The 72,089-nt window shown below is 35.2% G+C and overlaps 1 protein-coding gene across 7 annotated transcripts; it reads left to right on the top strand.

The window, feature by feature from the left end:
* The first annotated feature begins 23,426 nt into the window (after positions 1 to 23,426).
* ZNF131 (zinc finger protein 131) lies at positions 23,427 to 53,721 on the top strand. Of its 7 annotated transcripts, none has more exons than XM_074282581.1 (8): positions 24,687 to 24,720; positions 25,178 to 25,316; positions 26,291 to 26,392; positions 33,301 to 33,445; positions 40,335 to 40,695; positions 40,798 to 41,020; positions 49,018 to 49,148; positions 51,870 to 53,721. In XM_074282581.1, exons 2-8 carry the CDS (start codon positions 25,193 to 25,195, stop codon positions 52,533 to 52,535), a joined length of 1,752 nt encoding a protein of 583 aa, XP_074138682.1. In that variant the 5' UTR covers positions 24,687 to 24,720; positions 25,178 to 25,192; the 3' UTR covers positions 52,536 to 53,721. The 7 variants fall into 7 exon arrangements, with proteins under 7 accessions (XP_074138680.1, XP_074138678.1, XP_074138682.1 ...); XM_074282580.1 differs by lacking the exon at positions 24,687 to 24,720 and adding an exon at positions 24,740 to 24,970; XM_074282579.1 differs by lacking the exon at positions 24,687 to 24,720 and adding an exon at positions 23,427 to 23,814 and having other exon boundaries at positions 40,335 to 41,020.
* Positions 53,722 to 72,089: the final 18,368 nt, after the last annotated feature.

Below are 72,089 nucleotides of genomic sequence, written 5' to 3'. Positions count from 1 at the left end.
TTTGTTCTTAGCTGCAGTCCCAGTCTAAATAACCCTATCACTTTTTCTCTATCTAGAACTTCATTAGAACAGGACCCCTTTACCTTTTCCAAGCACATCTAGTTCCTACCTCCTTCCCCTCCCCCCCCAATAATCCTGTAACTCTCTCCAGGAACTTGAAAGAACAAAGGCAACTTTTACTTTTTCCACACATACTTTAATCCTATCATAAGGATTTAGAGATTGTCCAAAGGTATTCAAAATTCCCTGAAATCATTCAATTTTTCTGCTGTGTCCAATTCCTCCTGTTTTTTTCTTCTCTAATCCCTCACCTCACTCTGCTGGGTTGCCCCTCTCTGTTAAGGAGGAGGCCTGAAGGATTGTGGCACTCCTAACACCAACTAAATGCCCCCAATAAATGCACATACTTGATTTCTAGATGGTTTGAGCTCGAATTCTTTCAAAGATGAAATCGTGGCCCATGCCCTGGTTCCCCAATATCTTTGATTTATTTCTGTATTTTGATTATTCTCTTTAATTTCTATTTTTATTGTGATTTCATCTTGCTCTTTCTCCTTCCTCCTCAGCAACTTCTCTGCAGGCTCTTCCTCAGAAACTAAAGACATCAGTTCTCCTCACTGTTAGCCCTTGATTTAGCATCATACTCCAATATGGCCCTGCTCCCCTCCCCTCTTTCATGGACCCTCCCGTTTGATAATATCCTATAAAAAGCATTTACATCTAGGTAGAGTGGGTACGGTGTCACCATATTCAATACATAATGTCTCGCTTCTTCCATGTTATCTCCATCTTATTTCTGCTTTCACCCAAATCTTCTTGTATACAATTAGAAATAAATCTTTTATTGTGCTCTGTCAACACTCTAATGCTAGAACTGCCCTTGATTTCTGTATTCCGACACCTTCCCTACATTTTCGTTGTCTGGGGTGTTTGAGAAGCAATCTCCAAATTTTTTCTAAGAATGTTTTAAGTGCCAATTTATTTTTCAACAGACATCTATTTTGAGATTTGAGGAATAGGTCACCTTGGGCTTTTTATCTTGAGTTCCATTTTGAGTTTCGGATGGATGCAAAATACTCTTGTGTTATTCAAATTTCCTCTTTTTTGTATTTAAAGGACTTTCTCCAGCTCATTTTCAGAACTTGTTTCTGAATTGAATTGTTAAACTGGGAAAGTTTGAAGCCTTAGTTTGTTTTTTGTTTTTTTCTAGAGGTGATTCATGAATTGGAATTTCTTCCTGTTGGTATTTAATTTTCAGTATTGTAGTTCTATATTCTCCTTTAATTATGCAGGGGCCTTTGCTCACCAAATAATGTATCATTTCCCTTTATAATACAGAATTTATTCATAGATGCTTGAACTAAGGCCACATTTCATTCTTTTAATGTTTTTTTTGTTGGGTTCAAGATCTTTGAGTTTTCTTTCTGAGATCTTTGATAATTTAAGACTTTTCCCTGTCTTTTCACCTTTCTTTGCTTCTCTACTCTTCTGTGGAAATTTTTTTTTTTTTTTTGCACATCTAGAGCCTCTACTGCATGGAGGACATGGGAATGGGGAGTGGGGGGGTAAGAAGTGGGAAGAGAGAAAGGGACCCAGATGTGGAGCTTGATCATGAGCTATCTTAACCTGTCTCTGAGGAGAGGTGGTGGTGGCAGACACCTTGCTACTTCATCTCCCTCAGTTACAAGGAAATTGAGTTTCAATTTTGAAGGAGGTTATATGTAGGAATTCTGAAAGGTGGAAGAATGCAGTCTTGGCATAGAATATAGCCAACAACATGAAGACAAGAGGTATATTAGTGTATATGAGGAACAGAAAATAAGATCATTTGGCTGAACCTTAAGAGAGTATGAAAGGTTGTAAAAGTAGAAAGAAATAAGATTAGTGCCAGATCACGAAAGGGAAAGCTAGCTTTGACAAAGAAAGAACTAAGAACTATCTCTTTCTCATAAATTTGAGAAAAAGGAAAATAGGAAGGATAAAAATATGGAATGATTTGAAGTACAATGCAATGAGTACTGACTCTGGAGTCTAAGATCTTTGATAAATTACTTAACCCCCAAAACGCTTCAGTTTTCTCACTTATAAAATGCCCCCGAGGGGGGGGGGTGGACTTCATAGTCTATGAGGTACCTTCCACTTCTAAATCTATGATCTTATGAAATGTGGTCTTGAGAAGATGAAGAGATTCAAGATGAATGGCTTCCAAATAATAAAATTTAATCTTAATGATAAATACTATGAAATTGTTAAGTACTGTTAGTTGGTATTTGGGGCACTAGGGGGCAATCTAAATCAAAGTGTAAAGTCTACAACAAAATTTTATTTTTCTGTTGTTGAAGTGGAATAATGTATAAGATTGGCAGGGCTAGATAGCTGCTTCTGTAATTCTTGCTCTCTAGGAAATCTTAAAAATACACATTGGTATTATAGAAAATAAAAAGTGAGCTGATGAAAGCAATGAAAAAGTAGATATTGGTGACTGCTGAGGTGCTATCCCTGAACTTTGAAAAATTATGGAAAAAATTAAATGTTTCAGGATAAAGATCAAATATTGCCTTGATTTTTTTAAATTTTGAACTTCTTTTTGTTTTTTAGGTCATATTCATGTCATAATATATATGTTCATATGTACATACATATGAATTTCCTACTCCCCCCCATCTCTTATAACAAAATGCTGAACAAGAGGGAAAAAAGTTCCAAAAATGAATTTATCAACTATTTATGACATCATACAAAGAATTATTATTTATCTTTGACTCCAATTAAGGTTTTCTTGGCAGAGTCACCAGAGTGGTTTGCCATTTCCTTCTCCAGCTCATTTTACAAATAACTGAGACAGTTAATTGATTCAGGGTCAAATAGCAAGTGTCAGAGACTAGATTTGAGCTCAAGGAGATGTCTTTCTAATGCTAGGGCCAGGTGTCTGTCCACTATGCCACCTAACTGACCAGCCTCTGGAGTCAAATGCAACGGCATTTCTGATGTTTACTATGTAAGATCTTAGATAAGTCATTCAAATTTTCTGACCCTAAACAAATTCACAAATCCCAGGTTAAGAACCCTTGACTTAAAGAGATCCTGGCTTCCATATTCTTTCTCTGCCCTTGGAAGTGGTAAGAAGAATCAACAGTTTTGCCCTACCACATTGACCTCAAGCCAGAAATGGAAATAATGCAAAAGACAACCTCCTGAGGGATTCTTTGTCCCAAGTTTTTCTTCCCTACATTTGAACAGTTGGCATCATTATAAATCTTTAGCATTCAGATTCTCTTCTGGTTTTATTCCTTCTATTTACATTGTGGTAGTCATGATATAATTGCTGATATCCAACTTCTTACTTCATTTACTTTCTATAATTTATAGGTTCTTACAAATGGTCCTAAGTTCCTCTTCATTTATCATGGCTCAGCACTCACAGCTATTTTTTCATTGCTATTCAATGTGAGTTTATCACTAACTCATATTTTATTTTCTATAATGACAGTTTGTCTTTCTAAGCCTCTTTAGAGAGCAAACTGTTCATATTCATCCTATCTTATGGTATGATAAAATGTATCACACTTGATTTAGCCATTCCCCAAATGATAGGTACCTATTTTATTTTCAGTTTTTCATTGCCACAAAAGTGCTATTAATAATCTAGAACTTCCTGATTTTCTATATGTTCTTGATTAAGTAAGAATATATGAAGTGAAATCCTTGGGTCAGGAGAATACATACACTTTTTTTTCTTTATTATAGCTTTTTATTTATAAGATATATGCATGGGTAATTTTTCAACATTGGCCCTTGCAAAAACTTTTGTTCCACCTTTTCCCCTCCTTCCCCCCACCCTCTCCCCTAGATGGCAGGTAGATCAATACATGTTAAATTATATATACATTAAAAAAAATTAATTCCAAATTGGTTTTTTTTTTTTTTTTTTTCAGAATTGTTAGACCAATTCATAGCTCCACTAAGTAAATTAGTATTGATTCTTACCCTTTGACCACTGGCAAATATCAAGTACTTAATAAGTATTTTTCCTTTATTATACCTATATTTGTCTAAATATAGAGACAGGCTCATAGATAACATGCATAGATCTCTGGAAGTGCAAGGAAGTGTATTAGGCTGAATAATATCTTCCCTTCCACTTCTACTCCTAAATCTTTCTGAGATAAGGACACAAGAAGTTTAGAACCAAAATTACTTTCCTAGTTCTTTCAGGGGAAGATAGCCCCAAGCTTATACTTGCCCACTTTACTTCTCAACAAATAGTAATTACACAAAAGATCATCATAAATGATAACTACAGAGATTTTATCTAGGGTCTACAAATCAGAACATAAAGGAAATATACAAGAGTGAACAACTTCAAGTTGGGAGCAAGATAAGATCTCAAACCAAAAGAGAGCTCTCACAAAGAGAAAAATTGTCTCAAGTCTATAAAGAGGCAAACTAGAAAGGAGGGAGATGAGAAGCTGGCTTTCCCTGCAGCTTCTAAAGTCTTTCTGTCTACATTTTTCTCTGGAAGAGTCTTTTGTGAAATCATGTCTGATATCAAGTCCCTCACCCAGTTATACAGTGTCATTTTAGAATTCTTTCCACCATGTATAAGTAAAGTTGCCCTTTATATTCAGCATACAGTCTTGTGACATTCCTTTTCATCCCTGCTTATGTGGAAGATAGGATTACATAGATTTGAACTAATTTAAATTCATCAAATTTAAGATTAAGATTTCATCATCTTCCTGTCCTTGAGAATGAGACATTACTTGCCATATGTTATGAACTAAATTAAAATTTCAACCATTAATTAACTAAAATAATTAACTAATAGAGACAATTCTTAGTGTGCAAAAAAATTGTTGAGGCACTGCAATGACACTGTACTTCTGTTTTGTATTTGTGCTCATTTGGAAAAAATTCTCACATGAACAGTTTGATATAGATAAGATGAAATAGATTTGTAAGGGTATAGAACAAAGAAGAAAATAAAATTCTTTTAGTGAATCAAAAACTCTATGATGGTGATAACAGGGCTATTATTTCACTTAATAGTATTTTATTTTTTCTAATAATATCTAAAGATAGTTTTAAATATTCATTTCTGTAAGAGTTTGAGTTTCAAATTTTTCTCTCTCCTCTTCCCTTTCTTTTTCCCAGACAGTAAACAACCTGATATGGTTTATGCAATCATTTTATTTCCATATTAGTCCATGCGTGGAAAAAAAATCATAACAAAAATGAAAAATACACAAGAAAGAAAAAAAGCAAACAAACAAACAAAAAAAGTGAAAATAGTATATTTTGACCCACATTGAGTCTGGATATGGACACCATTCTCCAACCAAAGTCTATTGGAATTGTTTTAGATGGGAAAGCTAGACAGTGCAATGCATAGAACACCAGTCCTGGAGTCAGGAGGACCTGAGTTCAAATTTGATATCACTTCACCCTGTGTAACACTAGGCAAGTCACTCAACACCAATTGCCTCAGGGGGAAAAAAAGGAATTCTTTTGGATCATTGTATTGCTGAGAAGAGCTAAATTTATAATAACTGATCAATCATCACACAATCTAATGCTACTACTTTTAAGAAATCTTAAAACAGCAAATGTTAAAACAGATTCCAATTCATTCACAGATATTTTTAATTTGTTGTTAATGATTTTCTTATAGGTATGCACACAAGGTGTGCTATATATGTCATGTATCCTTTAATATCTCAAAAACTGGAATTTTATTTCTCATTGTTTAGGATTTATATATTTTAATTGCACTTTAATTGATAATTAAAACTAACCTTTAATTTCTTTAGTTTGACTAATTAAAAAGGGATTTGTGATTACTTGGTAAAACTTAGCTTAAAAAATAAACTTTCGGCAGCTAGGTGGCGCAATGGATAGAGCACCAGCCCTGAATTCAGGAGCACCCGAGTTCAAATCTGGTTTCAGATACTTAATACTTCCTAGCTGTGTGACCCTGGGCAAGTCACTTAACCGCAGCCTCAAAAAAAACCCCCACAAAACTTTCTTGGGTACCCATCCTAATGAAATGTGATATATATAAGCCTGTGTTCTGTATCTTATTGTCAAATAAATAAATTCATAAAATACTGTTACATGGAAGCAGGTTTAGTAGGGGGTTTCTCTGTACTCCAAGTCTAGTACTTTCCCCTGACCTTTCTGTAATTACTCTTTACTCTTTTTTTTTTTTTTTCCTTGAGGCTGGGGTTAAGTGACTTGCCCAGGGTCACACAGCTAGAAAGTATTAAGTGTATGAGACCAGATTTGAACTCAGGTGCTCCTGAATTCAGGGCTGGTGCTCTATCCACTGTGCCACCTAGCTGCCCCCACTCTTTACTCTTAAAGAGGTCACTTCTTAGGGATATATGGAGTATTAAATGGCTAGAGAATGCTGTGTAGTTCCTCTAAAAAAATTTAGTTTCTGAAAAATATTTCACAATTCAGGATATTTCTCAATTTTGGATAACTTAAGAGAACAGAAGGAAGCGTAGACAAGCAGAACAGTTTTGAATGTAATCCACAGAATTATATGCTTTTAAAATAAGACAAGTAGGTATGAAATGGAGATTCTTGGTTTCAAAGGGAATCATGTTTATGGATTTTTTTTGGTGTTTAAATTTAGATAAAAAGATAATTAATTTTTAAAATTTGGAATAATTAGCTTATTTTGAATTATTAATTAGTATAGTAGATTACCCTGGAAAGGTTTAGAAGGAATATGGGAGAGGAGAGTTAAGTAAAAGAAAGTTCCTTCTGTTTTGAACATGACACAAGCAAATCATAGAGAGGCTCAGGATTTTAATTCAGGAAGGTGTTTTATAAATGGCTCTTTCTTTCCAAACCCCTAAATTTCAAAGACCAATCTGGTTCTAAGTCTTATTTACAAATGTAGGTCTAGATTAAGGGGAAATTGAAGATGAACTGAAAATCTTACTTCAGATCATGCCATTAATATGAAATATTCCAAGGATGCAATAAATCACTGATTTAGAGATGGAAAGGATCTCAGAAAGTATCTATTCTAGCCATCTTATTTTAGAATAAGGAAACTGAGGCATAGAGAAGTAAAATGGCAAAGCCAATATTCCAATTCAGGTGTGACTTAAAAGCTCACTTCTCTTTACCACATGCTAGCTTTAGATCTATTTTAAGATGGACTCTAACAATCCCAAATTGAATCAGAAACCCATAGAAATAAGAAGGTAGATTTCACAAACATAAATCCAAAGGGAATTCAGGACATAATTATTATTTAAGTCTTGGTACTTGATACTTGGTACTACCAAAAGTCTTGGTAAAGACCCAACCATTCTGAACTAAGCCCAAAGAGCTATAAAACTGAACATATCCTTTGCCCCAGAAGTGCTACTACTGGTCTGTATCCCAAGGAAATTATAAAGGAGGGGAAAGGACCCACATATACAAAAATATTTATAGCAGCTCTTTTTGTGGTAGCAAAAGATTGAAAAATGAATAAATGACCAGTTGGGGAATGGCTGAAAAAAATTGTGACATATGAAGGTAATGGATTATTATTCTATAAAAAATAAAAAACAAGCTGATTTTAGAAAAGCCTGGAAAGATTTACATGAACTGATGCTGAGGAAAACAAGCAGAACCAGGAATACATTGTATATAGCAATAGCAAAATTGTGAGACAATCAATTATGAAAGACTCAAAATAGTTCAAGTGATCCAAGGCAATTCTAATAAACTTTGGGTAGAAAACGCCATCTGCTGGATGTGACTCTTTTCAACAATGAGGTGATTCAGGCTAATTCCAGTAAATTTGTGATGGAAAGAGCTATCTATATTCAGAAAGAGAACTATGGGGACTGAGTGTGGATCACCTTTTTTTGTTGTTTTCTTGCTTTTTCTTTTTTTTCTCTTTGCTTTGATTTTTCTTGTGCAGTGTAATGTTCGGGCTAGCTTTCTGTCAAAGTCTGACCCAGTCTCAGTGTGAACCAGTCTCTTTGAGCAGTCTGGCAATCTGGTAGTCTCAACTAGTCTCTCCCTCAGCCTGACTTTGTCCCCAGTTTAAATACCCTATTACAATTACATCATTACAGTACACTTAGTATGTGTGAACTAGAGAACCATTACATCACCATGCTAAGTACTAAGTATATATGTGAACTAGAGAACCATCATCTCATCAATTCCACTGAGTTAACACCTTGTTTCTTTCTTTTTTTCTTTTTTTCTTGCTGAGGAAGTTGGGGTTAAGTGACTTGCCCAGGGTCACACAGCTAGGAAGTCTTAAGTGTCTGAGGCTAGATTTGAACTCAGGTCCTCCTGACTTCAAGGCTGGTGCTCTATCCACTGCATCACCTAGCCACCCCAACACCTTGTTTCAAGTACACTTCTCCAAATTCTGCCCTCTACATCTAAGCATGATAAATGTAGAAATATTTATAGAAGAATTGCACATGTTTAACATATATTGGATTACTTACTATTTAGGAGAGGGAGTAGGGAAGAGGGAGAAAATTTTGGCACAAAAGGTTTTGCAAGAGTAAATATCTTTGCATATATTTTTAAGATAAAAAGTTATTATTAAAAAGAAAAAAAAACAAAAACAAAAACAAAAACACCATCTGCATCCAGAAAGAGTTAGGAGATTAAATGTAGATCAACACATGCTATGTTCACTTCTTCTTTTTTTTTTTTTTTCTCTTTCATATTTTTCCCTTTTGTTCTGATTTCTCTCCCAACATGATTCATAAAGAAATGTATATTTAAAACTGGGAAAACATCTTTAAAGTCAAAGGTTCTGATAAAGGCCTCGTTTCCAAAATATATAGAGAATTGACTCTAATTTATAAGAAATCAAGCCATTCTCCAATTGATAAATGGTCAAAGCATATGAACAATTCTCAGACGAAGAAATTGAAACTATTTCTAGCCATATGAAAAGATGCTCCAAGTCATTATTAATCACAGAAATGCAAATTAAGACAACTCTGAGATACTGCTATACACATGTCAGATTGGCTAGAATGACAGGGAAAAATAATGCAGAATGCTGGAGGGGATATGGGAAAACTGAGACACTGATACATTATTGGTGGAGTTGTGAACACATCTAGCCATTTTGGAGAACAATTTGGAACTGTGCTTTAAAAGTTATCAAATACTGTGCATACCCTTTGATCCAGTAGCGTTACTACTAGGCTTATATCCCAAAGAGATCTTAAAGAAGGGAAAGGGACCCATATGTGCAAGAATGTTTGTGGCAGCCCTCTTTGTAGTGGCCAGAAACTGGAAACTGAGTGGATGCCCATCAATTGTAGAATGGCTGAATAAATTGTGTGGTATATGAATATTATTTTTCTGTAAGAAATGACCAACAGGATGATTTCAGAAAGGCCTGGAGAGACTTACATGAACTGATGCTGAGTGAAATGAGCAGGACCAGGAGATCATTATATACTTCAACAACAATACTATATGATGATCAATTCTGAAGGACATGGCCATCTTCAACAATGAGATGAACCAAATCAGTTCCAATAGAGCAATAATGAATTGAACCAACTACACCCAGCGAAAGAACTTTGGGAGAAGACTATGAACCACTACGTGGAATTCCCAGTCCCTCCGTTTTTGTCTGCCTACATTTTTTATTTCCTTCACAGGCTAATTGTACACTGTTTCAAAGTCCGATTCTTTTTATACAGCAAAATAACTGTTTGGATATGTATACATATATTGTATTTAACTTATGCTTTAATATATTTAACATGTATTGGTCAACCTGACATTTGGGGGAAGGGATGGGGGAAGGAGGGAAAAGTTGGAAGAAAAGGTTTTGCAACTGTCAATGCTGAAAAATTAACTATGCATAAAATTTTTGTAAAAATATAAATAAATAAATACCAAAAAATGTATATTTAAAAAGTTAATATACATGTATAACAAGAAAAAAAAATAAAGCAATTAAAATTTTTTTCTTATTTATTTATTTTTTTTAAAGAATAAAACAGAAAAGGAATGCAAAATAAAATGAAACAAAAGAGCACATTGTCATGTGTCCAGCAGAACTTCAGGGAGGATTCATAATATATAACAACAAAAAAGATCACAATAAGATATATATTAGAAATTATATTCATGACTGTCCATTTTTCTTTATTCCTTAGTAAATTGTTCTTTTGTTCTCTGTTACAAACTTTTTTACTTTATTCTTTTTCCCTTTTCATTCTCCCTTTTACCCCCAAGCAGGCTATAGTTTAAAAAGGATATATTTATGTATACATAAGCAGGTATATGCACATACACACATATCCCCATATATATCTTTCCGATCTCTGCAGGCTCTTAGCTTTAATTCTCCTTCTAATTTGCCTTGCTATTACTTGGTCTCCTCCACCCATGGATTCTTTCCTTGTCTTCATCTTCAATCCACACCCCTCCCCCCTTATTTGTTATAGATTTTGGAGGGTGCTATACTGTATATATGTAATATAACCTATTTAATCCATTCCTGATGTGAATAGTTTTTCAGAACTATGAGCCCTACTCTGGCCTCTAATTCCTCTGTGTCTATTCCTCCTATGCACCTCATTTGCATAACATAATTATTATTTTTTATCTTAACTTAGTCCCAATCTTTCTTTCGAGCTGCCCTATTGTTGATGTCAACATATGGTATTCATTTTTCCAGGTAAAAAAAAATTTAAACAATTTGTCCATGTTGATTCCTTGAAATTGATCTTTGATATATATTGATCTTATATGTTAAATTTTCTAATAAAGTTCAGCTTTGGTTGATAGAAAGTCCCAAAAGTCTACAAGTTCATTGAATAACCATTTTATCTCGTTCAATATTATAATTTTGCTGGATATGATATTTTTGGCCACAGGCCTAGTTATTTTGATTGTCGGTAGATATGATTCCTGGATCTATGGTCTTTTATTGTAGCTTTACACAATTCTAATTGTCACTCCAGCACATTTGAATTGTTTTTTTCTTATTTCTTGCAAATTTTCCTCTTTGATCTGGGAGTTTTGAAATTTGGCAATAACATTTCTATGTGTTTTCCACAAAAGATTTTGTTGAGATGGTAATGAGTGGATTTTTTTCTATTTCTATTTTCCCCTTATGTTCTATCATTCCAACATATTTTTCTGGGATTATTTTCTTCCCAGACTCAAACCCCAACTCCATACACAGGCCTGGAGGTAAAAGTTTCTGTGGTTTCTGCTGAGGCTTCAGCCACACCTACCTAGACATTTTGGTGTTTCTATAGAGATAGCCTGAAGGTGTCTTCACTTCCCTTAGTTTTAAGCTCTGGTCTGGGTCTTTCTTCAGATCCTTTTGATTGCATAGGGAAGATCCCTATTCTGCCCCAAGTCTTCTGCATTTTTCACTTATCTATATTTACTCTAAGGCGAAAATTTGTTCTATTTGTGGGAGAAATCTGGAGAGCTTAAAATTTACCAACCTATTCTGCTATCCTCCCAGAATCCTCCATCATAATCAATATTCTTAAGACAGCACTTGGACATTTTAAGTTGCTCAAATTTCAAATCCTAAAAAAAATAAAAATAAATAAAAATAAAAATTAAGTCTTATTAAAATAACTTATTAAAATAAAAAAAAAATCTGCGGGGCATAACTAAATGTACCACTGTGATGTACAGCAAGAGCTGGCCCATGGCTCCAAGTCCCATGGGTTAGGTTTTACATCAGAGGGGCCTTGACTTCAAATCCCTGTAAAGCAATGTGTAGGACTAGGGATATTATCATGGAAAAAAAAAGAAGAAATGGTGGAAAAGTTGGTGGATCCTGAGTCATAGACTTAAGAGTCAAGTTATAAGGAAAATATTTAAGAGCAAAGTAATGGCTTTAATATTATAAGCTGTAAGTGGAAACAAATGATAGGATCATATATTTAGAGCTAAAAAGGATCTCAAATCCAATACTCTCATTTTAGCAATAAAAAAAAAATGAGACCAAAATTATTTTTTAAATTAAAGCTTTTTATTTTCAAAACATATGCATGGGTAATTTTTCAACATTGACCCTTTCAAAACCTTGTGTTCCAAATTTTTCCCTTCTTCCCCCCATCCCCTCTCCTAGACAGCAAATAATCCAATATATGTTAAACATAGTTAAAAATATATGCTAAATCCAATATAGGCATACATATTTATATAATTATCTTGCTGCTCAAGAAAAATCAGATCAAAAAGGAAAAAAAATTAAAAAGAAAATAAAATGCAAGCAAACCACAATAAAGAGTGAAAATGCTATGTTGTGATCCATCCTCCATTCCCACAGTCCTCTCTCTGAGTATAGATGGCTCTCATCATCACAACATCATTATAACTAGCTTGATTCATCTCATTGTTGAAAAGAGTCCCGCCTATCAGAATTGATCTTCTTATAATCTTGTTGCCATGTATAATGATCTCCTGGTTCTACTCATTTCACTTAGCATAAGTTCATCTAAGTCTCTCCAGGCTTCTCTGAAATCACCCTGTTGATCATTTCTTATAGAACAGTAATATTCCATAACATTCATATACTATAACTTATTCAGCTCTAACTGATGGGCATCCACTCAGTTTTGGATATAAATTCTTTCCTTATCTAAATGATGTTCTAGTTTCTAGTCAGAGGCAGTGAGGTGGTACAGTAAAGCATTGCACCTGGGGACAACAAGACCTGAGTTTGAATTTGATCTCAGATAATTTTCTAACTGTGGAAACCTGGGCAAGTGTCTTTTAACATCTTTCAGCTACAGTTTCCTCATCTGTAAATGGCAATAATTATACCTCTTTTCCAGGGTGTTGTGAAGATCAAATGAGGTAATATAGTTGAGTGCTTTGAAAATTATATAAATGATTTATAATTTTTTTAAAATTTTAACTCCTATTTAATCAGACTCTGTTATGGGCCAGAATTCTGTATTTAAAACAAGGATTCTTACAAGTTGTTAAGTCAGTGGGATTGATAAGACAATGATTACCTAGTTTAGCATGGTGACTAATAGTTCTCTAAATTCAGTATGACTGATTTAATCTTACAACAAATAATGGTTTCCTAGTGATATAATGGTTGGTTTATACTCAGTATAGAGCATGGGTTCTCAAACTACGGGCCTGCCGGCCAGATGTGGCAGCTGAGGATGTTTATATGGCCCACTGGGTTATGGCAAATGGGCTGAGGGGCAGAGACAGAATGTTTTTGTTTTTGTTTTTACTATAGCCTGGCCCTCTAACAGTCTGAGGGATAGTGAACTGGCCTCAGATTTAAAACGTTTGAGAACCATTGGGGTAGAGCATATAAGCTGGGACAAACTCAGCCAAGGTCAGAGCTAGATTCATTCACTTCATCTCACTAACCTCCTGCACTTGCTCCACTGAGACCAAGGCCAATCTGAAAGGCTATCCAGAAAGCTGTCCAGCCCCAGGCAAGGAAACTAGATTGTAAAGGAGATAAAGAAAGGATTTGGACTTTTAACATTTGTCTATTCTCAGGGCAGCTAAGTGGCGCAGTGGATAGAGCACCAGCCCTAAACTCAGGAGGACCCCAGTTCAAATCTAGTCTCACTCACTTAACACTTCCTAGCTTTGTGACCTTGGGCAAGTCACTTAACCCCAGCCTCAGAAAAAAACAAAACAAAACAAAAAAATGCACTTGGCTATTCTCATGGAGATTACTCTATTGAAAGGAAGGCTGGTCCAAGACCTCCAGAAAACCCAACAGGAACACTACAAGACTATAAGGGAATACCTTCAAATGCAGCTTTTGCCTTGTTTTATCCAGTTTTCATTTGGAAACTTGAAGGGGGCGGGGGGGGGGGGGGAAGTTCCTTCCTAGACTATGCTAAGAATGAGCAAAGTGGAAAGATTTTTGTTCAAGGAATAAGTACTGAAATTTGTTTCCATTTTTGTTCCAAATAATTTTTTGTTTATAGTTTTTTTTTAGTATTTCTTTTAGTGATACTACCTAAGACTCAAATTGAATTTAAAAGTTCCCAATCTCCGAGTACAAATCTGATCTCAGACACTTAACACTTCCTAGCTGTGTGACCCTGGGCAAGTCACTTAACCCCAGCCTCAAAAAAAAAAAAAAAAAAAAAGTTCCCAATCCCTGATTGGGTGGAGGCATGATGAATTACTTGTAAATAAGGCTTAGAACCTGTCTGCTCTCTGGGAGTTGGGGCTTTAGGAAGAAAGAATCATTTCATTTTTTTCCTGGATAATTTAATGATTTTGTTAATAATGCCAGCATATTAATAAAGGTGTTGTCATTTTGGCTATGTCTCTCTTAGATCAAAGACCAAAAGAACCATTTATAAACTAACCCCTAACCCTCCCAACTCTTGGCATAGTGTTTAATTAATGTTTATTAATTTCCCAAAAGAATTCTCCCACATACTTGATTTCAAGTATTCATGGACTATTGTTGCCCAGCATTTAGTGACATATCCTTTTATAGAAAAGTGATATTATATTGGCTCACAAACCTTTCTTTGAAAAAGGTAGGTAGTTTTTCCAATTTTTTAAAAAATCTATACATTAATTTCTAAATTCATGATTTTGATGTGTGTTGCGCTCCCTTTAAGAAACTAATCCTTTCAGATTGATTTATTCCTTTCTGATTCCCAGCCCCTCCTAGCTGATGCATTATCAATTCAAGAAGCTAGGACCTTTGATTCACAAATCCTGTCAAAAGCACCCTTTTGAATTCCAAGAGGAGACCAAGTCTCTCACAACCCCCCCAGATCTGAGCCAACTTGGGACATCACCCACAATCCCCTTTAGCTAAATCTCATTATAAAAGAGCCAAGCTGGAGTCCTCTCTTTGAGGAGGTTCCTAACATGACAGCCTTATGCTTGGCACACCAAGCGTCCCTTCCCACTGGAATCCTGTTTCCAGTGCCCTCTTCTCTTTATTTAACACTTTTTACTAACTAGACTTTAACCGTACTTCCAAACCCCAAAATTAACCTCTTTTATCAATCTAGGTTTTCGGGTCTGTAAATTCCTTTACAGGGGACTCTGCGCCACCACTAGATCTCATTTAACTCTGTATCCTTGCACTGAATCCAAAGGGGTTGTAGGGGAGCTCCATTTGACTCCCTGTCCCCCGAACCTGCCACTAGACCTCAATTAAACCTCAATTTCAGTTAGGTACCCCAATTCTCAACCTCATCAATTTCATCTAGATATTCCTCCAATGCTCTTCCATGTCTTCTCATCCTGGGAGATTTTTTTTTTTTTCTTCTTCCCCCAAATCCTTCATAAGAGAATGATAGGATCTAAAGGCATGAAGGACTCAATCTTGAAATATTCCACAGGTACCAGTGCAACATTTGGGCTATCTGTCCCTAAACATACTAAATGCTTTGGCTAACTCCTTTTTTGCTTATACACAAAAAATTAGTACCATTCTCAAGAAGCTTACATTCTAACGGGGAGACAATGTACAAATATATACATGGCTACCTATGTGCAAAACAAATAGGAAATATTTAACACAATGAAGGCACTAGAATTAAGAGGGTTTGGGAAAGGTTTCCTGTAAAAGATGGACTTTTAGCTAGCACTTAAAGGAAGCCATGGAAGTCAGGAGGTAGAGTTGAGGTAGGGAAGCATTCCAGGATGGAGGCAGCCAGAGAAAAGCCTGGAGCTAAGAGTTGGAGTGTGGATCCAAGTACAGGGTGGGAGAAATAAAGCTTAAAAGAAGAGTGACAAAGTAGAGGGGGCTAGGTTATACAGATTTTTGAATGCCAAATATAACACTTTGTAATTCATCTTAAAGGTGGTAGAAAACCACTGTAGTTCACTGAGTAGACTAACTTAGTTGGATTTGAATTTTAGGAAAATCACTTTGATAGCTGAGTGAAGGATAGATTGGAGTGGAAAGACTTGAAGCAGGCAGACTCATAAGCAGGCTACTTTGATAGGCCACGTGAGATGATTCTAAAGATTATGCTTATTAAAGGTTTCCAGTGGACTTTGAGAGTGACCTGACTACAACTCACTTAAACCCAGGTCCCACTGTACCTCCTTATAGTCTTATTACAGTACTATTTTATTGAATGACTTGTCAAATTCATCATCTCTGTTTAGCAGTATTGAGAGTAGCAAAGGATCATAGCAGTGAAAGGGATTTTAGAAGTCATCTAGTCTAACCCCTAATTTGGGCAGATGTGGAACTAAAGTCCAGAAAGTTTAAATGATTTACTGAAATCATGTAGTACATGGCTGAGTTGAGAATCAAACCAAGATCTTTTGATTTGAAATTCTTTCCACATTCATAGAACATTTAAAAGTTTATTCTGATCAGAGGCTTTTTCCTCATTGGCCATTTTGGTCACAGTGTTATGGAAGAGGCACTGGACCAGACATAAAAGGACCACATGAAGACCCTGACTCTCAATGCTGCCAAATGGAGCCTGGGGGTGATAATATCTTTGTTCAGTCATTTTAAGTCGTGTCCAACTCTTTTTAAAAAATAGTATTTTCTTTTTCCAATTACATGTAAAAATAATTTTCAACATTTATTTCTGTAAGATTTTGAGTTCCAATTTTTTTTCTCCCTCCTTCCCTTACCACCCCCTTTCCCAAGACAGCAAGCAAAGTAATGTAGGTTATGCATGAACAATAATTTTAAACATATTTTTGTATTAGTCATATTGTGAATGAAAAATCAGAACCAAAGGGGAAAACCACAAGAAACAAAAAAGCAAAAAAAAAATGAAAATAGTATGCTTTGATCCACATTAAGTCTCATAATTTTCTCTCTGCTTGAGGATGGCATTTTCTTTTCTTTTCTTTTTTTTAAAGTAAAATGAACTTGTTTTTTTTTTATAATTATAATTTTTTTGACAATATATATTCATGAGTAATTTTTTTTATAACATTATCCCTTGTATTCATTTTTTCAAATTATCCCCTCCCTCCCTCTACTGCCTCCCCTAGATGACAGGCAATCCCATACATTTTACATGTGTTACAGTATAACCTAGATACAATATATGTGTGTAAATACTATTTTCTTGTTGCACCTTAAGTATTAGATTCCGAAGGTATAAGTAACCTGGGTAGATAGACAGTAGTGCTAACAATTTACATTCAATTCCCAGTGTTCCTTCTCTGGGTGTAGTTGTTTCTGTCCATCATTGATCAATTGGAAGTGAGTTAGATCTTCTTTATGTTGAAGATATCCACTTCCATCAGAATACATCTTCTTATAACATTGAAGTGTACAGCGATCTTCTGGTTCTATTCATTTCACTCAGCATCAGTTGATGTAAGTCTTTCCAAACCTCTCTGTATTCGTCCTGCTGGCCATTTCTTACAGAGCAGTAATATTCCATAACTTCATATACCATAATTTACCCAACCATTCTCCAATTTGATGGACATCTATTCATTTTCCAGTTTCTAGCCACTACGAAAGGAGCTGCCACAAACATTTTGGCACATACAGGTCCCTTTCCCCTCTTTAGTATTTCTTTGGGATATAAGCCCAATAGCAGCAATGCTGGATCAAAGGGTATGCACAGTTTGATAACTTTTTGGGCATAGTTCCAAATTGCTCTCCAGAATTGTTGGATTCTTTCACAACTCCACCAACAATGTATCAGTGTCCCAGTTTTCCCACATCCCCTCCAACATTCATCATTATTTGTTCCTGTCATCTTAGCCAATCTGACAGGTGTGTAGTGGTATCACAGAGTTGTCTTAATTTGCATTTCTCTGATCAGTAGTGATTTGGAACACTCTTTCATATGAGTGGCTATAATTTCAATTTCATCATCTGAGAATTGTCTGTTCATATCCTTTGACCATTTATCAATTGGAGAATGGTTTGATTTCTTATAAATTAGGGTCAGTTCTCTATATATTTTGGAAATGAGACCTTTAGAGGATGGCATTTTCTATCCCAAGTCTTGGAATTATCTTGGATCACTGCATTATTGAGAGGAAGTAAGTCTATCGTAATTGATAATCTTGCTGTTAATGCAAATAATATTCTCTGCTCACTTCACTCAACATCAATTCATTTAAATCTTTCCAGGTTTTTCTGACGTCAGCCTGCTCATCATTTCTTATAGAACAATAATATTCCATTACTTTCATATACCATAACTTCTTCAGCCATTCTCCAATTGATGGGAATAATATGAAATATGCCTGGAAAGATAGATGAATATCAGATTATACAAGGCTTTAAATGCCTAACTTAAAATTTTGTTATTTTATTTTAGAAGCAATAGGAAGCCACTAAGGGAAAGTAAAATAGTCAGATTTGTATTTTAATAATATCATTTGCCAATACAAAATGGTACATGCTTAAAATTCTTGCTATTAGGCAGGTCTGGTGGATTGATTGAGTTTTGGAGAGTACAAAACTTTAGTGAGGCTAAAGCAAATTTGGATGTCTGCATTAAGCCTAGTACTAGCTAAGGATGCGTGAACCAGCCCAGGTCAGAAGAAATGGATTAAGTTAAAGCCTCTTCACTGATCAGCACTGAGTAGGTACTCAGTTTCAGTCTAGGCATTATGGGGAGATATAGTCTCAAAAAAAAGAAAATCAGTTTAGCAGCTTGTAGAGAACAGATTGAAAAGGGGATGGACTGGAAGCAGGGAAACCAATTAGAAGTTATTAGAATAATCCTTATGAGATAAAAAGCAGGGCCAGTTCACTCATCTGAGAAATGAAGTTAGAAATAGTAACTCCTAACTTTCCTTCAGATGTAGGTCTATAAGACATTTATATAAAAGGACCACATGAAGACCCTGACTCTCAATGCTGCCAAATGGAGCCTAGGGGTGATAATATCTTTGTTCAGTCATTTTAAGTCTTGCCCAACTCTTTAGAAAAATAGTATTTTCTTTTTCCAATTACATGTAAAAATAATTTTCAACCTTTCTGTAAGATTTTGAGTTCCAATTTTTTTTCTCCCTCCTTCCCTTACCACCCCCTTTCCCAAGACAGCAAGCAATGTAATGCATTTGGAAACATTTATATAAAAAGACCACATGAAGATCCTGGTCTTTGGAGACATTAAAGTTAGATGTACCTATTTGGACTCATCTGCATAGAATTGTCAATTGGATTCCATAGAAACTGATGAGATTGTCAAAGAATGGAGTGCACAAAAAGCAGAGAGCCTCAGGCAAAGCTTTGAAGGACTCACCTTTAAAAGGCAGGACAGGTATTTAGGAAAGATTAAGAAAGATCAGGTAGGAGAAAAACCAAAAGAACATAGCCACATAAGTCAAAGGAAAAATGTCTAGAAGAAGGGTACTTGACAGTGACAAAACTGAAGAGAAGAAAAAAGAGAACTCAGAAAAAGAAGGCCCACTCCTTTTCAGCAGTTATATTTACAAATTCAGAGAAAGTAGTTGCAGTCAAGTAGTAGGATAAGAAAGACATCAAATTGCAAGAGATTAAAAAGTGAGTGGGCCATGAGAAAAAGGAGGCAACCATAATAAAAGGCTTTTTCTTAGACTTTTGCTGTGAAAAGGGAAAAAAGATAAAGCCTGGAGAAAAGATTTAAAGATAGAAGAGAATCAAGTTTTGTTTTTTTGTTTTTTTTCCCCAAGGCTAGGATTAAGTGACTTGCCTAGGGTCACACAGCTAGGAAGTGTTAAGTATCTGAGATCAGATTTGAACTCGGGTCCTCCTGAATTCAAGGCTGGTGCTCTATCCACTGCGCCACCTAGCTACTCCCATCAAATATGTTTTTAGCTGGCCAGTGAAAGAGCCAACAGATAAGCACAGATTGAAAATAAGAAAAAAGAAGAAATTAGTTGGTGTGTGGGGGGAGACTAGAAAGGCTAGGACCAAAAATTAAAGTGAAAGTATTGACTTTAGCAAGAAGGTCCACCAATTCATCAGAGACTTGAGCAAAACAGGAAAGAGAGGCATGACAAAGGGTTTAGGAGTGTGGAGAGAAAAGGGGTATCTTTTGAATGGCCTCTATTTTCCTTACAAAGTAGGAGTTAAAGGTCTTTCGATAAAGAGGCAGGGTGTGAAGGATTGGGTAGAGGATGTAGGCATATGAGGTTGGGAGAAAGAAAAGTTGAAATTGCTGCATAAATGTGACAGAATCAACCAGAGAGAAGAAAAAGAGTAATATGTAGCAATCAGTATCCAGTTGAAATTAGGTAACATAAATTTGCAGAGGATCCAGCTTCATAACTTTATGAATTGTTCAGCATCACTAGAATAAGAATAACAGAAGGTAGATCAATCAGCTTTTATAAAGGGGAGGGAATCTCAGTGGAACAGGAACTGGGGAAGGGAGTAAGAACGAAGGTGAGAGGAAACCAATAAATGGATCTTGAAGATGATAGGATATGAGTTGAATTTTTTTAAGTTTTGAGATTGGTTTTTCCTATTTCATCCAGGGTGGAAGTTCTGTAACCAATCACAAAGCAGATGCATGAGGAAGCTTTAACCCACTCTCTTTTTCTTCCTTTCCTCCTTTTTTTCCTTTTTCTTCATTCCTTTCATCCTCCCTCCCTTTCTTCTTTTCTTTCTTTCTCTCATTAGTTTTTGACAATTATTTTTATAAGATTTTGATTTCCAATTTTTTTTTCTTTCTCCTCCTAATCCCTCTGTAAGATGGCAATCTGATATAGGATATACATATACAATCATATTAAACATATTTCCACATTAGACATGTTGTGAAAGAAGAATAAGTTCAAAAGGGAAAAAACAAAGAGTAAAAATAATTTGCTTCAATCTGCATTTAGACTCCATAGTTCTTTTTCTGGACATAGATAGTATTTTCCACTGAGTCTTTTAGAATTATCTTATATCATTGTATTGCTGAGAAGATTGTCTATCAAAGTTGACCATCCACACAATGTTGCTGTTGTAGTATATAATGTTTTCCTGGTTCTACTCACTTCATTCTATATTAGTTCACATGAGTCCAGGTTTTCCTGAAATCTGCCTGCTCATCATTTCTTATAGAACAAAAGTATTACATTACACTCAAATACAACAATTTGTTCATTCCAATTGATGGGCATTACCTCAATTTCTAATTCTTTGCTACCACAGAGATCTGCTATAAACATTTTTGTACATGTGGATTCTTTTCCAGCTTTTAAATGATCTTTTTGGGATACAGACCTAGCAGAGGTATTGCTGATTCAAAAGATATATAGTTTTATGTTACTTTGGGCATAGTTCTATACTGCTCTCCAGAATGGCTGGATCAGTTCATATCACTATATCAGTGTTCCAATTTTCCTGCATTCTAGCCAACATTTGTCATTGTCCTTTTCTAACCTACTCCATTTCCAAATTCAGCCAGTTCTCCCTCCTTGGGTAGCCTGGTGACTCTCCTGTCTCTGGGGCTCACTGTGGTTCAGTCCTGTACAACTCTATATGATCTCATTTGGAGTTTTCTTGGCAAAGATACTGAAATGGCTTGCCATTTCCTTCCCCAGGTCATTTGATGGATGAGAAAATGAGGCAAACAGAGTTAAGTAACTTACTCACATAGTGTCTGAAGCCAGATTTGAATTCGGAAAGATAAGTTTTCCTGACTTTGGGCCCAACACTCTATTCACCTTACCACCTAGCTGCCCCACCACATTGGTGCTCCACTAATTTGTGTGGGTGCTTGATCAGCTTTAGCCCTACTTGAAGTACAGAAGCCTGGAACTCAATGATCCACCGGCCTCAACACCTAACTTCTAGAAGCAAAGGTTACAGGCTTGAACCACTAGTCACAGATGAGCTAAGTCCTGAAAAAAGCCAGTGAAGTCAGTAGGCTGAGGTGAGGGGGAGATCATTCCAAGTGAGATGGACAACCAATGAAAAGGCTTAGTGTGGGGACAGAATATTTTATTCAAAGAACAGGAGTGCCACTGAATTGTAGAATATGTAGAGGGAAGAAAGGTGTAAGAATACTGGAAAGGATTAGGTTGTAAGAATAACTTTAAAAATCGATATGGGATTTCATATTTGATTTTAGAGGTAACAAGCACTGGAGATTACTAATTAAAGAGAGAGATAGTGTAGATAATGCAAGGTTGAAGTTTGGCAAGGTATGACTGTTGATAGAACATGGGACTCGGGAGTAGCTGCTAGTGTATAGCTGAACTGCTCAAGCCTATGAAAGGAGAAAAAGGAAACCTGAGCAAGGGTTGGTGAAGTGGGAACTGGAGGTCATGGTAAAAATAAATAGCTTGTGAGGCAGGAGAGATTGAATCAGAGGAGGCTGTATTCTGAGTGCTGAAATTAGTTCCAAATCATGAAGGTGGAACAATTATGAGTGATGTAATTAGGTTAAGAGGTATGGTCATTCCTGAGTTTGAAGGGAGGCATGGGAGTTTAAGACCCTGACAAGCTGGAAAGCCAGAATGCTCAAGTGGACACTGATATGCATATTGATGTTTACAAGTAGAAGGTCAGAGGCTGGGTACAGAAGAACAGCATGAATTTTCAGGTACTGAAAGGAAAATAACCTGAAGATTGGCAGATGACGATGACAAGGATTTGGACAAGATAACAGAGATGAAGTGACCCTCAAAAGGAAGATGTTAAGTAATGGGTGAAAAGGGAGAATGAGGAGTATCCCTCTTCCTCTTGCTGGTTCTGTGCTTCTAAAGGTATAAAAGACCACTCAGTAATAGAACAGCTATGGATGCAGTATTTCTTCCAGGAAAGAATCAGTTTTCTTTAGTACAAGACATGACCAGAACTACAGTAAAGGGGAAGCAAGAAGTTCAACTAGTGCAATGGCATAGGAAGACAGAGGATAATCTAGATGGTGGAGAAGTAGATTGTTAAGAGTGAAAGTACAGGGAAATATGGATGGGGAAAGGATTTGCACTTTAGCAGATATTGATTCCGAAACTTTTTTTTTTCCCCCTGAGGCTGGGGTTAAGTGACTTGCCCAGGGTCACACAGCTAGGAGCGTTAAGTGTCTGAGAACAGATTTGAACTCTGGTCCTCCTGAATTCAGGGCTGGTGCTCTATCCACTGCGCCACCTAGCTGCCCCTATTGATTCCGAACCTCACGGATAAAGGAGCAATGAAGCCCAGAATTTATAAGATCAGTTGATGGGGAAGGTGACATTCTTTATTGCTGGATTTCTTCCTTATTTTTAAATAAACACTTTTTCATGCAATTTATAATCTGATCTTCCCATTCCACCAGAAAACTCTCATAAGCATGCAAAGTCTGTAAGCACTAATTTACTCTTTGGTATTAATTTTTTTTTATAATCAGAGATTCACATACAGTAACACAGAACTTTAAATTAACATTAAATACTACAAGCTGGGGACACTTGAAACGTGTTTCAATGTTAGAGGAGCCATGAAGGCCCCCCAGCGAGTTCTCTTCGGGCGGGAGGGTGAGAATGGGCAGTCTTATGTGTGCTTTCCTCTTCTTACATCACTCACTGTAGTACGACCCTGCAGTCTCTGGTTCCTTCTAACTAGGTACTAACTTCTTGAGATAAAGGTCTATTCTTTTCCCCATCTCGGCACAGAGAAAATACTCCCACAACTATTGGTAGAGTTGAGTGGTAAACAATGAGAGGACGGGCCGCGTGTTAGCTCGTCCTTACGGTCTCGGGGGGAGGCCGGAGACAGGTTACTTAAATGGATTAGGTGGAAGCAGCGCGCGGCCGCCGAGGGGAGGGGAGCTCGCAGAAGCGTCTGCTCCGCCGAGCTAGCGCCCGCTCTCAGAGCCTGGGCAGGGAGAGCCCCAGGCGGCAAGAACGTGCTCGCCTCCCGCCACCACCAGGGGACTAGCGGCGCGCGCTCCGCGCTTCTGCTGCTCGCAGCTGAGGGTGAGTGGGGAACACGTGTAAGTCATTGTATTGGGGAGAACAGGTGCGCGTAAGGGGGGGGGGGAGGACACGAGCTGAAGGCGTGGGAGGGGGACAGTGCCAGGGGTGGCTGCAAAGGGAGTTTGTGTCAGGTATTGGACCCCTGGAGGAAAGAAAGAATCTTGGGAAGAATGGGGTGGACTATCTGTGGGAAGCGTGAGGTGAGTCTTAGAAGTGGGTAAATAAGTCTTCGGAATTAGGGGGAGGGGAAAAAAGGAAGGAGATAACTCTTGAGAATGAGAGGGAAGATGGTCCGTCTCGGGAGGGGAGGTCGCGGGGGGCGACCCCGGAGGAGCGCGACGGCTCTGAGGAGGCGGGAGTGTCTCAGATGGCGGAGCCCGAAGGCGCCGCAGCTTACAGGACGCAGGATGAGTAGATGAGGGGGCGCAGAAGCTTCTCCGAGAGAGTCCGTCGCTCCCACGCGTCCGTAGAAGCTGGGGGGGGGGGGCTGGAAAAACAGGAGCGCTCCCGGGGGGCGCGGAACGGAGGAGGCTCCCTCTCGCTTGAGGACTCAGACGGCGGACTCTTGGGAAAGGGGTTTACTCCGGCCTCCATAGGCACCCTGCACCGAACACGTGGTTCCCGGATCTCGCCCGCGCTGGAATCCCCCAGGCCGCTTTTCCCTCCTCCCTCCCCCTTTCCCCGGCCCGGCCGGGTCGGAGGGCCGGCACCAGCTCCTTCCGGGAGGCGGGAGAGAGGGCGTGACTTATTTTTCGTTTCTTTCAACCCCCTCTTCCCCCCGCCCCCCGCCCCTGCCTTTCCACTTCCCGTCCCTGCCAGCGCTCCGAGGACGTCGCCGTCCGGCGTGCCTACGTAGACACGTTGACGTAAGTGACGTCCAGGCCCGGCCCGCTCCTCCTTCCCAGTGTAAGCGCCGGCCCGGTCGGGGCGGGGGAGGAGGGGGAGGAGACCCAGGAGTCGTTGTGGGCCGCGGGCCGGACCGGGTCTCCGGCGGGCGCGACGGGAGCCCCGGGGTCTGGCGGATAGGGCTTGGCGGGCCGTTAGCGGCTCGCCTGGGGCCCTCCGCTCCCATCCTGGAATTGCTCTGTGGGGAACCCACGAGCCTCCCGGTCCCTGGCCGCCCCGCCGCCCGCCCGCCCAGGAGGGCTCCAATTAGGTCAGGCTGGGAGTTCTGAGCGGGGTCCCTTCGCTCCCGCTGCTCCTCCCCGGGCCCGCGGCCTCCCACCCCACCTCCCCCGCAACCGCGCCTTCCCGCCCCGTGGGTGGTTTTCTTGCTGGGGGTGGGGGGGGTTGGGGTCTATGGGTAGGGGACCGTCGTCGCGGGCTGGGGGTGGGTGAAGGTTATCTTGCCACTGTCTTGCAGAACAGCTCACTGGCCATGGAGGCTGAAGAGACGATGGAATGCATTCAAGAGTTTCCTGAACATCATAAAATGATTCTGGACCGATTGAATGAGCAGCGGGAGCAGGACCAGTTTACTGACATCACTCTGATAGTGGATGGTAGGTACCGGCCGCGGCTGGGTGTAGTTCTGGGCAGTCTCTTTCTTGCCATCTGTTCCCCCCCCCTAACCCCCTATAACGTCCTTTTTGATCACTCTTCTTAATATTTCTCTTAGCCCCCCAACCTACCTCCTCCCCACTTTAATTGATGTGAATTGGAACTCTAGGTCACCAGCTCTGTCAGCCTGATGCTGTGAACTGTTTGCTTGTCACAATTTCTCAATTACCCGGTACTCATAATTCTTTACTTTCTGCAGCCCTCTGGGAAGTTTGTCAGAGGATGCATTTGAAGATTGCAAATGCTTTTCTTTTTAAACATACCTCAGTTTTTAAGCTGCTTTAAGAGAAGCAGTCCCTTTTTGGAAAATGGTATTACTTTTAGCATAGCTAATCTTCTCAACATTCAAATACTGCTCATTTTGGGGCTCCACAGGGTCCATTAGAATATAAGGAAGCTTAGCCAGTTTTGCATTATGTGTAAAGCAAACATAAAAAACGTAGACTCCTTATGGCAAGTAAAGCTTGATTGTCTGTTACATTCAGGACCATTCTTTGTCAAAACATCTCCTGGTTTTAAGTGCCTGTTTAAGTGTGAATGTTAAATTTCCTGGTGCAAAGTAATGCTTCTTTCCAAAACTTGGAACTATACACTTGTAAGGTTGTTTTTTCTTTCTGTTCCTAAATTTCAGTTGCATTTGATACGATCTTTGCTGCCTAAATGGCTATCATGCTTCCTTTCAGGGGTGTTTTAATTTTAAATGATCAGCAGTTATAGCTCAAGAGAGAATGACTATAAATTTCTTAGTCTTGAAATAGACTTAGTTTATTCTCCCTTTCAGGTATAAATGTTTGCCAAGTGAAAAAAGATAGTGATCTGACTTGAATTAAAAAATAATAACTAAATGGTCCTTTTTTTATTTCACAGAATTATTTTTCAAAATAGATGGTATTTTACATATTTTTGTCATTTTTAGGTCACCATTTTAAAGCCCACAAGGCTGTACTGGCTGCTTGTAGTCAGTTCTTCTACAAATTCTTTCAAGATTTTACTCAGGAACCTTTGGTGGAAATAGAAGGTAAATTCTTATTTTCAATACAGTTTTGTATTAAATATATACTCCAAAGTGATGAAGGGAGTATCTGGTAGAAATGATCAGTGAGAAGAAACAGTTGCATTATGTATAATAACAGATACTTAAGGAGTAATTACTGTTAGGTTGTGTTCTAAACTTTGTTGAAACCAATGAGCATCATTTTTGTAGTAATGAGATCTGAAAATGTGTAACTAAGATTTCTTACTAGTCAGCGATAGGAAATATGATCATGTAATGAGTTTTGTTAAGTATCATTGGGAATAATTTTCTTTTCACATTTGTGGTGATGCTGCTGGTTGTTACCTTATGTGTTGAGTAGCATGCTTCTTTTTACTAGTAGAGGTAGCAGAGAAAACTTGTAATCTTATTGGAAAAGTGAATTCTAAGAATATGAAAACTAGCCATGTGCTAATCGTGAGAAGGGGTGAATTGATTAAGGGGTGAAAGATCAAGGTGAAAGGGAATTAGATAATATCCAGGTTCTGCCTTGAAAGAAAAGTGGTGTCTTTGCTACTTCCCCTAATCAGTCAGCAAGCATTTATCAAGCATTTGAAGTTTGCCATGCATTGTGCTTAGTGCTGGAGGGAAAGGGGGAAAGGAGGAGTACAAAGACAAAATAGTCACTATTAGTGTCCTTAGAGAGCTAACATTTTATGAAAGGGGATTGTATACATGTACATACATGTATGCATGTGTCAAAGCACAAATAGTTATAAATATATAAATATTTATAAAGAATTATCTTCCCTTTTAATTTGAGGGGAATTCATAAAAGTTTTATAGAGGAATTGACCCTTGAGCTCCCTGAGGAATGAAATGGGGATTCCAAGAGGCCTAGGTCTAGGAAATGCATTCTAGGCATGTGTAGTAAGGCACAGAAAAACAGGAGATAAACAGTCACAGGTAAAGAACAGCAAGACCAAGTTTGTCTGGACAATGAAAGAGACAATGTATGATAACACAGGAGAGAGAGATCGAAGGCAGGTTTTTGAGGATTTTAAATGTCAGAAGAGTTTGTATTTAATCCTAGAGACAATAAGGAGTCAAAGTTTATTGAACAGGAAGTGACATTTTCAGGAATGTTTTAGGAAATATTTGGGTAATGGATTGGAGAAGGAAAAGATTTGAAGCAAGAAGATCTGAATAAGAGGTTATTGAGAATCATTGGGTTAGAAGTGACCAGAACCTGAACTACATTAGTGACTGTGTGAATGGAGAGATGGGTCAGGGTCAGGGTATAAGAAATGGAGAGAAAAAGTCAGCAAGACTGGCTTACCTATATGTGGAATGAGGAGTAAGGAGTTGAGGGTGATTTTTTTTTTTTTTTTCTTCAAGTTTATTGCTAAGGGTGATTCTTAACAAGTGAGATAGTTCTGAAAAAGAATGGCTTTGAGGTAAAAGTTGAGTTTTGTTTTGAACATAGTAACCTTGTGAGATCCATTTTGAATTGTCCAATGAGCAGTCAGTGATGGTAGGACTGGCACTTAGAAGAGAAAGTAGAGTTTTGCCCATGCTGTGGAAGTCATCTGGGTGGAGAGGATAATCTTACCCATGGGAACTATTGAGGTCATTGAAACAACATAAAGAAAGACAAGTGCTTTTGTGCATATCCATAGTTAAGTGGTTGAATTAGGTACAGGAAAACAACTGAGTGGTCAGACCAGGTAGGAGGTAAACAGAAATTTAGGGGGAAGAGAATATTTAAAAGGGGAGTCTAGACAGCACTGTAAAATACATAGAATTTGAGAAAGAAGAAAATAGTGAATAACTCTTCTAGGAATTGCTTTGGGGAAAGGTTAAAAATATTTTCAAACAAGGTTAAAAACAGAAAATTATAACATGTATAGCGCAACCTGCCATCTGGATGGGGGGAAGGAGGGGAAAAATTGGAACAAAAGATTTGGCAATTGTCAATGCTGAAAAATTACCTATGCATATATCTGGTAAATAAAAACTATAATTAAAAAAAAATAGAAAATTGTTTTGATTTGGAATCTCTCATTCTAAATGTTCCTCCTTTAAGGGTGGGTTATTTATGAATATTAATTCAAGTCTTAAGTTTTGGAGGCAAAGGGAAAGAAAGGTTAAAGATTAAAAAGGTATCTTTTACATTGCTAAATTACAGATTATGTAAATTTTGACTATCCATGATTACACAAACATAAACTTATTGATCTAAATCAACACTTCTTAAACTTTTTGGTCTTTCAACTCCTTTATACTCTTAGAAATTATTGAGTACCACAAAGAGCTTTGCTTATGTTGGAGACCCTCTGAAAGTATTTCAGGGACATAAAAGAGTTTGGAGGATCACACTTTGAAAGCAGAAATAGGTGAAATCTACTTCGACTTTCATGGTCTCTAGGAGATTCCAGTGGAGAATATTTTTTGTGGATATCTGGTAGCCTTAAAGAATATTAGATGTTTACATGAAGGGGCAGCTAGGTGGCACAGTGGATAGAGCACCAGCCCTGAATTCAGGAGGACCTGAGTTTAAATCTGGTCTCAGACACTTAACACTTCCTAGCTGTGTGACCCTGGGCAAGTCATTTAACCCCAGCCTCAGGAAAAAAAAAAAATTTTACATGAAGAGAAAGAAGGGTGGTTATAATCTCATAGTTACCATATTTTAGTAATGGGAAGGGGGAAGGTAAAGTTGAGCCAGTCTGCTAGCAAAGGCTGGTCCGCTCTGATTTTTAAGTTTTGGACCTCAAGTTCTTTGTTTATTCTTTTATTACTTCTGAAACTGACTCTTCCTAACTCAGGCAGGCTGTGAAAGGGTAGCAGTCACTCATGGGCTCATTTCTACTATTGATTGGCATGATTTTCTTCCTTTCTGACCTGGGCCATTTTACCCCACCAGCTTATTACCCTTTCTCCTCTAACCTAATTCCTGAGGACTGTATTAGTTCCAGATACCTAGTCAGTTTAGCCACTTAATTGCAGGGTAGAATAAAATACTTGTATTCAAGTATTATCAAGTAAGAGTTTGGTAGCAACTCAAGTCTTCCTAGTACTGGGGATTATAGGCATGGTATAGCATATAGCATACCTTGTTTTCTAGTTTTTAAAAAAAGGTGATGGTGTATTTTAAATGACTATGGTTACAGAAGTTAATGCTAAAAGAGATTTTAGTGGTCCTCTAATCCAAACCTGTCATCTTAAAGCTGATGAAATAAAGGTAGTAATTCAGTCATGTCTGCCTATATGACTTGCATTTTCTTGGCAAAAGATGGTGTAGTAGCTTGCTATTTCCTTCTCCAGCATGTCCCCATTTTACAGATGAGGAATTAAGGCAGATAAGAGTTAAGTCACTTGCCCAAGGTCATATAGCTAGTGAGTATTTGAGATAGAATTTCGAATTCAAATATCCTTGACTCCTGGCCTCAGTGCTTTGATTCATTCTGCTGCCCTCCAGAATTCAAATCAGGTCTACCACTCCAGATAAGTTGTTTTGGGATCAGATCTTGGATTATGCATTGGAATTGACAGTGGTAGTTGCCAACTTAACTAATATATATTATAGATTCTCCTGCTTATCTACAATAGTAGGACTAAAATGTGCCCAGTGGAATCCCACTGAGCTTAGTTACCAGTTTCTGATATCTCAGGGCAGCTTTTAACAGAAGATTCTCCCAGCTGAGTTGCTTCTCTGAGTAACTTCCACAGTCACCTCCCCTAGGGACTATTGCATTATCTTTCAAATAACTCATTCTTCCTGGAATTCCCAGCCTTTCTCAAATTGCTTTTCTAGTGATAATTTCTCCCTTCCAAATTAAAAAAAAAAAAAAAAAAATTAAAGAAATAGGATGTCACTGGATTTAATGTATTTGAAAAGTCTTCAAGTATGTAAATTATTGATTATAGTTTGAGGAGTGCTTTAAAGTACAAGTTAGGTGAGTAAAAATTTCAGTTTGTACCAAGTTTAAAACATAAATATTGTGTACTTTCTTAAGTGACTGTTTTATTCCTTTTCCATTCCTAATCTTTGGGGCACTGTCTATTCTCAGAAGATCTAGGCTGAGACTCAAATTACTGCTGTCTTTGTGGGACAAATAGGTAGTCCAGTAGAGTGTCCAGTCTGAAATTAGGATTACTTGAGTTCAGATCCAACCTTAGGAATTTGCCTCAGTGTCCTCATCTGTAAAATGAGGATGATAGTATGTACTTCCCACGGCTATTGTGAGGATTAAATGAGATAATAATTATAAAGTGCTTAGCACAATGCTTAATATTTGGCACTGTATAAATGTTACCATCATGATCCATAGAGAAACAGTTCCTTTTAGTTTGGATGGTGTATCTAACTGTCACAACTGTTATACTATTAGGGCTACTTTTATCTGTGGCTTCTCCTCTAGCTGATGCTGAGCTTTATACAGACAGTGAGCATGTCTTAAACGTTTACTCCTCAATATGAGCACAATGCTCTCCTATTACAGGTATTTAATAGCTTATTGTATATTGTATTTGTAGAATGCTTCAAGTCTATATATATATTCCTTGCATTCTACCCAGCTAGCCATTTCTGATTCTGGCCTCTGGCTTAAGTGTAAATAGTGACTACCCAGACTTCTAGCCTCCAGGAGTACACATTTGAACATATTACCTTTCAGTGGGGTTGCATATCTTGCTAGTAAGAGGGTATGGGAATTTTTTAGTAGATAAATATACAAATACTCTTATTGGCCCTACTCCTTGATTTTTTTTTTTTTTTTTTTTCCCCCTTTTCTGAGAATTAGGGCCAGGAAGAAGAAGGAGGGGAAGAATGCATGACTTACTTTTGGAGACTCCCATAGAATTTCATGTCTTTCTTCCAAGCTATAGATGAGGAAAATTGGGCTGAATTGTGGAATATGGATGTTTATTCTTCCAAATATCCCTATTTAAACTGCTTAACTCTTCCCCTAGGAAGAAAATATCATACTGCTTCCAATATTCTAGTGTCCTTTTTTTTTTTTTTTTTTTTTTTTTTTACATTTAGCTCTACCCTAATTGAGTTAATATTATATTAAGAGTATTCAGACCTCCAAAGTAGGGAAACATTCCATAATTGAAATGAAACTCATGTTAGCACACAACCCACAATTTGTTTTATTTGTCTTGCCATGGAATTCCCTGTCAATTTATAGGGAGAGGAGTAATTTTGTTACATTCCATACCAGTCTTTTACAAACATGGCTAAATAGTAGCAAAATAGAGTTGTCCTTCTAGCTCAGTGTCTCTGTAATAAAATAACAAGAGGAAGAAAAGTTCAGACTAGGATCCTTTAATAGACTCTGAATAACCAATGGCATGCTCATATGGGAGCATCTCATAGTATTTATATAACTTCAGTCCATTAAATCAGTGATCCCAAATGCAGGTTTCACATCCTGGGCCAGGTGATGGCTGAGGAGTAGAGAGAGTAGAAAAGTTATTGCAATGGTTTTCACATTCATATGTGTACCACAGCATCACTATTTTTATCTTTATTTAGCTCCAAAAAAATATGCAACATGACTTGGTATAATAAACAATTATGCTTTTGTAGGCTGAACAAAATGTCTTGCACTTACTATTGTATCAAGTGTTTGTAGATGCTATTATGGTAATACAAATCTAAAACATTACTGAATTCATAGTAGAATTTTGTTTTATTTTCTTCAAGGTAGATACTGATAGAAAAATTTATCATGTAAAAAGTCCCAGAAATTTTTTGATATCTCATATCAAAGGTTGGGAACTATTGTTTTCCTGGGAATTGACTCTCAGTAGTTCCTGTGAGGATTTTCTTGAAGGCCATATCCAGAATATAAAAAGAGTTAAGATAACATGGAAGTTCTTTTTCAGAGAATGTTCTGTCTGTTCTGAAAAAGTCTTGTTGAAATTCTGTCATTAACCTTAAAAATTGTCACTACTTTAATTATTTCTTCACTATCCATTATCCTACCCTTTCTTCCCTTCCTTTGATTTATATCTTCTAGAGTATTTATTGTGCTACAGAAATGCTTGTGTTTTATTTGTAAAGAAAGGTTTTGTGATGAGTTGAAACAAATTGGAATAAAAATGTGAAAGCTAAAAGAGACTTGAGGAGGTCATCTAGTTCAGCTTGCATGTGCTAACCAATGCCAAATATATAGACAGATATGTACATACATACACACATACATGAAATAGTTTTTTGCCTAATTCTTCCTATAAGAGAGAAACTTCTTTAAAAAGCAATTTTGGCATTGTGGCTCTGTGAAAGCACCTTCAAAAGTCAGCTAAAGGTAACAAATTATAATTTTCTAGCACTGGGTTTTGTTTTTCTTAACTATAATAGCTTCTCCAACTCTCAGACAGGATATGATTGAATTGGAATATTGCTATGGTATAGGAAATGATAACTTTGTTGATTTAGAAAAGTATGGAAAGACTTGAATTTATGAAGGAAGATATTATGGTGCACCTTCAGAGAAGGAGAAGACAAGTGAAATATCCATGGTAAAGTTTTACAAGTATGTGTATGAGTATATATGTGTGTATATGCATGTTTATAGATCTATTATGTATACATTCATATATGTTAACCACATTTAATGTAGCCACATTTAATTGTAGCCTTTTTTTAGGGCTATGGTGGAGAAAAAGGGGAAACAAAGTAAAAAGTGCATAGCATAGAACAAAAGAAAATCTACAAGAAAGCAAAGAAAAACTTGAGTAGCTTTGTAAATAATGTGTAGTATTTTATCATATAGGTTTTCTTAAAATGGAAAATTATTGTTTTATATTGAATCTTTCTATGTTCTACTATATACATGGCAATTTATATTTAAATTTAAAATGAATAAAAATTTATCAAAAAAAAAAAAACTAATAGCTTCTCAGATGGTACAAAGCACTTGTTAATTCAAGTTTCCTTACAGGTGTAAGTAACATGGCTTTCCGTCATTTAATTGAATTCACATATACAGCAAAATTAATGATACAAGGTGAAGAAGAAGCAAATGATGTATGGAAAGCAGCAGAATTTCTTCAAATGTTAGAAGCCATCAAAGCACTCGAAGTTAGGTAATTATATTTCTTTAGCAAGGTACATTCGTATATTAAAGGATGTCTTTAAATGTATACGGTGTTAAATATTCAAATATGATATGTTTTATGCTGGAATTACAGTTTTAAGAGGAATAATATTGAGTGTGCAAGATAGTTTTGTATTTATTCACTTGGAATTATGGATTTTAGAACTGGAGTACTCTTTATTCCATTTCCCTCACTTTACATATGTGGGAATTGACACCCAGAGGTCTCAGTAGGGGAGGTGATTAACTCATGCTCACTAGGGTATTATGTGTCAGAGCCAGAATTTGAACCTAGGCCCTCTGGCTCCAAATCTAATTTTCTTTTCTATAATATCACCCATTTTTCCATTCTCTTTTCCAATTTCTAGTTCCTGCCTAAAACTGTCAGGAAAATGAGTTTAGATTTATCTTGCATGTGTATATAAAGTCATTTAGAAGACATGAATGGAATTTTTTTGTTCAAGAATTCTTTAGTGTTACTAAATGTATAGTACCCATTTAAAAGGTTCTTTTTCTAATTTTGTGTGTGTGTGTATGTACATACAGTACACACATAAGAATGTCGGTCTGTCTTCCAGAATTCAGAGAAAATTGTTTGCCCTATTTTTCTCTAAATGCACAGAAAACAAAATTTGAAAATATAAATCTGGATCTCAAGAGTAGTAACATTTTTAAACCACCCATGGAATTCTGTTTGAGTCAGTGCACTTGCTCCTCTCTCCCCAATTTATTATAATTTAGTTAAATGAAAAAGATCTATAAACCATACCATTATTAGATTAGAAACCTGGAAGTGAGGTAATTACTCTTTTAAGACTCCTTACCAGTCATAAAATTAAATGATGCCTTGCCCACCATAGTTGCCTAAAATAGTATTTGGGATGGTATTAAAGGTGACCTTTGAGGATAGTTGCTGAAATTAATTTTAGGAGTTCTGTTAAGATCTCTTTAGGCAAAGGTGGGTATTGGTACAGTGGTTGTAGGTAAATCTAAAGTGGGGGATGTGTAAGGAGTTTATACACATATAAATATATGTGTGTATTTGCCCGTATACACACAAACACTTGCACTATACATATATATTTCCAAGCCTGTTTAGAACACTAATCACTAATGTGTCAGACTCAAATAGAAATAGATCCCTGTGGTAGCATATTGATTTAAAAAGCTACAAATTAACATGCTGCATTTTATTTTGTTAAACATTTTTATTTATATTAATATGATTGGGGCTGCTTAAGGCTGCAAGTTTGACATCTTTGCTGTAAATAATATTAAATTCATTTGGGGGCTCATTAGAAGAGAGATTACATAGAAAAATTTATCTCAAATAATATCACAGCAGATGAGTAAACTTAAAATCAAAGAATACTAATTTGTCCTTTGAAATACATGCACTGGATGCTCCAGTGCATTCTTTTTCTTTTTATCATTTTAAAAATTCTGAACACCCCCACCCCCTAAAAGGGGCATTTCCATATACTGATAAATTATAACAGATATTCTGAATCTCTGAGTACCATTCCATAGCATTATTATTTTTTTTTAATCTTTTTATTGATGTTGCAAAAGTTTTCCACAGTTTACCTTCCCCTCACAGAGAGCTATCCCATATAACGTACTTTTAAAGAAAAAGAATAGTAACTCCCCCTACCCCCACCCCCTGCCCCCAGCAAAATTTATCAATTCATTGAAAAAGTCTGAACATGAACTCAGAGGTGGGATGGTGCGTTTTCTGATAATTCTTTTAAGATATTCTTATATTTGTTCTTTGTATTTTTGTAACATGCACTTTTGATTATTTTGTGGTTGTTCAATCTATTTACATTGTTTTAGATTGTATAATTTTTTTTGCCTCTGCTTATTTTAGTTTATATAAATCTTTCTGTTCTTCTGTCATATTTGCCATTTCTTAAAGTAATAATACATTTGTGTACCACAATTTATTTTTTTTTTTATCATAAAAAATACTAAAATATTTCACAGAACTAATGGAATCTTTGTGTCAAAGTATATGGGCATAAAATTTTAGTTACATTATTTGAATGGTGAGATTGCTTTCTAGAATATTATGTTACTTTCAATACAGATGCATCAACAATATACTGCTGGTCCTTATATTCCCAAAAAACTTTTTTACATTTAATTATTCCCATTTTTGTCATTTTTGCTATTTTGCAGAGTATTAAATGGAAGTTCAGAATGTTTTTAATTTTCATGTCTCTTAGCAATTTGGAGAATTTTTTTTTTTCATATTTTTTTGTTTGCAGTTATCCTTTTAAGATCTACTTGTTCATATTTGATCAGTTATAAATTAGAAAATGTGTTTTTAAATTATTTACACATCTTGGAATACCACTTTTTACAAGTTTGATACAAAGAGTTTTTTCCAATTTTTTCACTTTTCAACTTAACCTTGCTTTTTAATATGTAATAAATTCAACACATTACCTTCCTTGCATTTAATCATATTCAAGTAGGTGAGTCTCTGTAATTTTTATTCGCATTATTATTGTTACTCTTAATCTTCCTTTAATTAACCCCAAAAAAGCAAACATGTCTACTGTCACAAAAAACACACTCAAGTAAAATGTATCCACAAAGCTACCATGTCCTGAAATGTCTACCTTTTTGTCTTTTGTTATCTCTTTTAGAAAGGAGTCAGCATATACTTCATATATCTTGACCAGAGTTCTTAAGTCTTTCAAAAGTCTTTCTTTATATTGTTGCTTTCCTTGTGCAATTATTCACTTGGCTTTCCTCACTTCATTTTATGTCATCTCATGCTGTCCATTTAGAAGTATTTTTTTTTTTTTTTCATTTTTAATGGTGCAGAAAACTTTTATTGCATTCATATATCATAATTTGTTCAACCATTTATTTCTCAGTCATTTAAGAAGCAAGTAAAGCACTCCCTTTAAAATTCCATTTCTTCTCTTCCCTTCCTTCAGAATCAGGAAGTTTGTTTTGCCTGTGATTATTACCTCCTCAAATTATCTTTTCTTTTAATTTCCGCATATCCTTTATTTAGCTATTAAACTTAATGTTTCTTCACTATGTATTTATTCTCATTTGTTGTCCATTTTAGAGAAGTGAGGTTCATCTGTCCACTCCCCCCACTTCCTTATTTGCGTATTGTTAATTACATCACCCACTGAAGGCCATCTCTCATCTTGATCTATCTCTGGCCACTGGACCCAGATAGCTCTGGAGGGAAAAGTGAGGCAGGTGATTTTACATAGTCCTCCCTCAGTTAAATCCAATTCACTTACATGTCAAGATATCACCTCCCTGATGTCATAATCTTTCAGAACAAAGGACAAATAAGAACAATATACTCCCCAATTTTTTCCTCCTTTCAACACTAGTATATTCCTCATTTTATCTGCCTTTCTCTTTCCCTTCTTCAAACCCACAACAGAATCCCCATCCCAGGTTCTGTGTTTTTCTTATTTAACTCCAATACACTTTAAAGACATAAAGGGAGGAATATAATGAGACATTTATTTATTGCCATTAGAATTTTAGTTATTATCAACTGTTTTAAATTGCTTAAATACATTTAACTTTCTAGATTTTTTTGAGTTTTATGTTTTAATTCAAAGTTGATACTTGGTCTGGTCTTATTAGAAATACTTGAAAGCCCTCTGTTACATTAAAACGTCCATTTTTTTCTTCCTATTCTGTCTACCTTGGTAGGGTTATATTCCCCTTTATATTATGTATTCCAGAAGCTAGATTATCTTATATGATTCTGCCTTTAATTCCTTAATAACTTAAAAAATTTATTTTTGGATGCTTGTATTTTTTCTTTGATGGGAACGCTGGATATTAGCAATAACAATCTTGAAACTTGTCAGGAAGTTTTGAGTGGATTCTTCATTTTGTTCTCATTCTAACAGATTTGGATAGTTGTCATTTAGAATTTCTTAAAAGATTGAATATATAAGCCTTTTGTTATAGAATATCTAAGCCTTTTATTATAGTTTTCATAAGACACAATGATCAGTAAGCTATTTTTCACGTCAGTTGTTTTTATATTAATTATCTTTTTTCCCCCCATCTTTTGATTTTGTTCCAGTAATCTTTGCTGTCTTATGAAGTCATTGTTTTCTGTTGGATCATTCAAGGAGTCTAATTCTTGAGTGCCATTACTTTCTCTTCAAAGCTATTTAATTTTCTAATTCTTCTAGAGCTTTCATTTCATTTTAAAAAATTCTTCATTTCTTCTAGGTAGTCATTTATAGAATTGTATATGTAGTACTAATTCTAGGGAGTACTTTTTTCCTTTAGATTCTGTTTACAATCATCATAGAGTTATATTTACAAAAAATTTTAATATTGATGTTTTTCTTTGATTTGCTCTTCTCTACACCCTTAGTTCCTAAATAGGAATTTTATGCTAGGGTTAGGTTTTCTTCTCCCTGTGCACTTTTGGGTAGAGTGATTAGCCTATTTGTTCTTTCACTTAAGTAACTGGCTTCTTGTGCTGACCTTCATCTCCTTGGGTTGTGCTGCCTCTATATCTCAGAGGTTCAAAATGCTGTATCTTTAGGGACCTCGGACTCCCTGGACCTGGGCTGTTCCAATGTTGGACAGATCTTTCCGTTCTACATGTATCTTGCCTCTCGATACTCTGGCTTTATGCTTTGCTTGTAAAGTCCTCTTTCCTATTATCCATAGACTTCTGAGTGGGGTGGGTGTGTGTGTGTGTGTGTGTGTGTGTGTGTGTGTGTGTGTGTGTGTATACACATGTATGCTCGCGCACAGTGCCGGTATGGAAGATGTCATTTATTATATTAAGTTCCTGATTGTGTTTTTTGATCATTATTTGATTCAGTAAGAATTTCAGTGTTTATTGGAGTAGTTCTGGAAGAATTAAGGCAGGCTGCTTCCATACAGGGAACATCTGTCATATATTTTACTACTTAATACAAATGGAAAATATACTTGTTAATAGAATCTTCTCTGGCTTTCAAATGTGAGTCCACATAAGAGTATGTAAGTATAGGTAGTATCTCTTCAGTTGTTTATAAGATCAGCTAATTTTTAACCTAGTTATAGTTGGTTATTCTCCCAAGATTTACATGTTAAAATGATATCTAAGCCAATTTCATTTAGAAGTATATTCAATGGTAACATAGCTTTGTTTTCAAAAGTAATGTCTTGAAAAAGATTCACTTCAACAGTGAGAGTTGAATTCCAGTTTTCTGATCATTTTTGCTTTTGAATGCCTTCTTAAACTTCCCACCTGGAGCTTTATTAATAGAGCATGTTAATTTTGAAAGTGATTGCAGTGTGATCTTAATATTGTAGCTGTTGTTTTTGAAAGTAAATCAGGGAGCATGACACCTTTTTTGTTTACTTCTGGAATGCTGTTCAGGAAACTAACCTCACAGATATTCATTCTCAAGAATTTAACTCATTCTTTTGTCCCCAGAAGATAGTCCTGATGTTAATTGGGTTTGTAAATGATGAATTTTCAGTATAAAATGACAATAATTTTCATTGAAGTTATTGATGTGTATCATCCCAACTATTTTATCATTAAACATTTTTCATTTCCAAAACTTTTAATTCATTATCATTATAGCTACATGTACTTTCAGTAAAAATGCTTTGAAGTAGCCACATTATAAGCACAGTTAAACCTTAGTGATATACTTTAATGGAACAAGTTGACAAAAAAGATAGCTATGTAATATAAGAGTAATATGAAGTGCATGTTTTTTGTAGGATGTCAAATGATTTTAAATTTGTCTTTTTCGTTTCTAGTATGTCAGCCTTTTAGTGGAACATTTTACTTGGTAAAAAGGTAGTGTATACACCTGTGGATTCATGAACTTTTAAAATAGTAACCACTTTAGACACTTTTGTGTAACACTTATTTTATAGATGATGAAATTCAGGCCCAAAGTAAAGTGACCATGAAAATTAAATAGCCTTTGATATATAAAGATAATAGTAATTGTCATATCTTTGAGTAGAGGAATTTGAATTTTGCTATCTACTAGCTATTTTGATAACTGTTTTTGTTTGTTTTTTGTTTTGGATTTTTTTTTAAGATACTGATATTATAGTTGGCGTCTTCATATATCTTTGAAGCAGATGTGAAAGTTGTATAGTTACTTTGAGAATTTGAGATGATCCTAAAAAAACCATTTGAATAATTTAGACAAAAAATGGCTTAAAGATAGATATTTTTGCCTGTAATATCCAATATGAATGTTAAACTAGTTTCAGATTTAGAGGAAAGTTCTAGAATTCTTTGCTTTGGCAATAGATATTACAGGGAAGCAGAAAACTATACCATAGGTTTTCAGTCCATACATTATATCAGACTGGAAGGATAGGAAAAGGGCATAAATGTTTATATATAGTATCTGTTTTGTACTAGGTACTGTGGTAAGTTATGTTTATAAATATCATTTCATTTGATCTTTTTGAGGTACGTGCTATTAATCTCCAGTTTACAATTGAGTAAACTGAGTCAGAAAGCTGTTAAGTGATCTATCCAGGGTCAGCAACTGAGGCAGGATTTCAACTTGGGTCTTGACTTTAGGCTATTATCCCACCAGCTATTTGCTTTTGTATATAGCATAAGATACATGTTTACTACATAATGTATATAATATAGCTTTTTGGATCAAGATCTCTATAAATACTATTCACAGAATAGTTGATGATGCATATCTCTGTACTTTCTTAGTGTAGATTAAGGGAATGACTCTAAAAATCAATGTTTGTGATCTTTTTTTTACTACTGGGAATTCCATCATTGCTTGTTTCAGTATATCCCCATAGGAAAGCTTATTTTGCAAGAAGCAGAGGTCATATAAGATAATGATCCATACACTTTCATTGTTCATGCATCTTAGGAACAAAGAAAATTCCTTACCACTAGAGGAAAATGCAACAACAGGAAAAAATGAAGCAAAAAAGAGGAAAATTGCTGAAACCTCCAATGTTATCACTGAATCGTTACCCTCTGCAGAATCAGAGCCTGTGGAAATTGAGGTGGAGATTGCTGAAGGGACAATTGAAGTAGAAGAAGGCCTAGAAACTCTAGAAGAAGTTGCTTCTGCAGAACAGTCTATAAAATACATACAGAGTGCTGGTTCCTCTGATGATTCTGCTTTGGCTTTGTTGGCTGATATTACCAGCAAGTATCGTCAGGGTGATAGAAAGGGGCAGATTCAAGAAGAAGATGGCTGTGCATCTGATCCCACAAGCAAACAGGTAGAAGGTATTGAAATTGTGGAACTTCAGCTGTCACATGTGAACAACTTGTTCCATTGTGAAAAATGTAACCGTTCATTTAAATTGTTTTACCATTTTAAGGAACACATGAAATCACACTCCACTGAGAGTTTCAAGTGTGACATATGCAATAAAAGGTATCTTCGGGAAAGCGCGTGGAAACAGCACCTCACCTGTTACCACCTTGAGGAAGGTGGAGCCAGCAAGAAACAACGACCAGGGAAAAAAATTCATGTGTGTCAGTACTGTGACAAACAGTTTGACCATTTTGGGCATTTTAAAGAACATCTTCGCAAACATACAGGTAATTCTTCTTTTCTCCTTAAATTAGGTTATTCATGTCAGTTATGTAACATACCCCCCACCCCCCACCCCCCAAACATACCTTAAAACTTTTAGCAAAATGGTTGCTATTTAAAGAGGCTGGGGTGGGATTTATGTTGAAAAAACCCATTGTCTACATTATGTTCTCCTTAGTATTGCAAAGATTTTTTTATTGGTATCCAAGCTGCTTGCAGAAAATTACTGGTAAATATTTGGAGGCTTTTAGAAATTATTATCAACTTGCTAAAGTTATTACTAATTTTATCATTTTATCATTTTATATCTTGCTTATTTTAGATTTTTCTTTTTTTTTGAGGGGGAAGAATAAAGGACAATGAGACTAAACAGTAAAGACTAATAGTTAGAACTTATGACAGAATAAAAGAAAAGCTTTCATATGTAATGCCATATTCAAAGTACTTTAGAAAATCTTAATTGCAGTGAAATGTCCTACTTATTCCCTTGCATGTTTTATATAATGTCTATTTCAGCCATCTGTTAACATCAAATATGTGTTCGGGGAAGTCCTCAAAATATATTCAAATATTTCCCTTTTCTGTCTTAATTAGGAGGTAGAAATATAATACTTTTCCTGGGAATTTTGACTTGGTGTGATAGAATAGTCTTTGCCTGATGAAGAATATAAAGTTTTACAATAAATGTCCTTGGAAAGGTTAGAAACTTCCAAAGACTATTCAAGCATTCTTCTTCCTTTCATCTTTGAAGGATAGTGTCAATGATCTGCTGTCCCTGACATTGCTTATTGACTTGGTATTATGGAGATTTGCTTGGCTGTCTTGTGGAACTAATAAATACATATAGTATGTATGTCATGAAATGATTTCAATTTTATTTTTTCCTTCATGCCTTTATATATAGTTTTTTTAATTTTCAAAGATACTGGCCATTTTTGACTGAAATGAGCAGAACTAGAACATTGTACACAGTACGAACAATATTGTGTGAACAACTACAATAGACTTGGCTCTTTCAGCAGCACAGTGGATCCAAAACAATTCCAATAGAGTTGGGATGGAAAATGTCATTCACTTGCAGAAAAGGAACTGTGGAGACTGCATGCAGATTGAAGCATACTCTTTCCAGTTTTGTTTTTGTTTTTTCTCCTTTCTGATTTTTCTTTCACAACGTGACTAAGGTGGAAGTATGTATCAGATTTTTTGCTTTCTTGAGAGGAAGGAGGGAAGAAGAAAAATTTGGAATTCAATCTTAGAAAAATTAATGTTGAAAACTATCTTTACATGTAATTGGAAAAAAAGTAAAATCCCATTAAGTGAAAGATATTAGCTGTTTTAAGGAGGGTTGCTATTGACAATACAAAGTGAAAATGTTAATTGGTATTAAGTCCCTAACTAAATTTGTAGGCCAGTTCTTTATATAAAGCAAACTCACCTTTTTAATAAATTAATATTCCTAACTAGTTGAAAACTTAATATTTAGTCAACAATCAGCAGTTATAAAGTAAATGCCTGCTTTATAAGTTCTCAGAATTAATTTGTATATAAATTAATAAAATTATGCTTAAATCTTAGTTATAAAGATGGCACTGTTTTTCTATTGACAAGTTAAAAAGAAAGAGGTAAGTAGGTGGTTCTAGCATCATTTTTCCTCCCCATCAGATGTTTGGCATGTTGCAATCATTTCTTGACAAAATACATTCCCCAAATTTTCTAGAAATGTTGTGGAAATTGCATAGTAAAAACTTAAAAGCTTATGGGGGCAAAGAAGTTGAAATATAATATTTAAAAATTTCATCAGAGACATTAAAAATGTATAAAAGGTTAACACAGTTTTATATTATCTTAAATGGTTAAAAATACATAGATGCCATAGTAAATAGTGACAGTGTCGCTATTGTTATCTGTCGCCATGGGCTTGCCCTTCTTAGTTTGGGTCAGCCAAGATTTGTGCAAGTAATTCTGGGCAGGAGACCACATAGAAGTGAGCAGCAGGGAAGAGGAGTCCTCAGCTACTATTGAAGCATCAGAAGACAGTAAATGTGGCACTTTATCTTGACAAAAGTACTTGGAATTTGTTTGTAGAAGTAGGTATTGGAAGGTTGCAGCTTTTGCATTAGTGTGAGATGATAGTTTTCTTCATTTTATCTTGTGAAAGAAGTTGGGTATATACAAATTCAAAGTTCAAGTTATGTTTAAAAAGGTTCTCTGATTGTCAATTTCATTGGAGTACATTCTTGAAATAAGCTTTATAGTAGAACTGACTGTACTTTTCATTAGCCTCTATTGGTTGTAATTTCATACTTCAGAAATATTTTGAAAACCATTGAAGAATCATCCAAATCGCTAATGTTCACTCTTTTTGCAAATTTTAAATGCTATATAAATGTGAGTTTTTATTTTGGTTAGAGGTAACATGAATGGAAGTACAATAGTGTTTCTTGACTTATCTACTGACCAGTATAAAAAAAAAAAAAAAAAAGACAACCTGTTCTTATAAGGGGCAAAGTGAAATTTTTATTTTCTTATTTAAGTCCAATTAAATGTCAGTAATTCAAGTCTGGGTTGATTATTCAGTTATGAATTGTTCAGACCCAGTGCCCCCATGCTCTGAATATTTTTTCACCTTTTTCTGTTTCACCAGAAGGTGGCAGAAGAAATAGTGTTTTAGAAGCTCTGATTTTTAAAGTCCACCAATAGGAAGGTGCAGAAACTATTGCCTATAACAGTTTTGATATATTTTTTTTGTGAGTTTATTATTTGTAATATGTTACCAATATTGAGACAAGTAGATTGTTAACAAAAGTGTCAAATATGGTTACTGAAAAAATTTAATTAACACATGACAAATTAGAAAACTTAAAGGATCCTAAAAATTTAGTCTTGAGACAGCTAGATGATGTAGAGGATAGAGCACCAGCTCTGGAGTGAGGAGGATCTGAATTTAAATCAAGCCTCAGACACTTAACTCTTAGTGTGTGATCCTGGGCAAGTCAATTAACTCCAATTGCCTTGTCAAAAATAATAAAGGTTCTGTGTGTGTGTGCCTGTATACAGGCATTTACTTATTGCCATATTTCTTTCCTTTGGAAAACTAGACTAGCAAATAATTTCATGTTTTCTTTTTCTTTCTTTCTTTCTTTTTTTTTCTTTTAAACTTACATGTCTTTAGTTTTCTTCAGTAAAATAAGGAAGGATAAAGAAAATGTCTTTCTAAAATACATCTCCTTTTGAAATATCTATTGTGCCTCAGAGAATTTTTTATTTAGATACTTTCTTGGGTTAGACAGAGTTAAATTAAAGAAGCAATTAGCATTTAGTTGCTTGTCTCCAAATACTATAAATAAGATGGCAGAGAGAACAAGTAGGCATTCTACCTTTTCGGCCTCTCACCTTTCTTTCCTTTGCCTCTGTATTCTTACCTATCTTGGTTTTTCTTCTTCATTTCAATTGTTATGATCTTCTAGGATTATAAGTACATTTCAGCTCCAAACCTACGTTTTAGATTGGGTGGAAAGAAAGCACTATATTAGCAAATGTAATAGACCAAGTAATTAGGAATTGGTTGTATTAATAGAGAACAAGATTAATATAAAAACTGAATGATTTCTGAAGTCACCCATCCCTAAAGAAATTAAGTATGTATTAATCTCTAATTAATGCAGAACTCATCTGAGATGAAGAAGGAAAAGAACTCACAATTCAATTAGGAATGAATCCATAAAACAAGTAAACTGAGTTGATTTTTCTCTAAAACTTGTAGCATTTTAAATTTATTCAAGAAAGTCAAGTATTATCCCCTATTATGATTGCTGTAGAATAGAATGCAATTCTCCCTGGAGGTTTTAAAGCAAAAGTGAGATATCCATATTTTGGTTATATTGTAAAGGGAATTCTTGTTTTGAGTATTGTTTTGATTAGATGGGTTCTGAGGTCTCTTCTAGGGCTTGGAGGTCTCTCTATGACAAGTCAGAATATTTTGTTTTATTGTGAGAATTTCCTAAACATTCTGACATCTTTTGAAATAATTGGAAACATCCAGGGATTGGCATAGAATTGTCCCAAAATTAAGTAGGTTGTCAAAGATATATTAATGTTGTTCTCATTAAAGGTTTTTCATTTATTTCTTTATTTTTGCAAATACTTGTAAAGATAGTTTTCAACATTCATTTTTAGTAAGACTTTTTGTCCCAAATTTTTTTCCCTCCCTCTTTTATCCCCTAGATAGCAAGTAATCTAATAAAGGTTAAATATGTGCAGTCCTTTTAAACATAATTTCATATTTATCATGTTGTGCAAGAAAAATCGGATTCTCAGGGAGAGAACCACAAGGAAGAAAAAGAAACAAAATGTAAAAATACTATGCCTTAATCCACATTCAGTCTCCATAGTTCTCCCTCTGGATGTGGATGGCATTTTCCATCCCAAGTCTATTGGAATTGTCTGATCCAGAAGATTTAATGAAAAAATATTTCTGTAGTATTTATGGAAAGAAATAACACAAAAGAAAAAATAAAGAAGGAATATTCTTTGCTACTGATCTACTGAATAATGTTGGTGGGTCTTTATATTTAAGGTGAGAAATATTCCAAGACTTAGATGATTTTGTGCAGGGTTCTATTCTTAGTTCTCTATTGGCTTGATTTTAGATAGGGAAATCATTTGTTCTCTATGTATTTTAATTTCTATGTATGTGCAACAGGATGATAATACTTATATAGATTATATAGAGATTATATAGATCCACCTATTAACAAGCTTGATGACTAATTTTTGATTTAGTAGATCAAGGATACAATAGAGTAAAAGTAAAGTTGGTAGAGGGTTTCTGACTTCATTTTGAAGAATATGTTCCATATATTTATAATCTTTTCAATAAAGGTAGGTGCTGGGGAATATAAAGAAAAAAAACAAGTTTCCAATCTTACAGATCTTGTGTTCTGCTTGACAGATAATAACTTGTATACATATAAGTACAATGTAATTTGAGGAAGGAGAGAACACTTAACTGGGAAAGTAGTTCACAAAGAGACAGTACTTGCCTTGAGTGTTGAGAAGATAGACTCTGTGAGGGAGAAATGAGCTAGTGCATCTCAGTAATGGAGAAATAACTTGTGTGCAAAACTGGGATATAAAATATCAAGTTCAGATAATAAATAATTGTTCAGTTTGACATTGTAGAATGTGGGGAAGGGAATAATATGAAATGCACCTAGAATTGTGAAGGATCTTAAATAATCAAGTTGGTATTTTCAATAGGAAATTTTCAATTTCAACCAGTGAAAACTTTTCAGGTGAAGCCATGTTCAAAACTATGCCTTCTTAGGAAGATTTTTATTATTATTTTTATAATAATGAATATTTTTTTATTTTCAAAATATGCAAAGATAGTTTTCAACATTCATTCTTGCAAAACCGTGTGTTCCAAGTTTTTGTCCCTCCCTTCCCTCTACCCCTCCCCTGGACAAGTAATCCAATATAGGTTAAATTTGTGCAGTTCTTCTAAACATATTTCCCCATTTATCATGCTGCAAAAGAAAAATCAGATCCAATGGGGGAAAATGAGAAAGGAAAAAAAAAAAGCAAGCTAACAACAAAAAAGGTGAAAATACTATGTATGTTATAATCCACATTCAGTCCCCACATGCAGATGGCTCTTTCCATCACAAGCCTATCACAGTTGATCATCACATAATCTTGCTGTTGCTATGTATAATGTTGTCTTGGTTCTACTCACTTCACTTAGTATTAATTCAGTAAGCCTCTCCAGGTCTTTCTGAAATCACCCTGCTGATTATTTCTTGTAGAATCATACTTCCATTATAATACCATAACTTATTCAGCCATTCTCCAGTTGATGGGCATCCACTCATTTTCCAGTTCCTTCCTACTACAAAAAAGATGTCTACCAAGTATTTGATGTGAGTGGAGTTGTGGTGAGACAGTAGGCTAGATATAAAGATTTAGAATTCATCTGAGTTCTGATGAGGGAAGAGGGAAAAGAAAGGGGACAAAAGAAAGCAGGATAGAATACAGAGATGGTTGAACATCCTTTAAAAGAGACTAAGAATAAGCCATTGAAACGCTGGGGACTGAATAGTTTCATGGAAGCCAAGAAAAGAAGAAAAAGAAATGCAAGAAGGAGAGAGAAAAGTGCCTTAGAACAATTTAAATAATCTTGTCTTTCTGAATTTCATAGATATATTTGTTTTATAAGCAGAAATTTCAATTGCCATTTCATTTTTTTAGACTTTACAAATCCAAACAGTATTTTTATGATATAATTCTTAACAACAAAGCTAATCTCATAAAAGAAAATTAAGTCATTTTAAAGAATATTTTAAATTTGATAATGTAACAATTCCTGATTGTGTCTCCTTTTCAATTTTTTTCTTTGGTGTATTTAAAAAATATTTGTTGATGCTCTTATGCTCTTTTGTTATTTTTTGTTATTAGTCTTCTGAAATCAAGATTATTATTAGTCACTGTATTTATTGGTCAGAGTTTTGAAGTCTTTCAAAGTTCTTTTGTTTTATGTCATGCCCCTCAAGTATAGGTTGTTCTTTTGTTCTGCATTTGTGTTTTCCTCTCTGTACCCCCCCAAATCTTGGCATACTGTCCTAGAATTATACATAGGGGTCATGTTAAAAGAGCAGAAATAGTATGATATCAAGACACATATATAGGGAACAGAGGTGGCCTGGCCAACTCATTACTGGAACTGCAAGACCTCTCTGACTTCTTTCTGTAGCACATCTTTACAAAGTTCACTTTGGGGCATGGTATCAGTGATGGAAGAGCTATGCTATTGCTCTTCTGGGACAGTGGGGTCTTCACTGGATAGCCATTGCATGTAGTTCATAGGGATTTGAATATAGTGGAATAGTTTTTATGTAATGATCTTACTGTGTTTACTTAACTAAAAAAAGATTTGGGTTTTCACCTGTTGAGAAAATTTATAATACTCAAACTCCTATTTATCACTTCTGAATTTTGGGAAGTGTCTTGTAATTTATAATATGCAATTTAGTGCTTAATTATGTACTGCATTATGACTCAGAAGAATAACTAAAATAGATAATTTCACTTTAAATATATTTTCATTTTTGAAATGCGGAAATTCAGATTAGAGACATTAAGACATTAAATAGATCTGGAACTTAAAGAAAATTCCTTTTTAATGCTTTTTTGAATTTCCTCTTCTTTTTTTGATGAGATTCAGTATTTGAAGACTGTTGTAAATATTGGATTATGCAATTGGAAGGTACCTGAGGTATCACTTCTTAGTGAAATCAGTTATGTGCACAAGAATCCCCTTCTGGAGCATCCCTGTGAAGTAGTCTGTTTTTCTTGGAGACTACTAGTGGATATACTCATTTATTCCTAAACTTTTTTTTTTTTTTTTTTTTTTTTTTTTTTTGCATACTTGTAGTTAGAAGTGGTAATATATCTCTCTGTCCTAGTTTTTCCCTCAGCAAGGAAGCAAAATAAATGTAATATTTTTTTCCACATGACAACCAAGTGTGTGTCTTGTGCCTGTTCTTGTCCCTTTAAATAATAGTCAAACATAAGCATGATGATCTCATCTCATATCCTAAAATTCTGTTTCTCATTTCAGTATTAAGCCATCTCTGGTAAAAGTTATACATTAGTAATATATGTAACCCTTTCCCCCAACTGAATTACTGAGTATACCAGGTTAATTTATATTTTTATTTCAGAAAAAAATTTAGAAGGTCATTAAATGGATGAGTCCAAATTAAAGGTGCTTCATCAATAGATATTGTAATAGTCTTTTTAAACTTGATGTACTGAATAATACTATATTTTCCCTTTTTCAGATTCTATAAGAACTTCTTATTCATGAACAACGAATTTCCCATGTCCCCAAACACCAGTGGATTTTCAGTCCAGTTATAAAGAATTCTAAAATCAGTCTTTGAAATGATCTTACTGTTCCTGTATCCTTTAATTTATAAATCTATTCCTCTTTTTTTAATAGGTGAAAAACCTTTTGAATGTCCAAATTGCCATGAACGTTTTGCTAGGAATAGTACACTCAAATGTCATCTGACTGCATGCCAGTCTGGTGTGGGGGCTAAAAAAGGAAGAAAGAAGCTTTATGAATGTCAGGTATGTAGGATTTGCTTTTTTCCCCTCCTTTTTTTTTTTTTTTTTTTTTTTTTTTTTTTTTTTTTAAACATAGGAAGTCTTTCTTGTAAATATTTGAAAGTGAGACCTTGTGGTTTTTCCCTTTGCTTCTACGATATCAGAGCTCAAGGAAGAGCTTTAATTAAAATGACAGGTGAATTTAGGAATCAATAAGAAGAAAGGCCACTATTCTGACTCTTCGTAGTAAATGGAAGAAGGATTAGCAACCTGTATGTGTTCCAGGTTTACCCTAGGGAAATGTCACTGTTACTTTCCATTGCTAGTTTAGAATATTATATGACCACTAATATATATGTAAATATAAATGAGTATTGTTACGAGAGATCTGTTGGTTGAATCTGTACATCTGAAGTGAAAGAAAACTACAAATGTGGAATTAGCTTGGCTAAGGATAGATGGCAAATTATTAGGATAGCTATATTTAGAACAGCCTGATTGACTTCTCTTTTCTAAATTAATGTCCTCTGAATTGAGACCTCAATACTGTCTCATGTTTTTTTTCTAATTTATCCATGTGTGCTAACTATTAAAAACTGTCTCACCAAAGTCAGTCATTAAACAAAACTTGAACATTTTAAGGGTTTTGTTAGCTGCCATTTTGTTTTGATTTCTTTTAGTGATGTAACAGATTTCAGAAGTTATTCTATAACAAGCACACAAATACAAAATGCCAAGGGACTGGGTTAAAAAAAGCATGTTCTTCTCACCAAAAATGACCAAGAAATAATTGATGCCTTTTAGCTATTTTTAAAAATTCAGAAAGAGGAAAGATCTGAATTATAAATACTTAAATTTTGTGCCAGACACTGAATAAGTATGGTGTTCTTCTGATTTTTGTTTATATTTTTATTTTATGATTTTTTGTGTCTTTTTTTTATTAAAGTGTTTTATTTTTCAAAACATATGTGGACAATTCTTCAACATTAGCTTTTGCAAAGTTATAATTATGTCTTTAAAGAATGACTTTTAATAACTTAAAAACACTGACTAGTTCTAAAATTTAATTTAAAAACGATTTCCTCTTCCATTAATCAATAACTATCTTTCTGTTTCTTTGAGTAAAAGATTGCTATCATATCTAAAAAGGTCTCAGTATTTTTCAGTATCTGAATAAACAGATTGCTTATTCCACATAGAACAATTAAGATTATTAGATTAATTTATTCCACATAGAACAATTAAGATTATTAGATTAATTTAGTGTTTTTATGATTATAACTTTCATTTTTTGAGTTTTCTTAAATGAAGTCAGTTTATAAATCAGTGAGCTCCCTGTCCATCAGCACCTGACATAAATGAACCTTTGATCATTTAAATTTTCAATTTTAAATAAGATTCAACAGATATATCTGGAAGAAAATTTAGGGAAAATTCCTGTAATTGTTCACATGGAATTTTTTTTTTTTTTTTTTTGTCAAGGCTATCAGGGATTAAGTGACTTGCTCAGGTCACACAACTAGTAAATGTTAATTGTCTGAGGTTGAATTTGAACTCAGGCCCTCTTGACTCCGGGGTGGTGCTTTATCCACTGTGCCATGTAGCTATCCCTAGAAATTTTTTATTTAAAAAAAAAAATTCAATGAAAATCTGAAAAATGTTGCCTTTGCCCTCAAGTACTTTACAATTGGCTTTTTTCTTAATTTTCCCTACCATTTTAAACAAAGTCAAGTTGACAAATACTACTTGTCTGTTTTATTGCTAGAAGTCACTAGAGATACAAGTATGAAAAGTGGCATAGTTCCCTAAATTTAACGATCTTAAAGAGTTTTAATGTATAAATAATTATAATAAAAGATAGTATATAATTAGTGCTGTAGAATGTTAAAGAGAGCCAGGGCTGATCAGGGAATACTTCATGGAGTATCGTGAGCACTGACAATAAAAGGAAGGCATGTTTAAGAAACTAGAAGTCCAACTTGAAGCTTAGAAATAAAGCTAGAAAGATAAGTTGATATTATATCAAGGGTCTTGAATACTAGACCAAGGATTTTATTCAATATTTATGACTTAAGTATATGACTTTCAGAAGGAATAATTTTATTATACCATCATCAGAGGTATATGACTATTAGTTCAAGAAAAAGTTAAAGTAGTTGAGATCTCAAATTCTTTTCACATCTAATTTCCTTAGAAGTTATTTTGTAACAAGCATACAAATACAAAATGCCAAGGAATTGGGTTAAAAAAAAAAAAAAAAAAACAAGCTCTCACTTCTCACAAAAAATGACCAAGAATTAATTGATACTATTTTTATTTTTCCTAAATTAAATTTCTAATTGTATATACTTCTTATTTTAACCAAGAAATGATGGGTCAGAATATTTCTTGGTGGCATATTTTGCAGTTATATTGTTTAATAATATTGGTTTTGTAAAAAATTGAACTTAGGCATTTGATAACAATACAAATCATTTGTCTAAAAACCCTGTGAAATAAAAAATTCTTCCATCTCATCATAGTTTATATTCATTGAGAACTGAGCTTTTAACTTTTTAAAATACTTTTGTGCACATATGAAAAATGTCTCCAGTAATATGTAAGCAAAAGTAAAAAAGTTATCTTAATTCTTTTACAGTTAATCCATAAGATTCTTAACTTATTATCAGAATTTGTTTTAAGGAATTTTTTTTTTTAAATAATGTACATTTGTTTGAAAGTTTGTCATGTGCTTAATAATTTCAGGTCTGTAACAGTGTGTTTAACAGCTGGGACCAGTTCAAAGATCACTTGGTAATACACACAGGAGATAAACCCAACCATTGTACCTTATGTGACTTGTGGTTTATGCAAGGAAATGAACTAAGGAGACATCTCAAGGAAATACACAACATTTCAGAACGAATAGTGACAGAAGAGCTTCTTTCTGTAGAGACAGTGGAAACGGAACCTGTGACATCAATGACTATTATAGAACAAGTGGGGAAGGTGCATGTATTGCCACTGCTTCAGGTCCAGGTGGATTCAGCCCAAGTAACTGTGGAACAGGTCCATGCAGATTTGTTAGAGGACAATCAGGTACAAGGAACACAAGTGGAGGAACTACCAGAACAGGTCCAAGTCAGTTATTTAGAAGTGGGTCGAATTCATACGGAAGAAGGAACGGAAGTACATGTAGAGGAGCTGCATGTTGAGCGTGTAAATCAAATGCAGATGGAAGTACAGAATAACCTTCTAGAAGAAGCTGACCTAGAGCAAGGGGACCCTGAAATCATGGACCAGGGAGAATTAGAAGAGAGTAAAGAGAGCCAAGCAGATGCTGCTGAGGCCAATAAGGAAGATCACGAACAAGGTGAAGATTTAAAGACTGAACCAATGGTAGATGGACAAACTTTAAAAACAGAAACCTAGGACAGAACAGCTGTGCCAGTTGTAGGATGAAATACCAAATGAATATTTTTTTTTTTTTAATTTACATTTTGGGTTTTTGAACTAAGGGCAGTGTGACTATCCTTAGGAAAACAGACAGGTGGACCAAAGCTAGAATTTTTCCTATACTGCTGAACCGCTCATATTATCCAGAACTGAATTTTTCTTCTTGTTTTCCTTTTTCTTTTTTTTCTATCTTTTTTTTTTTTTTTTTTTTTCCTTCACTAAATGCCACAGAGGAAAAAAAATTTTCCCAGAAATGGGGTAGTTTTGAAAAGTTGATTAGTGGAAACTTAAATGGATTGCAACTTATTATACTGTTTGGTATGAATGTAGCTACTTTCATTGTGATAAAAGTTCCCTCTTCCCCAGGTCATTGCCCTTCCTGGAACATTTTGCATATTATAAACTCACATGTGAAATCATTAGAATACATATACATGTTCATGTATTCTAATGCATGTTAGAATATGTAGAAAACACAGGTTTGCATGAACCAAACACATTTGTTACTGTGCCGTAAAATTTTAGCTTTTGGATTTTTTTTTTTTCCCCATCCCAGTGTTCAGTGAGGCCAGCTCTGCGGCAGGGACAGAGAAATGGTGTTTAAAGTTTCAGAATGCAAAAAAATAATAATAAAACCCACACCCATGTGCCTTTTTCAAAACTGACTAAACTTCTATAAGCTTCTTTAGCTCTTTAAAGGTTTGTGTGGTAAAGAGCTGTGTAGATAATGCTATAGTGCTTTATATTTTTGTGTATAATTGTCAGCTACCAATTCTTTTTCATTTAAGTTTGATTTCATACTGTGGCAGTTTTTTAAAGGGCCATTTACAATTGGGAGATTTGGCTGCATCTGTGGTAAATTTTATTTGGACAAAAAGTTGCACTAGTATTTTACCACTAGATGGAAAAAAGATTAAAGAAAGGTGTCATTTAAAATTAATGTATTTAAAAGCAAGTACAGAGAAAATATGTATATAATATATCAGGCTTTGGTTTTGAAATGGAACCTTCCCCTCTCCCCTATTCTTAATGTAAAGATCTTGTGCTAAATCTTTTAAAGCCATATATATGAGTGCTAAACTGTGGATTTAAAAGTAGGAGTGTAAATATTTTTAATCAGTATTACTTGGAAAATAAAGTATAACCAACCACACAAACTAAACCAATGTGATATTATTTCCTTGATCTGTTGAACAATTCAGGAGGTATTTTAATGTTTTAAAGTAAACTTTAAAATATTTTGTGCTTCTAATTTTTAATAGTTTACTTTGTGTGTATGCATGTATCTGATTCTGTGGGGTTTTTTTAATGTATCCAGTGCATAAAGGGGTTATGTTGGTGACTACAAATACAAACCCAAATATGGAATTCTAAGTAAGGAGCAAACCAAGCTCAATAAATCTTACTGTGTTTGTTTTATTTTTAAAATTTGGTTTTTAATTTGCTATTTTTATTGTTAAGGTTTAGAATCCTTTACTTAACCCAACAAGGACAGGGAAAGGGAATTCTAAATTACATGACTAACAATTCCCACATAGTGGGAATTCCCACAAAGTGCTTTATGGAAAATGCACTAAAATCATGTAAGGTGATTCTAATGTCAATGAAACTTCTTTTGTAAAACACAGAAACAAACTATTTATTTAGCTCTTGGTAAAGTAGAAAATGGTAAAAACAGTTGAATTTTATAGATATAGTTTATGTAGATATATATCCTTGGTCATTATGTAACTATTCTATAGAACTTACTCACTTAAAGGATTTATTATGAAGCCGTTTAATACTTTTTGCAACATAATTAAATATAGTAGCAGTGAATTTCAGTGAATATGCATTCAGTGAGACTTTTAGAGTTCTGAATTATCTGTAATCAAAGCTTTGCCAGATAGGGGTCCTCATAGACATTATATAAAAGACTTAGTCATAATCTAATGAGTCTGAAACTGAAAATAGCCTTGGTTGCACCAATAGGGAAGGCCAAAGTATGAAATGGGTTTATTTTTAAACATAATCTCCTTTACTTGTAAGAGCTCTGCTCCTAAGATGAAGATCAGCTGCAAAGGCACATTGAAGGGTCAGATGTTGCTGCTGAACTTTCAGTTTAGCAAAGTATTCTAATCCAGGTTAGAGTTCTCATCAGAAGACCTGTTTAAAACCAAAAGATCCCCATCAAAAAAAATTTCTCTTCATCCAACCTTCTATTCCTTAAAGCTTTTGGGGAAAATGTAACTATTCTATGGTTTTAAATACTTATGTGAATTGTGTATCTTTTGGAGTTAGATAATCTCTAAGGAAAGTTGAAGACTTGTCTTTTCATGTTACCAAAGAATTAGCTTGACAGTCCTCTGTGTACTAGATCATAAAAGTCAGGTAAATGTATAATGAGATCCTTAATACACTATATATGTTATAAGAAACTGTCTTCAGACATGTTACCTTTTTTACTCCTTAATCCTTAATGTAAGGATCATGCGCTAACTTTTAAAAACCATAGATATTAGTCTGACATTAAGTCAAATACATTTTACAATGTCAGTGTGTGTACAGACTTGGGGACCTTCAAGCAGTAACCAGAATCTCTATAAAATATAACAGTATTTCCACTGGACCTTCCTAAGGCTTATTTGAATCCCCTTTTACACACAAAAAAGGGCAGAAACTTGATATTTAGTAGTAGTTGTTTTGTTATTCAATCCAGTTCAATTCTTTGTTAACCCTATTGGGTTTTTTGGGGCAAAGAGACTGAAATGGTTTGCCATTTCCTTCAGCTCATTTTACAGATAGGGAAAGTAAGGCAAATGATTAAGTGACTTGCTCAGGGTTACAAATGTCTGAGGCTGGATTTAAACTTGGGTGTTTCTGACTCTAGGCTCAGCACTGTACCACCTAGTAGTAGTCTGTCGACAGTGTTTTAAATGTTTACCTAACATGAGAAGATAAATGTAATTAAATCTTATTTATTACATATGCTAAATCCAAACATTTTGTGCAAGGTGTTTTATTAGGCCTTCCTGAAGTGCAATATGTATATTACATCTGTGCAAATAAGTAAATAAGTCATTTCAGGAGAGTGTGTAAATATTTATGGAATCAGGAAAGGGATAAGAGCCTTATAAGAAATAGCACCTAAGGCTTGCTCTGAAGGAAGCTAGAAATTCTTTTTTTTTTTTTTTTTTTTAAAATTAATTTTATAATTATAAATTTTTTTGACAGTATATATGCATGAGTAATTTTTTTTTATAACATTATCCTTGTATTCATTTTTCCAAATTTTCTATTCCCTCCCCTAGATGACAGGCAATCCCATACATTTTACATGTGTTACAGTATAACCTAGATACAATATATGTGTGTAAATCCAATTTTCTTGTTGCATGTTAAGTATTGGTTTCCGATGGTATAAGTAACCTGGGTAGATAGACAGTAGTGCTAATATTTTACATTCAATTCCCAGTGTTCCTTCTCTGGGTGTAGTTGTTTCTGTCCATCATTGATCAGCTGGAAGTGAATTGGATCTTCTTTATGTTGAAGATATCCACTTCCATCAGAATACATGGAAGCTAGAAATTCCTAAGGTGCAGGCAAGAGGGAATTCACATCAACATCTTTGGGCTCCACAAAAAGTATGGAGGTAAGAAATGTCATATATCATGTGCAGTTTAGTTTGGATCAGAGAGTAGTGCAGGGGGATAATACAAAATATGATTGGAAAGGTAAATTAGGAGCCTGGTTATGGAGAATATTAATTTATTAGGCTCAAGATACTGTATTCTATCCTGGGAAGATAAGGGACCATTGAAAGGCTGAGAGAAGGGCACTTGGCCCATTTGTATACTAAGAAGGGCAGTTTGGCTTCTGTGAAGAGGGTGGAGCAAAAGTAGAGCTAGAAAAATGAATTAGACTATTACAGGAATCCACTTGGCTATAGAAAGTCATGAGAGTTTCAGCTGTTAACATTATTAAGATTCTGCCTTACAGTTTTGAGGATCCTAGGATCTAAAATTGAAAGGTACTTTAAAGGTCATCTGGTCTTAACTATTTCACAAATGAGGAAACTTAAGGCCTCAAGGTGGAAATTCACACCCTTCAGGCAGCAGAGGCAGAGGTACTCATATTAACACTTTACCTCATTTTCAAATGTGCAATCATTTTTATTCAGGGAGGTTAAAATTAAGTTCTAATTTGAATTTGATGTTGTTCAGTTGTTTTGACTCTTTGTAACTTCTTTTGGAGTCTTCTTGATAAAGATACTGAAGTAGTTTGCTATTTTCTTCTCCACTTTATTTTTACAGATGAGCAAGTTAGGCAAACAGAGCTTAAGTGACTTGTCTAGGACCACACAGCTCTATGAAGTGAGATATGAACTTAAAAAGATAAGCCTTCCTGACTTCTCAGGCCCTAGTACTCTATCCACTGTACCACAGCTGCCACTAGCTGAATCTGATATGAACTACAAAGTATTTGAGGCTTATTGCTTCTCCTTTCATATAAATTGAAAACAAACCATCAAATTAGCTGCCTTGACATAATTGATGCTTAACAGTTAAATTTAAAGCATTTAGATATTTAACCCATAAAATGTATGACTTAGGATGTTCCTAGTTGACAGAATTATCTGTAGCTCATTAAATTTGTCTGAAAAGCTATTGCACTTGAGTTCTTGATTTGCTGAGCACATAAGTGCTTCATGAATATTGCTTCTTTAGTCTTTTTAACATCTCCAAGGTGTAAGGTACAAGTAGAAGATCCTATTCCCTTAATCTGCCATATCAAATGAGTAATGCTGGCCTTCATGTTTTTCTATAATTAAATTTCATATGGCTAATGAATGGAATTTATAAAAATCTGAACTGAAAGAATCAACATAGATAACAAATATCTTTATTTTAAGAATGAATAAGTATCGTTGCTCTTTACTTGGAGTAAATATTATGGGGAAAACAGGTAGATCAATAAAGGAAGCTCCTCAAACATGAGAAATGACCATATTTAATTTTTTGTAGGAAATTATATCTAGATGCCCTAGATGCTACCTGGGAGCTATTGATTATGATCTTGGGTAAGCCACTTCTCTGACAGTTTCCTTATCTAGTGATGCCATTTAACTATGATCTCAAAGATGTCTTCCAATTTCAAAATTTCACTGATTTTCAATAAGCTTGTCTTAATTGAAGTTGCAGAAAAGTTGCTGCTTTGTATTGGTAGAAGTTTCCTTGCCTGAGTTTGAGATAGTAATAGTATTAGAGGTTTGGTCTTTAAAAATAAACAAAAACTTCTAGAAGGTTTTTGAAATAGAATACTGCCTTTTAAATATAAAAAGATGATAAAAAGGAAATCAGAATCTGCTCTATTGAATTCAAGTTGATTTTTTAAATAGCTTTTTATTGACAACATATGCATGAGTGATTTTTCAACATTGACCCTTGCAAAAACTTCGTTCCAACTTTTCCCCTCTTTCCCTCCACCCCCTCCCCCAGAGGGCAGGTAGTCCCATACATGTTAAATATGTTAAAGTATATGTTAAATTATATATATATATATATATATATATATATATATATTTATAGTTATCCTGCTACACAAAGAAAAATCAGATTTAGAAAGAAGGTAAAAATATCCCGGGAAGAAAAACAAAAATGCAAGCAAACAATAACAAAGAGTGGAAGTGCTCATTTCCCATGGTTCTTTTGCTGGGTAGCTGGTTCTGTCCATCATTGATCAATTGGAACTGATTTGGATCCTCTCGTTGAAGTTCCATCAGAACTGAACCTCATATAGTATTGTTGAAGTGTATAATGATCTGGTTCTGCTCATTTCACTTAGCATCAATTCATGTAACTCTCTCCAAGCTTCTCTGTATTCATCCTGCTGGTCATTTTTTACAGAACAATAATATTCCATAACATTCATATACCACAATTTACCCAGCCATTCTCCAATAGACGGGCATCCATTCAATTTCCAGTTTTTGGCCGCTACAAAGAGGGCTGCCACAAACATTCTTGCACATACAGGTCCCTTTCCCTCCTTTAAGATCTTTTTTGGGATATAAGCCCAGTAGTAATACTGCTGGATCAAAGGGTATGCACAGTTTGATGACTTTTTGAGCATAGTTCCAAATTGCTCTCCACAATGGTTGGATCTTTTCACAATTCCAGTAATGTATCAATATCCCAGTTTCCCCACATCCCCTCTAACATTTGTCACGATCTTTTCCTGTCATCTTAGCCAATCTGAGAGGTATGTAATGGTATCCAGAGTTGTCTTAATTTGCATTTCTCTGATCAATAACGAATTGGAACACCTTTTCATGTGGGTAGAAATAGTTTCAATTTCATCATCTGAAATTATTAGTTTCCTTTGACCATTTATCAATTGGAGAATGGCTTGATTTCTTATAAATTTGAGTCAATTCTCTATATATTTTGGAAATGAGGTCTTAATCATAACTTTTAACTATAAAGATGTTTTCCCAGTTTATTGCTTCCCTTCTAATCTAAATTCAAGTTGATTTAACACTGAAGATGCTAGTTAATAGCTGGCCCTGAACTAAATGCAAGTTTGTGAATTCACTGGAAACAGATTCTCCATTGATGTGGGTCTTAGTTCCCAGTAGTTCCTTGAAAATAAGGATTGTCATTTTTGGTTTTTGTATCCACAGTGCCTGGCACATCAATAAGCTGAATAAATACTTGTTAAATTCCAAATTCATACCGTGTCCATTATCATTCCCTGATGCAGATATAAACTAGATGTCAGATTTGACCACATAAGGTTTCATCATAATTGCAACAATGGCTATGGATTTTTGTTATTTTAGAGAAAATGATGAAGGTATTTGTCTATCAGTATATCTAGAAAATAATTTGTAGATTTACGTATGAATATGCATATGTGTTTACATTTGTGTACAAGTATTATTGATATTTTTTCAGCTTAGTTGGAGGAATCTGAGCCTATTAACTAATGTGTACTTTATAAAACATCTAGAACAAACAATCAAAATTAATGATATCTTATTTTTCCCCTCCCTCCCACTTCCTCCCCCAGATGGCAGGTAGACCAATACATGCTAAATGACATCCTATTTTTAAAGATACTTTTAGTCATATGCTGTCATATGTTTAATAATCAACTGTCAACAGGGAGAAAAATTTAGACACTTAAGTTTAATCTACATTAATATTTTCTATATCACTTTAAAATTATGCATTCAACAAAACAATAAATCAAGCCCTGGTTTGTAGCATTTGCTGATTTCCATAGTGTAAATGCATGCACTAAAAATTTAACAATCGGCTCTGTAGAAATGTTTCAGGGGAGTGCTGCTTATTGAATAAAAAGAAAGGACAACTTAATTCAAATAGGTCCTCAGCATGCATCTATTTTCAGTTTTCCACAATCAGGGTCTCAGTTCAGATTCCTCCTAGATGCCATACTTTGTCTAAAATTTAAATTCATTAACATGTAATTAATCATGAAAGTATTCTCAACGACTTAAAATGACTTTCAAAACGAATGATAGCTATAATATTTGTTCTTTTCCACTAGTATTTAAATTTGATGTAGAAAACCTAGAATTTAGTAGACTTGTGATTTTTTAATACTTTGGTAGCATTGGGTGTGAAATGCTTTACCGATTAAGTTGCAAAAGAGATTTATATAATACATTGAATAGTGATTAGATTTGGATAGTCTAGATGCAAATGCCCTTGAGCAAATCACTTTCTGAACCTCATTTCCTCATAAATTAAATGAAAAGTTGAACTCAAAATTCTCATCCAGGTTTAAGCCTTTCACCCTAAGAAATTTACCACTACGATACTGGAGATATTCTAGTGGTATGAGTGGCAGAAGGTATCAGTTATATTCCAAGTGAGACAGACGAGTCATGTTGAATAATTTTAGGCACCTCACTTCTAACTTAACAGTTCCTCAGGGAAGCATTTAATAAATAAATAAATGTGTGTTAGGTGGGGGTGGGGGTGGAGAAGGAAATGTGGGAATCCCTTCAAATTAGGGTGTTTTTTTTTTTTTTTTTTTCAGAGTATCTAGGTGAGGTTTAGGATACATAAGATGATGGTGCTAGGTGACAGTTGAGACGGTGGCTTATCAGTTAGAAGGATAGTTTGTTGTTTGATCATTTCATTTATGTGCAAGTTTTTGTGACCACTTGGGGATTTTCCTGGTAAGATACTGAAGTGCTTTGCCATTTTCTTCATCAGCTCATTTTACAGGTGAGGAAACTGAGGTAAATAGAATTAAGTGACTTGCCCATGGTTACACAGCTAGTAAGTGTATGAGACCACATTTGGATTCAGTTCTTGATACCAGGATCTATCAGCTGTACTACCTACCTGCCCAACAAGACACTGCTGGGTGGCAGATGAGACAATAATCTATCAGTTAAAAGATAGGTTTGCCCTTTGCCACTTAAGTTTGTAACCTTAGAATTCTCCCAGATTCAAAATTTGAATGTGTTGCCTCATTTGAGGGTTGTGGCTTGTTTTTTGTTTCTTTGTTTTCAATCTGTAGATTTGTGGAACAAATAGAAATCATAAGGAGGCAAAGTTTAGCCGTGAGGAAAACCATTTCTGAAAATGGGAGCCATCCAGTAATGGAATGGTGACTTGTAAGAAAGAACTTTCCCATCCCTAGAAATCTTGAAGCAGAGATTATATATCAAATGCCACCTCCAAAAACCAGCTTATGTGAAGGATTTCTGAACAGGGCAATAGTTTAGCCTAAATTACCTCAAAGGTTTGTTCTAAGTATTAAAAGTTATAGAATTACACTAACTTTGGAGTGACTCTTTTAAACTTTATTATGAAATTAAATCACTAAATATAAACATTTTAATATAGAAAAGAGAATTGTGTATGAAACTGTTATAGTTTTTTAAAATTCATATTAAATTTAACATGATAGAGTAAAACTGTTTCCTTTGTCCACATCTGAATTTCCTTGATTTTTAAAAATTTTGTTTTTAATTTACTAAATAATACAAGCATTTTCATAACAGAATGAAAGCATTGCACATTAAACTGCAAATTTATTATGTACAACTTGCTTTTCCTTTTATATTATTAGGTTAATAAAGTTATCATGTAACGTTTTTCCTTTTTTTCTTCCCTCTCCCCATCTCTGTCCTAGAGATGGCTATCTTTAGACACAAATATTTATATATGTGTGTGTGTATATATGAAAAATTATTCCATATGTACTAATATTTATTAGTTCTTTCTCTGAATGACATCTTCCTTCATAGGTTCTTTGTAGTTAATTTGGTTCAAAATTTTATAATAATCATATTGTATACGGTGTTCTTTGTTCTGTTCATATTGTTCTATTATCTCATACATGTCCATGTTTTTGAAAGACCATCAAGCTCATCGTATCTTATGTACAATAGTGTTTCATCTTGATCATATAACACAACTTTTTCAGCCTTTCCCCAATTAATGGACATCCCTGCAATTTCCATTTCTTTGCCATCACCAAGAGAGCTGCTATATATGTGTAGGTGTTCCCCCCACCTCCTTTTCCCTGATCGTCTATGGAAATAGATTTATTCTGGCTCAAAAAGCATAGGTAGTTTTATAATTCTTTGAGTATAATTCCAGATTGCTCTATAAAATGGTTAGATCAGTTTATAATTCCAACAATAAATTAGTGTCCCACTTTTTCCACATTCCCTTCAACATTTATCACTTGCTCCTTCAATCATTTTAGCCAATCTGATAAATTAAAAAGTTATCTCAAGGTCATCTTAATGTACATTTCTCTAATCAATGATTTAGAGCATTTTTTCCAAATGGGTATAAATTATTTTGATTTTTTCATCAGAAAATTTATCTTTTAATATCTTTTGACTGTTAATTGGGTAGTGACTTGTATACATATATATATCTGACAAACTTTTAAATATATTTGAAATAATAGAACTTTATTTGAGAAATTGTATAAATTCTCTCCTCCCCAATATTTTTGTTTTCTTTCTGAATTTGAATACATTTGTTTTATTTGTACAAAACCCTTTTATTTTAATGTAATCAAAATTATCCCATTTTATGCTTCATACTGCTATCTCAAATTGTTCATCTTATCCATAAGTCTGAGAGATGATATGTTCTGTGTTCTTCAAATGTTCTTGTAATATTTCTCTTTATATCTGGGTCATTATCCATTTTGTCCTTAGTTTGATAAGTGGTGTAAAATAGTTTATATTCCATCAGAATAGTTTCTAGTTTTCCCAACAATTTTTACTAAATAATGAATTCTTATCCCCCAAACTTAAGTCTGTATAGTTGTCAAATACAAAATTACTATATTCATTTGCTGTTGTAAATTGTATATCTACTCTGTTCCATTGATCTACCTTTTTGTTTCTTTTCCAGTACTACATAGTTGGGATAATTAGTTTTTAATATTCCTTGATGCCTTTCTCTCTCTCTTTTTTTTTAAACTTTTGAATTATTATCATTACCTAGCAATTCCCTATTTACTCTTGCCTAAATGAAGTCTTCCTTTGTAAACAATGTGTTGTTAAGGAAAACAAATCAATACATTGGGTATGTCAAGGTATACAATTTTTGCACCCTATGAGGACACCTGTCTGCCAAAAGATGGGAGGTATGGTTCATCATCAGTCTTCTGAAGTCATTATTAGTTTCTGCATTGAACAGAGCTCTGGCATCTTTAAAAGTTATTTTTTGTTAAATTTTGTTAATTTTTGTTAAATGTGAGTGATTCATTATTTCTTACAGTGAAATAGCAAATGTCTTCTTTCAACTTCAGAAACAGTATGGTCATCTATGCTTTTGTAAAGTTACAGGTGGATCTCTAATGCATTTAATCAGCCAGCCAGTCAGTGAGCATTTATTAAGTGCTTGATGTGTGTCAGATGCTATGTTCAAAGATATAAATCAGTAACACTGTGGTCTTGAACTTGTTAGATATCTAAGTTCATCCACAAAAAGTAGACATAATGTTTATCAAGAGGCTTTAGCTGGTACAGAGTCCTGAAGCTCAATTGTTTATTATAGTTAAATCAATTACTGTGAGCTATATGTTGTGTAAGTTGCAGAAACTTGCATTGATAGCAGGAATTTTTTTCACTCAGGAGTTCTGCATACAGGCATATCTTGAAAATACTGCAGGGTCAGTTCCAGATCATTACAACAAATTTGAGTATTACAATGAACCAAATCCCATGAATTTTTTATTTCCTATTGCATATAAGCCACTATTACTAAATGTGCAATAGTATTATCTTAAAAAAATACATATCTTAATTAAAAATACTTTGTTGCTTAAGAAAAAGCCAATAATTATCTGAGCCTTCAACAAATCATAATCTTGCTGGTGAAGGGTCTTCCCTTGATGACTGCTGATTGGTCAGAGTGGTGATTCCTGAAGGCTGGGATGGCTCTGGTGATTTCTTACAACAATGTTTTCCCTGTTGATTGACTTTTCTTTTTACTAGAACTCTGAGCGGTTACTGTAGGATTGTTAATTGGCCTAATTTCAATATTGTGATGTCACAGGAAATAGGGAGGCCCAAAGAGAAAGAGATCCACAGAGCAGTCAAAATAAATACAATTATTGTTTGCCATCTTATATGGACAAAGTATAAACAGTAAGTGATGTCCCAGAATAATTACAATGGTAACATCAAAGATCATGATCACATATCACAAAAATAGATATAATACTAAAAAAGTTTGAAATATTGTGAAAATTACCAGAATGTGATAGACGTGATGTAAACACATGCTATTAGGAAAATGGTGCTAATAGACTTGATCAACAGAGATTTACAAACTTCAAATTTGTAAACAAAACAAAACTCAATATCTGTGAAGCCCAATAAAGCAAAGTAGAATAATAAGATGAGGTAAGCTTCTACCAAATTAAATCATAATTCCAGTATGTTCTTTTCCTTTTGACACTGATATTTTCTTTACATTCTGTAAATTCCCTTGTGAATGCTTATTAATATTTCATGAACATATACTGCCATCTAAGTCTCAGGTCTGCTGTATCTCAAGAGAGCCTGAGTTCATCAACTTTTAGAGCAGAATGTACATAAACAATGTTAGAAGTAATAAATTGTGAGTTATTGCCTTTTCTTAACCTATCATGAATTATTGACAAATTTATTAATAGAAAAGTTGAAATTCTCCTTTGCCAATATAGTAAGTATTGTATTGTAGTTCCTTCATGGACAATAAGACGTTTTGATTTCATTACCCTTTTCTGTTTTGTATTGAAATTATACAATTTTAGAGAACACTTTTTGACATATATCCTGTTTTAACTTCTCACTAGAAACAGAAATTCTTTCTGCCACAAAATTGTCTAGTCCCTCTTGGAACTCTTCAAATCATGGGAAACATTTTTTTAAAAGAAGTTAATTTTGAACAGTTCTATATGCCAAATCAAAATCTAACTGCCCGCAAATTCCATTGCTTCTGATCTGGACCTCTGGCAGCCCATAGAAAATTTTAATCAATTACATGGCAGCCCTTCAAATATTTGATAGCCAGCACCATCAGATTGTGTCCATTTAGTCTTCTGTAGGATATGCACCTTAGTTTTTTCCACTCGTCACCTTTCACCATCCTGGCTATCCTTTTTTGGGAGGATACTCTTTTAATACTGTTCTTAAAATTGGGTGCCCAGGAGTGAATGCAAGATTCTAGAGTGAATACTGCCCTGCCCAAGTGCAGAATATTTGTTTTGTTTGTATTGACAGTTTCGTTTCTGTTGTGCTCTGTCTTTAGTATTAGTATAATATGTATATCAAAGTGGAAAAAATGTAGAACCAGAAAATATTCACTCCCACATAAGAAGAAAAATGAACAAGAATGACTGGACTAAAAATCTTAATGAAGACTTAGAAGGAGTGATTCCAAAATTGGTCCATTTTATGCCTTGAAATTAGTGATTAAGCAAATTGTATTGATTAATCCTAAATCTTTAGGTAAAAATACTTTAATTTTTAAAAATAAAGCAATTAGTATATTGATAGAATGATAGGCATTTTATATAAGCATCAATCAATCAAGTATTTACTAAATATCTACTATATGCTGGGCATTGTAGGTGCTAGGAATATAAAGTTAGAAATCAAGCAGTCTCCATGTAAAATGAGTGCCTTAAATAGTGGAATACTGTTAAGTTGAAAGATTAAGGTGGTATAAAGGACAACATACTAAGGGTCATTTTTCAAATCTAAAAAATTAATTAAAAGGTTAACGTAGGCTATAATCTTTGACTATTGATGCACATTTTAGGGGCTGTGCAACTATTACAAATATCTCAGAAGAAACCTGGAAATCCAAGTTCTCCATCCATTGCTCTTATTGATGATTGCCAATGGAAAGAATTATCATCTGCTATATAACTTCTGGGGAAAAAGTGATCCAAATGGCATAGCAGGTCTCAGAATCATATATTTCTATTTCAACTTTAACCTGTGACATCAATCAAAACAAAAACACTAACAATAGGATGTAATGCCAGAGAAACTTAGGTAAGATAGAGATTAGAGAGTATTTAATAATTTATTAATTGGGAGAGATTTACTGGGACCAAATGGATCCATGGTTTGGTCCCAGGACTGAATGAGACTATCATCTCCAAGAATCCAGTAAACAATGTTAGTTCTCAATGACCTATATACACATGGCTCAGACTCAGGAGAGTAGATTGAGGCAGGGGTGGAGTCCAGGTGTTGAGAGCAGGAACTGGACTCTGACAGGGTAGGGTGAGCCACTGGAGATGGGGGGAGGCATTCTGATATTATAAAACATAAGATCTTTTATCCTTATCAAATATTCTGATAAAAAGGGAAAGGAGGTTTTGTAGGACTGAGCTTTGAGAAGCAGAGAAACTGAGTCAGGACTGGGTCAGGATATTTAGGGAAACAGAATTGTGGCATAACAATAACTTTAGAACTTAAAGGACCTTATAATTCATTTACTCTAAATCTGTTATTTTAGAGAGAAAGAAACTGAGCTTCATAAAAGTTAAGTAATTTGCTCAAAGTCATAGTCAAGGGTAGAGATACAATCAGAACTCTGGTCTGGAATCCCACCGTTCACATAGGGGGAAAATGTACCTTTAGGCAATTTTAGGCATAATAAAAGCAAGTATCCAGAACAGAATATCCTACTATATTCTGCTAATGATCAGACTATCTTTATAGTACTGTGTTTAGTTTTGTGTACTATAGATTAAGAAGGACATTGGTAAACTGAAATGTTTGGAAAAGAGAAATCATAATGGCAGCCTGGAGTACATGGTATGTGAAGTTGGATTGGAGGAACTGGGATGTTTAACCTAGAGGAGGAAAAAAAAAAAGACAGCAAACATGATAGATGTCTATAAGTATTTAAAATCTGTCACATGGAAAAGATTAGACTTGCATTGCTTGGCTTCAGATGGCAAAAATAGGAGCAATGAGTAGAAATTTCAAAGTCAAATTTAGATAAAGCTACCCCAAAATGGAATGAGTTATCCTGAAAAGTAATGGCTTCTTCATTAGAACAAGGCTGAATGATTCCTTTTTAGGGATATCATAGGGAAAATTCAAGTAAATGGTGCATGACTCATTTTCCAAATTATTGGGTAAAAGGTATTCTTGTTTAGGTATGAACAACATGATCTCTAAGATCTCATTCAACATGGATTCCTGACTTCTAATCAGTGCCCATTCTACTAACATGAAGCATCTTTCCCCCCCTCCTTTTTTATGATTCATGTAGTGAGATATTTGTTATTCTTGAAGCTTTCTAATTAGTTTACATTTAGATATCCTGTCATTTTAGTGAAATTGATTTCCCAAGCTATAGTTTTCTATGTAATGTGGTTATTCTGAAGCTGATGGGTGGCACAGTGAATAGAATTCTGAGCCTGTAGTCAGGAAGATCTGAGTTTAAATCTAGCCTCAGGCATTTTCTAGCTGTGTGACCCTAAAGACCTCTGTCTTCATCATTTTCCTCAACTGAAAAATGAAATAACAATAGCACTTACATCATAATAATGTAACAATAGCATTTATAAGCACCTACTATGTGAGAGCACATTGAGCTAAGAGCTTTACAAATATTACCTTATGTGATCCTTATAACATCCTATTGAAATAGGTGTTGTATAGCTTCACAGCTATTGCTGTGAAATTGTTGTAAAATGCTTAGCATAGTGTCCAGTACAATATGAGTGATTAATAAATACATTTATTCTTCCCCTTCTAAACTTAGTGTCTCATACTGGTTTCCAGGAATGGAGATTCTATATACATTGAAAACTAGCTGCAGCACTTTAATATCTTTCTACTGATTTTTGGAGAGATGGCTGAATTCTGCTAAAATTTTCAAGGTAATTTAGAGTAATCTTATAAATTATGATAAATCTCTTCTTTCTGTGGATTGCTTTGGAAGTCTTAAAGTTCATTGGAGCTGTCCAAGTTTTTAATTCATTTCCTGATGAGCAATTGTCATAAAATTTTGTATTCTAAAATAAAAGTATCTCCTTATTTTGGGTCCTTACATCTGTCGTGTTATATTTCAAATTTACCAGTTTTTAAAAAACCGGAGTACAAAATGCTTCATTAAATAATAGTCTTGCAGTAAGTAGCAATTAGATATTTTCCCTACATGCTCTGTGAAATCAGTAACTATGATCTTGTCTTCAAAAGACAGTCATCAAAATCATATTAATTTTTTAAAAGTTAGTTCCAAAGTTGCATTTGATGTGGTGAACAGTAATTGCTTTTCAATCCTGGTGTGACACTGGATTAAGAGAAGATATTTGCTCATTTGTAAAATGGGGAAATGATGACCTGAATTCATGTCCCACTTCTAAGACATACTGATACATACATACAACTCTATATAAATCACTATAACCTCTCAGTGCCCCAGGCAAATTTCAAAAATGTTGGTTATCTTTAGAGTAAGTTTATCCTGAAGTATCGTATCAATAAAATCATAGGAACCACCAAAAAAAAGGGGGGGGCGGGAATAATATCTGGCATCTACTTTTAACTGGAGAATATTATTGACACTGAAGGGGAATTGGAACTCTAGGGGCTATTTTCTCGGAACCGTATAGGTCAAAGAGCTCGACTTCAGTGATGAAGAAAAGAAAGAAGCTCCTTGGGAAGCTCACCTAGAGGAATATTTAAAGTGGATGCCATTCGATCCCTTTTGACTTCGTGTTCTTTTGGCATACGATGCCCTAAAGTCAGGAAGTCGTGTCAGGGTAGTTTTCCCTATATAACTCTTGTTGAAATCCTGGCTTAGGCATTTGTGACTGTACACAGCTTCGGGCATGGGGGAATGTAAGTTTTTATCACTCCTGGGGGGAAAAAATTCCTTTAGATCGTTCCTGGACCATGAAAAGTCTTAAAGAATGTCTGACCTGTGTCCCTGCTATCAGCCCGACCTCGCTCTTAATCTGCCTTCCCCAAATCCCTCCCCTGCTTTAGTACTATCACTCCCATTCCTGCCCCCAACTTCTGTTTAGTTAATCTCCCTCCTTGCCCACTGCTATGGAAACTAACCCACCGGGTCTCCAGCCAGAGTCTCACCTCCCTCTTAGTCCTGCTTCCATCCCTTGCGTTAAGGTCCCCTCTTCTCTTCCACTTCTCTCCAAGGCCCAGCCCCCAGCACGGGATTGGTTCTCCCATAAAAGCCGCCTCAGAACTCAGTCCGATTGCAAAGCCCCGAGAGCGAGGGATGGAAGAGGGAAGGCAGGCGAAGACGGGCGTGGGCTTCAGCCTGAATTTGTCCAGTGTTTGCCGCCGCTGATCCTTTTACTCTGCAGCAGCTTGACAGCTTCCTGGGTTATTCACCCCCTCACCCCACTCTGCTTCCAGTGCCTCTGCCCCTGACAGCCGCCAGTCAGCCTTAAAACAACGCTGCAATACTGGATAAGGGTGGGCTAGAGAAGAAGACCAAACTCAAGGGACTAGAGGACCGCCTCTTTTGGGACCCTCCTCCGGTAGAGGTGGGGTGTGGGGAAGGCATCAATGCTCAGGGCCGCCCCTGCCTCGCTCCCCTCTCCCTTTTTCTTGCCCAAGCTCGCCTCTTAGGCATGGGAGACAAGAGTCGCAGAAGAGGGGTAACTCCAGAGCCTTGCCCCATGGAAAGGAAGGGCAGGTAAGGACTTCTCAAAGAATTAAGTATTCCTTGGCTCTGCCGACCCGCCAGCTGAGACTGGGCTCAGCTTAGCTGCAAGGAGGGCGGGAAGTTGAGCAGAGATTAAGGAGTTGGAGGACCGCGGAGGCAGGTGCGCCTACTGAAAACAAGAAATGTGCTCTGAGGACATGGGGGTAGGTGAGAAGGAGCCCCCTGCTCTGGGGAGCACCCCTGGACTAGTAGGTAAAAGCCTTTGCAGAGAGTAGGATGTATCCAGAGCAAGCCATCCTTCCTGGGTTCTAAGGGGGTTCATGCGTGTGGTAGCGATCAAAGCTAGGGGACAGCTTCTGAAAAGATGCTATTCATAGAAACCGTATTCCAAAAGCTTTATTTGCTAGGAGGTGATCCTTTGAGAGAACTGTAGCTTCCTGGCAACCTGTTTGTGTGGGGAGAGGTCTTCCATACTCTTAAAGGGAAAAGGTCTTAAGTTTCTTTAAAGGTGACTCGGACCGAGCTCCTATGTATTTGCCAGTACTGTGGAGAGGCAAGAGATGTCCAACAACTTGCGGGGAAAGGAAAGTATGGGCACTGAAACATCCCTTCAGACTTCTGGTGCGGAGACTGTCTTCAGGCTTGCAGTGGGTTATTTCCCCCCTCTCTTCTCCTCCCCACCCCGTGGCGTTTTTGTTCTCTAGATTTGGGCAGACAAGAGATCTCTGTTAGACTTCCTGATCCCCTTACTAACCCGACTCTCATCTCTTAAAAAGAATAAATCACATTCTAGGCACTCACTAGTGTAATGCAGACTTTGAAGCTAAGTTAAGAAATTAAACAAATTGTATTTGCAATTCGAGTATTAAATGGAAAGAATTCTGCAAAAACGTCCCAGTATGGCTAGAGGTTACAGATCCTTGGGATGTAATCTTTCAGTCCTGTTTCAGGTGCTTAAGCTCAACTTGTGGAAGTGGTAGTGTGATGAATGTTTGCTTTTTTTTTTTTTTAAGAAAAACTTTAAAAAAATTTCCCTCAAGTTTACAGCATCATTATCTAATATAATTCATACAACAGCTTCAAAAATGTATCTTTAAACTTTTTAAAAGTTGTCATAGTAACTTAAAAATTGTTCTTGAAAGACTTAGCTGAAACTATGACCTGTTCCTGAAGAGATTGTCAATGTCGATATTCACCTTAAAAAAACAAAAACAAAAACAAAACTCCTACAAAAATGCTAAAAAGTTTTTTTTTTTTTGTTTGTTTGTTTTTCCTGGTAGTGGTGGTATGTGTATGTGTTTTGTTTTTATGACTCTAAATCTCTTTTGGGGCTTGCAGTTTGCACTATAGATGTTTTCCCTCTGCCAAATGAGAATAAACACTGAAACAAATAAAAACGACTGAAATAGTACTGCCTCCCCCATCTCTCTTCCCACCATTCTTCTTTCTCTTCAAAAAGAGTGTTTGATGCACTAGAAAATGTGGCCTGAGGCCAAATTGTCACATTTAGCGTTTAATTTTGGAACCCTAATTAGCTTTCTAATTCGGTTGGGAATGGGGGAAAGCCAAAAGGACTGAGGCATGCTGGAAGCAGTATATAACTCTGGGTTTTCTGGATGTTGTTTAAACTTTGGTTAGCACAAAATTCAAGGGTTTTATTTTTGGCTCAGCCACAGGCAAGTGGTGAGACTGGACAAACCTAAACAGAATACTTTTTCTGTATCTAGAAGCTTAAGTCTGTCTTTAAATGTCTACATTTTAATTTTATATGTAGTTTTTTATATATGTAGTTTGGGCAGAATCAAAATTTCCTGTTATTCTACAAACCCAGGTATACAAAGTAATCTTCACAGATCAGCTGAAAGGCTCCTTGTGTTCTTATTTGAGTCTGGGGAACCAACTGCCATTTCAAAATACCAATGTTCATTTTTTTTAAAAAAATCAGTACTTCTTAAAATGCATAGTTATTTACACATGTGAACTCATAGGTCATTTCTGACCTTTGAATCCTTTGGTCCTATACATATCTGTGGAGCATGAATGTATTTTTTTTCAAAGTTCCAGAACTCTTTCACTTAAGTATTTTTGAAGAGGGAAGAAGTATATGTCCAGAAAGCAAATGATCAATCAATAAATATTTATTAAGCAATTACTAGATGCAGGCACTGTGTTATCTGTTTAGAATACAAGAAAACAAAACAAAGCAAAAAGGGTCTTTGCTCTCCAGGAACTAACATTTTAATAGGAGAAACAACATGTAAATAAGTAGAAACATACAAGGTATATAGTAAGATATTTCTATTTAAGTGGAGCTTAAAAATGAAATCATATATTTCTTCTTACATCAAAGTATTTAATTTGAATCTGATTACAGTATTCCTCCTGAATCTAG

This window comes from Sminthopsis crassicaudata, chromosome 1 (assembly GCF_048593235.1).
Source record: "Sminthopsis crassicaudata isolate SCR6 chromosome 1, ASM4859323v1, whole genome shotgun sequence".
NCBI classification, from domain to species: Eukaryota; Metazoa; Chordata; class Mammalia; order Dasyuromorphia; family Dasyuridae; genus Sminthopsis; species Sminthopsis crassicaudata.
Note: the sequence above shows the minus strand (reverse complement) of the source record. Positions and strands in the feature narration are given on the sequence as shown.

Excerpts from the sequence above, each read along its gene's own strand:
- ZNF131 (XM_074282579.1), top strand. The coding sequence starts at position 25,193 with ATGGAGGCTGAAGAGACGATGGAATGCATTCAAGAGTTTCCTGAACAT. Across the intron at positions 25,317-26,290 it reads CATCACTCTGATAGTGGATG|GTCACCATTTTAAAGCCCAC; the intron begins GTAGGTACCGGC and ends TGTCATTTTTAG. Across the intron at positions 49,149-51,869 it reads AGAAGCTTTATGAATGTCAG|GTCTGTAACAGTGTGTTTAA; the intron begins GTATGTAGGATT and ends TAATAATTTCAG.